We start from the raw sequence: 60,948 nt of genomic DNA on the forward strand, positions 1-60,948 counted from the left end.
TAGAAAAATTACAAGCAGTTATCACAAAATTCATAACAAAAGGAGTTAAGACCCTTTCTCATTCTGAAACTGAGACCTATTGTGTCATATTTCCCTACTGGAAAAGTCAAAATACCTTGTAATTCTGTTCTATCATATCTCACAGCAAGAGTGGGTCTTATAATATGTTAAAATTAGGATGTAATCTAGTTTGAAATATCCTTGTCTATTTGATTTGGAAATTAATAATAATAATAATAAGCAAAGCAAAATCAATCATATAATAGTAATAGTAATAGTAATAGTAATAGTAATAGTAATAGTAATAGTAATAGTAATAGTAATAGTAATAGTAATAATAATAAAACTACAGTGACTGTAAGTGATTTAAACAGTTCTTAACTCACTGTGGAACAAAAAAATAGCTATACCTGATACTTCACTGGATCCTCCAATTAATAGAAATGACCCATGTTTGTTTCTTGATAATTCTGAACAAGTTGCTTCAGTTCTCTATTCCTCAGTACACCTCTTTCCAGAATGGAAATAATGGCACTGAGATTCTCAAGGTAGAAATTACCTCAACTCAGTTTATCTGTATATAATTCAGACTGGGGTTTGGCCTCTTTATGATGTCTGTACAAATTCATTTTAGCCAGACATCAGTGTCTGAGAGAGTGGAGATGGATCATACTTTGGAGTGTCTATTTCCCTCAGAAAGAACTTAGACAACCAGCTTATAGAGAATGCCTGGCTTTTGGATTGGCAAAGGTGAGTACTTAAATTAAATCCCATCTTTTGAGATTGACTGATGAAAGGTGAAGTAATGAAAGCTGGATAGTGCTACCAAAGCTTTCAAAAAAATGTCAAGAGTATGTAACAGCCAGTGACCCTGTTCCCAAGACTGTCTTACCAGCTGCTACGTTTAGTCTGGAATGACATTTCTTCTCAATATGTGCTATATAAAATTATGGCAGTTACATTTTTTACTGATTCCTGATGGAAATTAGAAAAAAAAAAAAAAAAGTAAAAAGTTCATATTTATTGAAATGAGGAACAATGTGAGATCCATAGCAGTAAATCCAAGGTTGTTCTCATATCTCTGCCTTTTTTTTTTTTTCATCAGTATAAAGTGATAAATTATTATTAAAATGTTGTGTAAGATCGTTCTTCAGTGCTGCTCAAAGAAGCAAGATGCCCGTAAGGATTATCAATGGCATTGACAATAACATATAGATTACTGATATAATTTACTACTAAAGATTTTCTTCATGTTCAACCTAAGCTGGTGATCAAAAGATTGCATGATCCTCTAGCTAGCAGACCTTTGTAAAATTGTTCCAATCATTTCTCTAATCATATTTTACAAAATCCTCCTGCTGGATACTTAGATAACTGAGGTTTAATCCCATGAAAAAATGAACAAAACAAAGAGTCACAAAAACTCATATCACTCTCTAAAAGTGATGATTGCACTTTGTTTTCTCTGTGCTTGAGTGTTCTCTGCCTTCCATTGGAGCCCTATCAAAATCCAAATCCATGGAGCAAGGCATTTTGTTCCTGTTAAAGGGGGCTGTTTTTCTCCTGCTACATGCCGTCATAATTTTAAACTGCAAACAACAGCCACATCAAAATATTTCCAGAAAAAACAAAGCACTATGCTCATTGGTTGGATTTGCACTTAAAATGCTTTAAAATGATTTTTTTTTCTTTCTTTTTTTTGTTTGCTTGTTTGTTTTCTTTCTGTCTGTCTTTGTTTATTTTTGCTCTGGCAGAAAAAGACCATTTCCAAACTCACTGAGAGAATGACTACCAAAAGACCCATCCCCAAATGGTACTTTTGGATCTATTGGTGCCAAAGGCAGTTTTGATTAAACTTGTCTTCTTTCCTTCTTTTCTACTTAAAGTATAAGTGTAAGCTGACAGTAAATTACACAGAGAGGTACTGTGCACAGATAGATCCTTTCAGAGAAGAAAATGCTCTCCTGCAAATATATGTATATATTACTCACTAGACATGAAGGTTTTTCTCACTTGATTGAGACTGTATTTCCCATTCTAAAAACATGAAGTAATAATAATAATAATAATAATAATTAATAATAATAATAATAATAATAATAATAATAATAATAATAATAAAGATGAGAAAGTAGAGTCACATGAAACAAAGATTGTAACTCCAGCTGCTATTTGTAGAACAAAGGAAAACTTAATCTCATTGCTGAGACTCTGTAGGTGAGAGGATGCTTTGACTTTAGCCTGTATCAAATATCCAGTAAAATAAGTAACAGGTAGTTCACTTTAACACAGTGTAGATACAGAGTGTAGGCACTACTTTTACATGATTTGGTGTCTGTAGACCTTCTTTATCAAAGTGAAGAATCTTTCTTTAATAGTACCACTGTCAATGTGTCTGGAACAATGTGGTTTCTCTTTTCTTGTGGTTGAATGTTGATGGAAATCCTCAGACTCTGAGCAAAGATGTGTCTGTACTGCCTGGATTTGAGCACCTTGCTCCTCCTGAATAGTATTAACCCCCCTCTGGTCCTCTCATCCATGATTCCCTCTGAATCCCTAAATGGCTGCTCTGAAAACACAGACAAAGTTGTACAAGACATATATTATCCCTGTTAGGGACCAGGTATAGAACAAATCAGATACAAGTCAACATTCATCATGAGCTTTCTTTGATCTAAAGATTTAAATTCTGGTATACTTCAAATGTAGACTTGCATACTCTTTTTAGGGAAATGTTCTGGAGAACTTGGTGGTGTTTTTCTTCTCTTACTCTGCCCCCTTCTAAGATCTTTTCTACCTGTGGGAAAGGATAAGACTTTGGTTAAAACATATTTTTCAAACCAGCATGTTGTTCCAAGCAATCATTTGTGTACGTAATTGATGCCTAAGTAAACTCTACAGCAATCACAGTAGATTCTTGAACTGAGAATGAATCAGATGTGCTGACCTTCTCTCTCAAGATTTTTGAAACCACTCACTGAACTGTGCCAACAGATGTTTTCATTGCCAGAGTGATGAAAGCAAGAAGGACATATGCTGGACATGTATTAGTTGAATGTATCTTCATTACAGAAACCTGCCAAGCGTCAGTTTTGGAGTATATGATCAAAGCGATGAGCTCGTCTGAACCATTTTTGTGATTTTAACTGCCCTTTTTGCAGTAGGTATTTTAAAAAAATAAATAAATATAATAATAATAATAATAATAAAGTACAGTGGACAAAAATACAGTGGACATAGCTGATGAGCCAAAATTAACCATAATCAATATCTACAACACTGCTTGTATGATATACTGTATAATATCATGATACTGTGTACAATCACTAACATGATTTCTGTAAATAGAACTCTTTACACAGGAGTTGTAATTGAGTATTACTTTAATAAATAACTGAGGTTACTGATCATAGAGAAAAGGAAGCTAAGGGGAGATCATATTGCCCTCTACAACTACCTCAAAGGAGGCTGTAGTGGGGTAGGGGGTCGGTCTTTTTCCCCAAAGCAGCAAGCAATAAGACAAGAGGAAATGGCCTCAGGTTGAGTCAGGGGAGGTTTAGGTTCAATATTAGGAAACATTTCTTCACTGAAAGGGTTGTGAAGCATTGGAATAGGCTGCCGAGGGAAGTCATTGAGTCACCATCCCCCCAGAGGTATTTGAAAGACATGTAGATGTAAAGTTTAGTAACATGGTTTAATGGCAGACTTGGCAGTGCTAGGTTAAAGGTTGGACTTGATGATCTTCAAGATCTTTTCCAACCTAAATGATTCTTTGATTTGATGATCCTATAGACTTTCTAATGCTTCCTCCATATTATGCTTTGTCTGGATACTTCTTTCCCTATTTCATGGAGATCTTTGCCTTTTCTCTTTTAACAGTTTGGTTGATTTGTTAGTAATTTGTTAGGAGTCACTATGACACATACCACTAAAGAGATGTGCCTTTGCTGTGATTCCTAATCCTTTTCAAAATTCAGAACCTTTCAGTTAGACTGTTGATCTTTCATGTTTCCTTTCTCCCAATGTGTCTGTGTTAGTCTTGCTGAAGTCTGGGTCTTCTGTCTTTTGGTCTATGTTCTACTTGTTTGAGAAAGTTGAAAATCTATTTTCAGACAGTAATACTATCAGCAGTGTTGTCTATACAAATGCTTGAATTTTCTGCTTCTTCATCTGTTGTGTATCCCATAGAACTTGGATGGCTGTCCTTGCCTGGTGTATTTATTTGATGTCACCTCCAGTGCACAGTTGTGGTGGCTCCAACTCTCCTTGGCAGCAACAAACTGCCCATCTAGTGAAGCAGGCAACCACAGCACTACTGTTTTCTAACTCAAGAGGTGTCAACAATGTCTCTTTGTTCCTGACTATGTTGCCACTGGTATCAGTCTCTTTACTATCAGTGCCATATTTATGTTGTTTTGTGAGTACACAGAACAGGACAACTTATGCTCATGTTCCCATGCAGTGTTCTACTGTTTGAATTGAGAGTTACGTTCTGTGACTCACTATTACATTAGGAGGGCTGGGATATGCTTGTCCTTGATGTGTGTACTTCATTTTCCTGACTCCATTCATTTATTTTCTCATATTAATAACACTACCAACAAAAAATCCCAGCACATGGGACTTACTCTGGGTGAGAGAGTTTGTTGGCTAATGTTAACCATCAATGAAGATGAGAACTAAAGGCTTACACACCCAGTTATTTCAGTTAAAAGGGTTTTCATAGAAATAGCAATCTTATGTCAATCAGTTTCCCATATGATTTTTATACTGAGTAAACCTTGTGGAACTTCTTTAGCCATTCATTACAAACACTGGTTTCTTTCGTATTGTATGTTAAATGTCTTTCAAGCAATGCAACTAACCTGGCCAATATTACATTGTTACCATGCTCAGTGCTAAATCTAATAAGTGTATTAGTGTGACCTGTTGACTATGCAAAGCTGGGAGGAGTGGCTAATACCCCAGAGGGCTGTGCTGCCATTCAGAGGGACCTCAACATATGGGTTGGGCCATAAGGAACATCATAAAGTCCAACAAGGGCAATTGCAGGGTTCTGCACCTAGAGAGGAATAATCCCAAGCACCAGTACAGGCTGGGGGCTGACCTGCTGGAGAACAGCTCTGCAGAGAAGGACCTGGGAGTCCTGGTGGACAGCAGGATGACCATGAGTCAGCAACGTGCCCTTGTGGCCAAGAAGGCCAATGGGATACTGGGCTGCATTCAGAAGAGTGTTACCAGCAGGCCAAGGGAGGTGATCCTCCCCTTCTACTCAGCCCTGTTGAGGCCACACCTGGAATATGGTGTTCAGTTCTGGGCTCCCCAGTACAAAAGAAACATAGAACTACTGGAGTGAGTCCAGAGCAGGGCTAAGAAGGTGATTAGAGGACTGGAGCACCTATTGTAGGAGGACAGGCTGAGAGATCTGAGCCTGTTTAGCCTAGAAAAGAGAAGACTGAGGGGAGTCCTCATCCATGTGTATAAGTATATGACAGGAGAATCTCAAGAAGATGGAGCCGGTCTCTTGTTGGTTGTGTCCAGCAACAGGATGAGAGGCAGCAGGCACAAATTGAAGCACAGGAGGTTCCAGCTGAATATGAGGGGGCACTTTATTATGAGAGTGACAGAGCACTGGGACTGGTTGTCCAGAGAGGTGGTGGAGTCTCCTTCTCTGGAGATATTCAAAACCTGCCTGGATGCCATCCTGCTCAACATGCTCTAGCTGATCCTGCTTGGCTATTCTGTGGTTGGACTAGATGATCTTCAGAGGTCCACTCCAACCTCAGCCATTCTGTGATTCTGTGACTTCTTTGCTTCCTTCAAGCTTCCCTCCAGGTTAAAAGAGTTACGTATGTTAGTGGGCTCACAGACAGTTTGTGAAGATTTAACTTTTTTTGACCTCTAAATTTTGACTTCAAAGGACACTTTCTATTAAAATATTGGCCATGTCCACTACGACTTGGCTCTTCTCTCACACCAAGATTTTATTTACACTGAAAGTTTACTGAGCTAGGGAACTTAGTTGAAGGTTAGTTTTGCACTTGCTAGTATTCATTTCAGCTCCTATGAACTCCAAGCAACGATGTTTATTGCTTCTCTCCCTTATTTCTTTTATGAACAGCTTCAGGCTACTTGTGTTGTATATGCCCTTTACTTGGCCACATTTTCTCCAATCTAAAATCGCCTTTAGTTATTTTTGTGGTTTGATATTATGTCTAGCTGCACCATCTATCAGAGTACAAATTGTTATTTAATGTAAAAACAGAACATAAAATGCAGCATTCTTCTTTAGTGTAGTGAGGACCTTGGAATCTGTAGGGCTTGCTGAAAGTGCTCTCCTCTTCCTGGATAGTGCAGAAAGCAAAATTTTTTCCTTCCTTCCTCTCTTCCTCCCTTCCTTCCTCTCTTCCTCCCTTCCTTCCTCTCTTCCTCCCTCCCTCCCTCCCTCCCTCCCTCCCTCCCTCCCTCCCTTCCTTCCTTCCTTCCTTCCTTCCTTCCTTCCTTCCTTCCTTCCTTCCTTCCTTCCTTCCTTCCTTCCTTCCTTCCTTTTTTCTTTCCTTCTTTCTTTCCTTCTTTCTTTCCTTCTTTCCTTCTTTCCTCCTTTCCTCCTTTCCTCCTTTCCTCCTTTCCTTCCTTTCCTTCCTTTCCTTCTTTCTTTCCTTCTTTCCTTCTTTCCTTCTTTCTTTCTTTCTTTTATTCATTCAATTTCTTTCTCCATCTCTCAGAATGGGACATGAATTGATTCTTTTAAAACCTTATATGCTTCAGTGGCCATAGTTCAGGCATTTTTACTTCTGCTTTCCTGTTGTCTTCTGTGATGTATAAACTGGATTGTGCTACTTACCTTTTTGGTTCTCCTGTCCCTGTCTGGAAAAGGTTATTTTTCATAGTTCTGTGAGCTTGTTCTGAGCTAATTGCTATTACTGTCTTCACTTTCAGGGTATACAAATTCTTCTGCCCTTGACAGTAGTTGAGATCTCTCTGGAGCTATATTGTTTTTTCTCTAGAGTATGCCCTAAAACATGAAAGCAACAGCTTCGAGTATGATGCTGTCTTTAACAAGTCTAAAACAAGGCTGTAACATGCACTGCCTCCAAGGATCCATGCCAATGCAAAGTTCTTTACTCTGGTATGTATTCTCTCTTCTGCTGATTGTTTCTGGCTTTAAAGCATTTCTGTCTAAGTGTCATTGTGTGTGGAATTACAACATCTGTCAGTCACCTTTATTGGTTCCTCCAGCATGTTATGCAATATTTTTGTGACAGCATAGTCTCATTCACTCCTTATTCTTCTCTAATGGAATAATAATAATAATAATAATAATAATAATAATAATAATAATAATAATAATAATAATAATAATAATAATAATAATAATAATAACAATAATAATAATAATAATAATAATAATAATAATAATAATAATAATATAAATCTTCCTGATTTCTCTAACTTTCTATTTTCTTAATCCATTTCCAGTTGTTCTCTTTTCCTTTTAGATCATATATTCTCTTGGGATACTTTTCATTATCATATTCTTCATACTGCTCTAAATACATGTATTAAGGTGTGGATTCTAGGCATGTAAACTAAAATTGATCATAGAATCATAGAATCATAGAATGGTTCAGGTTGAAAGAGACCTTAAAGATAATTCAATTCCAACCCCCCTGCAATAGGCAGGGACATATCCCACCAGACCAAGCTGCTCAAAGCCCCATCCAAGATGGTCTTGAACACCTCCAGGGGTGGGGCATCCACAGCTTCTCTGGGCAACCTGTGCCAGTGCCTCACCACTCCCCAAGTAAAGCATTTCCTCCTAATATCTAATCTAAACTTACCCTTTTAGTTTAAAGCTATTCCCCCTTGTTCTATCACTGCAACCCCTGACAAAGAGTCCCTCCCCAGCTTTCCCATAGACCACTTTAGATACTGGAAGGCCACTGTAAGGTCTTCTGGAGCCTGCTCTTCTCCAGGCTGAACAACTCTACCTTTCTCACACTTTCATCATAGTAGAGGTGCTCCAGCCCCTTGAACGGGTCCAGAGAAGTGACCATTCTCTGGACCCACTTTAATACTTCCATGTCCTCCTTGTGCTGGGGGTCCCAGAGCTGAGCACAGGGCTCCAGGTGAGGTCTCACAAGAGAAGAGCAGAGGGGGGACAAACCCCTCCTTCGCCCTGCTGGCCACGCTGCTTTTGATGCAGCCCAGGATATGGTTGGCTTTCTGGACTGTAAACACACTTTGCTGGCTCATGTCAAGCTTCTCATCCACCAACAACCCCAGGTCCTTCTCCTCAGGGCTGCTCTCAATCCATTCTCCACCCAACCTGTATATGGGCTTAGAATTTTTTTTTCCTGAGCCAGATCCAGGACCTTGCACTTGGCCTTGTTGAACCTCATGAGGTTCGCACAGGCCCATCTCTCAGGCCTGTCCAGGTCCCTCTGGATGGCATCCCTTCCCTCCAGTGTGGAGACTGCACCACACAGCTTGGTGTCCTGGGCAAACTTGCTGAGGGTGCACTCAATCCCACTGTTCATGTTATTGACAAAGATGATAAACAGCGCTGGTCCCAACACTGACCCCTGAGGAACACCACTCATTACTGTTCTCCACCTGGCCATTAAGCCACTGACTGCAATTCTTTGAGTGCGACCATCCAGCCAATTCCTTACCCACTCAGAGGTCCATCCATCAAATCAAAGTCTCTCAAATTTAGAAAGAAGGATATAATGGGGGGACAGTGTCAAATGTCCAAGTAGATGACATCAGCTTTTCCTTTTTCTATCCACGAATGCTGTAACCCCATTGTAGAGAGCCATAAATTCTTCCAAAATTCTGGAAAGATTGCTGCATCTTGCCTTTTCTAATCCAATGCTTTTACAAAGCACTACTTCTTTTTGTATCAGACTGTTATGAACTAGTGACCGGAATCTCCATTACAGATGAAAAAATTCTCATTTGAGAACAAAGCAGGATTAGAATCCAGCTCTTCAGAGATAGTTTGGTTCAACTCAGTTATGACTTGTATCTAAACATGTCATAAGGTACTGCCATCTGCCCACTTATCTCATTTTAAGACTCTACTAAACATACCTCTTACAAATGAAAATTAAATATTCTTAGGAATAGTTTGGAAATCTAATTCAGTTAAAAATAGTCAGCAAGCTAGGCATAATATACTTTTCTACTGAACTGTAGTATTTTATGCTTACTAAAATTTTAATTGTAAAAAGAAAAAATGATGGTTTCCCATCTTTTATTAACATTTAAATAGCCTACTCTTTTGAAATGAATGGATTTTTAAGGATATAGCATATAACAATATGTAACTATTGTTATATATTGTTATATATTTTCTGCTTACTATATGTAAGCAGAAAAAAAAATGGAAGTACTTTGAGTTGAGCATAGATGGACATAGTGGACTGCTCTTGGCAAAATTACCTGACACTCATATGGAGTGGCTGTAGAACAGGCCACTGAGAAATGCTGAGCAAAGTAAGGTCCAGTAGTTTAGTAGTTTAGTGTTGTCAAAAAAAAAGTTTTTTTTGTTGTTGTTTTGTTGTTGTTGTTGTTGTTGTTGTTTTTGTTTTTGTTTTAAAAAAAAAGGTCTGGCTAATAAATACAATTACAATTACGATTAAATTTGATTAAATTACAATTGCATTTAATTTCATGTCTTTAATTAACAATATAAATTAGTTTAAAGGTCAACACTGATGGCAATGATTTCACAGCAGTATTCTTCAAGGTAAACAAAGAAATAAAAAAAGTAAATCCATGCAGAAGTGTTAGTCCAGGTAACTTCAAAGCAATCTCACCCTTCAGCACTGAATGCCTCACTGATTTAGGCCATTTAAAACTGTTATGGTTACCAGTAACTGAGACAGTGTATCTCACACTAAAGTTGTCAGACACTCACTTTGCTGCAGATAGTGAAAAATATTGACAAAAGATTACAAAAGGTACTATGAATCCAACAGTGTCTTGAGTTTTATACAAAAAAAAAAAAAAAAGGGGGGGGGGGGAACAGTGAAACTTCTAGGGTAAACACAATTGTTTACAAGAATCCATAGAAAAATAGAACCGAGTGTCCATTAAATATTTAGGCTAAATGTGAAATATGCAAAATTGATGTTTTTATGGATGTTTAGTGTAGCCCGTGAGTACATGCTCTCAAAAATAATTATGAGGAAGGAGATCTTTTTGGACAAGCAAACTGAAATATATATATATATAATTGAAGAACCTATGATTACTTTAAAAAAAAAAAAAAAAAAAAAAAAAAAAGTTAATCACTAGGAATCACAATACCAGAATAAGATTGCCTGCTACAAGGGGGCTGTATTTACTGTATACACTGTATATGCAGCACTATATGCTACCACCCACGTAACACTGTTGTGAAAAGTATCTGTTGTAGGACAGTTAAAGTCTGATATACTGAAAAGATCATTTGTTAGTTTTTATATGGAATACAGATTTCCGCATTAGATGGGAATACATTAGGTGTTATAGCTTCTTTCATCATTATGTATTAATATATTCTAGTTTTGGCTATTCTAGAATAATATATTCTACAGCTGACATATCCTTATTGTAATGGAGAAATTTTCCATAATGCTGACCTATTATAAAAGAAACTAGATGCCATATTATGCATTTATGTAATGTTCAAATTGATTTATTCAAACTGGTAAGAAACCTTTATTTAGTTCCTCTAAAAAATGAACTATTAAGTGTTATATTGACAAAAACTTATACTCTTTTGGGCTAATGTATTCTACTCATTCCATGGAGTAAGAAAATTTTCATAATATTTATTTGCAGATTAATTAATCTAACTGCAGTGAAGGTTCTTATTCCTCTACCAGAGCTGAAGTCTTCTCTTAATCATGCTGCAATGGGTGTAATTGTGCTACACTATGAATAGCATAGGAGATCATGCTTATGATCAAGCCCTGAATTTATCAAGACCATTGAGGGCAGAGGAGAAAAGTGGTAGCAATATGCAGTAAAATATGCAGGTAAGGATCCAAACAAAGAGTATCTCTGTTGATGACAGCTGTCTAATGCCTCTCTGTCAACAAAGAAGCATCAACAGGATGCTACTTCTATGAACAACATCTGTGCTGTAGATGCTGTTAGTCAGCCCAGCAAATAGATATTTTCCTGCTTCTACTTTGTTTCCATGCACTGCAGAGGAGTAGGCAGAAGTAAAAGTGGAGAGATTATTCCCCATATTGTCAGTCTTGGATGGAAAATGGTTCCTTTATAGAATTAGAAGTTTATAGAATTAGAAGTCAAAGTCAGTGGTTAGGATTAAGACTTCACAGCCTGGTAGTTTCTCTTTTTCTCCCAATTTTCTCTTCTTGTGAGTACAGCATGGTGGTATTCCAGGGCATTAATGACATAGGCATGATTAAAACATTTTTTATGTAAGCAACACAAAGCTCAGCTGGCTATCTGTCAGTAGTGTTGGGTCCAGGGGTCCCAACTCAGGCCAACACTGCCTAAAATCTTGGATGAGATGGGCTGCAGCCTAAGCAAGTCTGCAGGCAGTACAAAATGGGGAGGAATGGTTGATGCTGTCATTCAGAGAGACCTTGAGAGATTGGAGGAATGGGCCAACAGGAACCTCATGAAGCTCAAGAAAAGGAAAGGCACATTGTCGTTGGTAAAAAATAACCCCAGGCACCAGGACAAGCTGGGGCTGACATCTGGAAGGTACCTTTGCAGAGAAAGACAGGGAGTCCTGGTGGATCCCAAGTTGAACATGAACAAGCAGTGGACCCTTGCAGCAGAGATCGTCACTTTCTGGGCTGCAATAGGCTGAATGTCACCAACAGGAAGTGATCCATCCCCTCTGCACAGCACTGGTGAGACACAAATGCAGTGTTATATCTAGAGCTGGACTCCCCATGGACATACTGCAATGAGTCTAACAAAATGACATGAAAATATGTGAGGAGGGTCTTACGTATTAGGAGAGGCTGAGAGAGTTATGTCTGATCAGCTTGGAGAAGAAAAGGTGCAAGGGGGTCTGGTCAATGTGTATAAATACCTGATGAGAAAAAGAAAAGAAGATGGAGTCTAACTCTTGGCTCACTTATTCTAGTGATAGAATAAGAGTCAATGGGTACAAACTGAAATTCAGAAAATACTGATAAAATATAAGAATAAACTCTTTCACAGTGAGTGTGGTCAAACAATGGAACAGGTTGCCCAGAGAGGTTTTAGAGTCTCCATCCTTAAAGATATCCAAAACCCAACCTGACAAGGCCTTGGGAAAATAACTGTATCTGACTCTGCTTTGAGCGGGAGTTTGGACTAGTCTACTGAGGTGCCTTTCCACCTCAACAGTTATCTGAATTTAAGTATAGAGTACAAACAATGCAAAGACCACTTTTGATCTCACTTACATCATAGAATTTAAGGTAAAACTCCCTTGAAATACCTTTGAATTTCTGAAAGGAAGTAGTTTAGTGTTGGTTTTTTTGTTGTTGTTGTTGTTATTGTTTGTTTGTTTGTTTTCAACCAGACCCCTAAATGCTGTTGCAGACACTCAGCAGTCAACTGTGAATAATTTAGCTTCTTTCCTTCACGCTATTTAACTATTTACTAATGACTCTATCATTTGTACATTTTCTATTTTCTGAGTCTGCCCTGAAGACTTAGGTCTGATACAATGTTTTTTATATTGAATTATTCATCCCAGATTAAGCTTCAATAAACATTGTTGTTTTCCTTTTTCCTTCAAAAGTTTTCTTAAAATCTTCTCCATATCTTGTTATATGCTGTGTAAAACTCAGTTGAAGAAAGTCCATCTGGGACTCTTGGTTATGGACTGTATATATCTACCTCTCTATGTCTTTGTTCACTATGTATCATAGATACATACATTGACATGGTCTTTCTTATACTTTGCTCATCTTCTTTTAACAACATATGCTCTTTAAAGCTATAGATGATTTTCCAGCTCTGTCACACTTTGGAACTCATCCCTCCAAGAAGCCAACTAAATTGTTTGACTTATCCACCTCATGGCACCCAACTATTTTAACTGGAATTGTTCTCACTCTGTTTGATTTGATAAAGAAAACACTTAATTTTCTATATATTTCCATACAGTCCAGACGGTTTGATGATACTTCTCCAGGAGGCTTTCTTTTTCTCTCTTTTTTTTTTTTTTTACTATATCTCAGCAGTATTCAAATAACTGTCTACTTTTTGTTACCTGTAAGACCAGAAGGTTAGATTTTCATCCAGCCTTTCCATCTGTCTTTGCTCAGAATTTCAGTAGCTTCAAACATATGCAGTTAAGGTGAATGGATGTGCAATTTTGTTCTGCTATATAGCTGAGTGCAGAAGAAGGTAAATTTCTGTGGCCTTATGGAGTATAGGATAATTAAGGAAGCTCATCACCAAGACATACCAACTGGGTCTTGTCACCTGCAAAATTAGCTTTCACCTCCTATTTCTCCCTGCAACTAGCCACAAAATTCACTGCATTTAGAGTAAAACTAGTACTTTCTTATGCCTTTCTAATTCTTAAACTTCAAAAACATTATCTGGTCAGTCTAGAAGGACATATCACAAAGTGGGAGAGAAACCACAGTGTTGTACGCCAATGAAATACTATGACTCTCAAGACAGAGTGTTCAAAATAGGTTAACCAGCAGGCCTTCTTGGCTCAGATTTTAAAAGACCTGGCAGAGTGGATGCCACACACTTCACTTGACCTGTCATAACACCTAATCACAAGTCAAAGAGAGGACTGAGAGGTATATTGGAAATTGGTAGTTCAGAAGATTCCCCCTTCCTCCAGCTTTCTTCAGATTTCTAGTCTTTGCTAACAGTAGAACAAGGGAAAGACTGAACATTTATTTCTATGCTATTTTCTGTCCTTACAAATGTAAAAAAGGTTATAATTATATTATAATAAATTCAAGAAAAAGGACCAGAGTCCAAAAGTTTCATTGATTAACCACATGCAATGTACAACAAACACTAATACACACTACATACATAGCTACTTACACATATGCACACAGATAAACATTCACCTAAGTCATTGTGGTTGCAGGGTTTTCTATACCAGAAATTCAGAAGACTGTGAAGCCAGAGGGGAATGGTTTTGTTTTGTTTTATTATTAGACTTTTTTTCTTTGGAAGAACTGAGAAATTTTTCATTAAACAGTGAGTAAAATCTTGAAAAAGCATTTCTCTGACCAGCAGCCCAGTCCAGGAACCTTCTGAAATAGCATTAATTTACTTTTTGCCCTTGGTTCAGTGTGAATTCAGAACCACCCAATGAATTGGTTTTGGGTTCACTAGAAATTTTCTTGAATTACATACCATGTATATTTGCCCCATCATGCTTGCACTTGTTTTGTTGAAGTCATCTTACAGAGCAGCTCCAAACATCTGGAGCCTTCCAGTTTTAATGACATTTCCTTTAGTGACAGACTTAGAAACAGCCTCATCAAGCATAATGACTATGGGATGAGTTAAAATATGGTATTACTGCCTCTTCTGAGCAGCTAATGTCTATTTTGTATCTGATAAATTCCCTAGGCTAAATTACACACTTGGATAGGAAATGGCTATTGCAAAAATGAATGGGAGTTTGACATGGTCATCAAGGGATGATAAGTAGCCCTCATGGAAAACAGTACAAACACAGTATCTCTTCTAGTATTCTATCCCGCTAATTAAGAAGTCACAATGTTACAGAAAAATATTGATTGTGAACAGACGCTTTTGCTGAATGATTATTTCAAGTCTGATTTCTAAAGCCAACATATAAAACAGAGCACTCAATATTTTCCCGTGAACATTAGACATCTAATTAAGTGTTATTATCAATTCCCTGTAAAGCACCAGAAGCATGGCAAGTGTTTTGTTAAAGGTCATCTTTACATATGAAACATATTGTATCTAACTTGGCTGAAATACAGCTAATACATTGATCTTAGTGGCGCATTGCATTCTCCCCATTTGTTGTGTCTACACACTATCTATCTTATATTGTAAATTCTTGAGGACATCATCAAGATGGGAGTGATTCTAATAGCCCTAGACACCGTAAATGGAATTCACTAATTTCAATTAGGTTGTACAAGACAGTCAAATTTTCCAATTATTCAGTGTATTCCACATATTCAATCAAACTGGGTAAGTAGTCATACCATACAACTGGAAACTAAGACACAGGAAAACTAAAGTTAATAATAAGTACAGACGCTAGAACTACTACACTAATACGCAAATAGTTTGTTTGATCTCACATTTAGGTTGATGAGTGCTATAAGTAATCTTTGACTAACAGATCATTTACATACATGTAGTTCAGTGCTTAAAGAGATACATGTATGTTTAAGTTAAGATATCTATATTGGCAAATCTGGGGCCAAAGTTTAAAATCCTACTGACATTCATTAAATGTGTTATTGTATTTGGGTTTTACAGCTTCTGATATCTCCTTGTTGTTTATGATTACTTTTCAAATCTAGATAGCCCATGAAAAAGTATAAATTAAGAATGCTTGAAAAGGAGTGGACATCACAAAGAAGGACATCACGAATCGCTAACGTCCTTCATATTTAGTCATGTATATTTCCTAATTTCTTGACAAGGTATCTACTCCCCAAGATGATCTTGAAGCACTTTATTTCACTTTTGTTTTCCTTTCAAACTGAGTGTATTTAGAAGCATCATCTGTTGCTTGTTTTGGGAAGAAAAATTAAATTAATTAAATTAAAAGATTTGTGGGCAGCTGACTGGGAGGAAAGGACCTTGTATTTCTTCTTCTCACTGGAACATATCAGTATCATATGGTCTGAGGATTTGACACATGAGAAAGCATCTTGCTCTTACAAATTCAGCTGAATGGAAGTGATTGCTCTTGATGTTTGTTTTACTCAATATTGTAAGCTTCAACAAAAATATCTGTCAAAGGCAGTTGGAGCATTTTGAACAACCCGTGTCCCAGGCTAGTGCTATAGTCATTGATGTGAGATAGGATTATCTCTACAAGGCTTTATCTCAAGTCTCTGAAACCAATTTTACAGTGAAGGAAATTTGGCTGATGGGCAACCACCAGTAACATTGTGCACTGAAAGTGAAATGCATTTTATCTGTCAAAAGCTGGACCCAATAATGAGTTAGAGTCAATACTTAGAGTTCAGTCACAGTGGCTTACCTCCTCAGGACTGAGAAATACATTTCCCAAGCCAGCAACAAATCCACAAGTCCTGCTCTTTCTCCAAAAAGCATACAGACACAGGGAACCTCTGAAAAATACTGTCTCTTTGCATGCAGAAGGCAGTGCAAAATCAGTTCCATCTCTCACCATGAAGATGATGTTGGAATAACCCTAAAAGTCCTATAATATAAATTAGTGAGGCCTCATATTTTAGGAAACGGTGATATACAGAAACACATCTGTATATAATAGTCTTTCTAGATAATGCTGTGATAGCTTGTTTCTGCACTTTTGAAACTGTCATATTTAAGACCTTTGGTGAAATAAACCTTTGTAGAATAACTAGTTGATATATAATCCTATTGATGTAATTTGCTTTATCAGTAGGCTTTTTTCTTTAACAAACCAAAGGGTGAGATACTGTCTAGGAGAAAGACTGATTTAGAACCAAAGCACTGATTCCTTACAGAGTTTATATCTCTGGTCTTTCATGTTTTCTGCTGAGCTTTTCTTTACCTTGCTCAAAGTCAGACTCTAAACTGAATATTCCAGAACAGAAAATATGCACTTGCACTGCATATTGAGGCAGATTGTTGAACTTCTCTGAAAAAAGACATTTAATCTCAGCCTGAGATCCTTTCTTTATTTAAAATACTTTCCATTCTTTCAGTCATTCTCTTGCAGTTATGGCTGATCTAGTTTGCACAACAGTCAATTTCCTAAATCCCAGTGACTCACTGAAGTTATTTGCTGGATCAGAACTGGCCCAAGCATGAGAAACTGCAGACCTTCCTGACAAAGTAGATTTTCTCAGAAGCACAGCTGGACTTTGAAGAGTAGGAAGAGCCTAAAGTTGAATTCTTTGTTGACTGGGGTTCTAGTAAACAATGTTTATGGAACTCAAAATGGAATTGGTGCCTACTCAGTTCCAGAAAATGAAGTAAGTGTTGCAGGCACCTTGTGTCTGTCACCCCACAGACAGTGAGAGATACCCTTTGAGAGTAGTCTATATATCCCTATGTTACCTGTCTCACCCCTTACCTTTCTCTAGACTCACTTTTTGCTTTTCTTTACTTCTTGTCCTATTCATCAGGTAGTGAAGTTGGCAAACATCTCACAGAACTGCAGTTGTGCTTATGCAGAAAATTTAAACAGATTTTAATAAGAAAAAGAGGTAAAATGCACTGTTTGGGCACAGTGTTTGGCCAGACAAAGATATCAACCAACCACTTCCTTACATATAACACGCTCATTTTTTCCCTTTCTCCCCATTTTCCTAAACTCATTCTTTCCCAGTCCACCTTGACGCCTCCTTTTCCTCTGCCCTTGTATCTTCCCAAATAAACAACCCTCCTAGATACTTTTTCCCTGTTGCTCCCACTTTTTCTGTATTTATACACAGAATTGATAATTCAAATAGGATTACCTTGGTTGTCTCAGTCATACCAGGTGTTACTGAAATGGTTCCTTAGGCTATGATATCTCAATCCCCCAGAAGTCCCCAGCATTGCTTTTTAGATGTCACTGGGATCTGGCAGTCGCTCACACAACTTCCCTTAAACACCTCTGAAATCTTCCAGCCCTCATGGTACTCTGTGTCTTTTGCATCTTCTCACTGTTAGATGTTATATCCACCAGTTCCTCATGGTCTGGTCAGCTAGCTAAGTCTCAGGCTAGGGCCTAGTCAACAGGCTATGCCCCTTCCCAGACACATTTTTATTCATGAAAAGGATATTTCAGGAGTACTCAAGAATCATCTTGAAGATTAATTTTCCTACTATTATCCACTTTGGGGGAGCAAAAACTACTCTGGATGTAGCCTTCTATGTACAGTACATGAGCATGTTCTTGATTTGCACAGGTTGAGTAAGTATAGTAAAGGTGATCTTCATTTGACCTAAAATTTAAATATCCAGGAATAAATCATCTAAGTAGGATAAATCCAGATGACTTCACTTCATAGGCAAGGAAGAAAAATGAACAACTCTTGATCTGATTTAGTCCATTCCCCTTCCCATCCTCAAAACCTTAAAAAGGCTTCTTCTTCTGAAGTCTTCTGAAGATAACTTAGACATGTACCCTTTATATATGTGGTCTCAGGTGCAATGGATTCCCCCAAGTGTATTCAATTTAGGGCAAATTAATAATTTTAATTGGTTTAAACATTAATTAGAGGTCATTTCCTCTTCACTACTTTTTCAAGTTAAATAATTCATCATCTAGATTTGATTGCCATTTCAGGTTTGAAATACCATCCCAAAATCTTTTCTAAATTCTTATCTTTGCATTAATAATTGGGTATAAATCTCGAGCACTCATGCTGTTTGCACAGTGGAACTCTCTTAATTAATGCTTTGTTTAAAGAAAAGTATTGCATTTCAAGCTTAAAATGAGATCAGTGGAATGAATCCATTAGTAAAACTGACAACATGGTAACCATGGTTGATAGAAAATACTTCACGTAGACTGTAGTTAATATAGAAGTTGGCTGTGAATAATCTAATCTGGCCTCTTGGCCAGATCTGCCTCTAGGGAAAACTTCTACCCTGTGAAGTGACTTCTTTCCAAGCAGGCTGTGGCCCTCTAAGGTAAACAAGTTGTAATCAAAGAAACTAGAGTTTATAGACATTAGGGGAAAGATGATTAGTCAGCCAAATAATTACATGTGAGCACTTTTGATTTCCCTCTACATAATCAAAATTACATATTCATACTCTAGGAACTTGGCTGGTTAAATCCTTTTTGCAGTTTCTGTACTGACATTTAGAAAATGACTCTTGACTAAGACTTTAGCAGCATTTGGATGGTTTTCCCTGGAGAAACTCTTGCCATAGATATATTAAATACCACTATCTAGCAGGATAGATCTGTCCAGATTTAAACACATGGTTAACTGTTAATTTTTAAATGACAGAAAACAGAGACAAAAAGGGACACCAAGGGATTGCCTAAGTTATCCTTCTGCATCATAATCTCATAGCAATGGTGGAAATCATGATGACATACAATCTTTCCCAAGCACAATATTGAATGTTTCTGCTTTTACCAGAAAATAAAGCTCTCTTTTCCATGAGTGTTACTGAAGTATAGGATTCTTCAGATGAAATCCTCAGACCTGTTTTACACAGTAAATAAAAATTAATTATCTTAGTGATTTGAAGTTTGAAGTGAATGAACAGAGATTTCATAACTCTATTAGCTACATAATTAATATTTTCTGACTGGTATCTGACACAATCCTACTTCCTACTAGGGTATCACTTTCTTCTCCAGCCTAGCATCCTGGAAGAGATTCCAAATGAATTCCCAAGTCAGACAGTCTTCCTAGGAAAGTATTTGCAAACTCTGTTTAAAATATAATTAATATTTTAAATATTATTAGGATACAGTTTTCACTTTCTAGCAAAGGCCTCTGTTTCCTTTGGCACTACAAGATCTCTCAGACAATAAAATGGGTGGCAGAGGTGTCTGCTTTTTTTTTTTTCTTCTTTTTTTTTTTTTTTTACTCTACTGTCTGTGTAGCTATCATTAGGATAATCAGGCAAACAAACATTTTTTCTCAGGGGAACAATATATTAATGTGCAAATCAGTGGGCAAATCTGTACTTCTCCTTCTAAAACATGACAGACATTCCTATTCAGGACTTGTGGATGAATATTTCCTGTAAACATATGTGTGCATCTATTGCTTATTTTTCAGCTTATTGTAGAAGTTTCTATTTGAAAAGAAAAAACAAACAAACAAACAAACAAACAAAAAAACTCAAATAACAGACCTTTTGATTTAATTGTGTGACTTGTAAATTAATCAACTCATGAACAGTCATCATATTTAATCAGTGATTATTTAGCTCTCTTATAGTTGGAAATCTGAAACAATGACAAGCAAGATTTAGAGGGGAGACCGGAACAGATCCACAAGATCCTAGCATTTCAATGAGTTGTTTACTTGATCTGGTCACTGAATAGTTCTAAAATGCACAGAAATACATGATTTGTGCAGGGTGAGGTTCTGATGATGCCACCTCCACCTGGTACCCTATTTTTTTCTCCTCTGCTACAAATACTAGGTGCGACCATCTGAACAATCGATACTATTCTGGCTGAGCAAGCTACAGATGTAGCAATAACTGCAAACTCCCTTCATGTCAAGTCAAACTGAATCTCCTGTGCTTGGATAGTCAGGAAAAACACTTCAAAATACTTTGCAACTATGTTTTACAGTTGGGTTTTGCACTGCTAAAACATAACAATGAATATGTTGTGTTTGTGTTTATTTTAAAATAAGTTTTTTGGGGGTTTTCTTCAGAATGATGTCTTTTAATGTTTGGTGGGGCTTTTTTGTTTGGTTTGCTGGTTTTAGTCATGAATGTGTAAGACTTGCAGTGTGTATAATAACAATTACCAGCTTCTAGGAATTAAACTCAAAATAAATGAACCAAGTGGGGAGAACTATATTTAAAAGTCAACAACAAGAAGGGGAGTAATTGGGCCCCTCAGAATGCTAAAAGATAAGTTAATCTTTACAAATGAGAGAGATTCTAATGGAAAGTCATGAAGCTGCGTGGCATAACAAGATAAGATTTTAGTTGCACTTTGCCCTTTTAGGGGGCAAGATTTAGAACTGATAAAAACACGTGATGGAACCAGTAACAGAAGAGATGTGAGTGAACAATAAGATCACTTTTAGCTGGCAGTAAAACCACCAATTAGGACTTGTTCTTTCACTGCTCTTCTTTCACTGTTCATCACTTCTCTCTTCCTCCTTTCTTTGAACTGTGGTTGCAGGTCATGTGAAGACAGCAATGAGACAAAGAGACACCTATTATCAGATAACTGTCAAAGCCTCAGGCTTGAAAGAATGGAAACTTTTCCACCTATATATTTTCACAAAATGTTGGTAGGCTAATTTTGTATCAGAAGGCTTTGAGTGGGGAAGTTAAAAAAAAAAAAAAAAAAGCCATCAAAACATGCATTCGGACTGATTCACATAAGTATGACTATGTGCACTATATTCTGCTGGCTGGACCAGCAGAAACAGCATCAATAATCATGAAATCAGACCTTCAAGGGTGACCTGTGCTATTCAAAGTTTGACAACACAATTGGAGGTTCCACCTCTGCATTGTCCACACAGGACACACACTTTTAAAGAGCCTTTGGTCCATTGCAGTTTTTTCCTTGTCTTGAATACCTAATAGTATTTTTAGGAGTTAGAAAAAGGTGAAAATCTCCCTAGAAATCTCCCTGGAATAGCTTTGATGGGTAGCCCATCCTGCATCCATTAGCATTGTTTGTGGAGTTCAATGAGAAGAAAAAGAACATTGAGGAAGATATTTTCAAATGTTACACCTAGATAAAGGTTCCAGTCTCATAGGGTAGTGAACTCTGAATCAATCCCACCCATCTTTAAGCACCTTTGAGCACATTTGGGATGCTAAACCAAAATTCCCCCAAACAAGCTGAAGCACTGGACATAAATGATTTCTGCAGCTGGTTACCTCTGTCCTTGTGCTTGTTCTCAATCATTCCAACTAGCTTTCCTCAAGACCTTCTAAAGAGAAGGCCATGCCCAAACAAAGTGAAAATGAGTTAGCAATTAATAATTGATTTAGTAGTACAGATAGTTTAATTTATGTACTCAAGTTAGGTACATGGTCACCAATTGGTTCCTCTTAGTCAACAACAACCTCCTGTCACTAGGATTCAGGTTGTTGTCTGTTGGTTTCTTCTCCACTGACAAAGGGTAGGAATACATACTAGCTTACTAGTTTATGTACCTCATTTAATACATAAGCATGAAGCTTTATACAATCTGGCATTTACCATGTGGTTAGTAATACACTAGCAAAAACAAACAAACAAAAAAAAGTAGAGATATCTCCCCATTTTTTTAATGGTTGCTCCTCATCAAAGCTACAGGCAGCAAATTCCTTAGAGTGGACATGCAACCAGCTGCCAGCAACATTTCAAGTTCTGTGTCTAATGAAAAAGTTAAGCCACTCTTAAATTGATATTTTAATATCATTTAATACACTATTATCAATAGTGTATGAACAGAATCGATGCTAGAGACATGAGAAAACACTGGCAAATGTCTGGGAAAGCATGCAAGATACACACATTTTGCCTGAAGGCAGTACTCTGCAATATTAACACTCTTCAAGAGGAAGTGGCTACTGCCTGCTCATCTCAGAACGGTGAATCAAGAGTTAATCACCCTCCTGCAGTCACAAGGCACTATGCTGTGGTTTGACTGCCTCAGCTCAGAGATATTTTTTTTTTTCTGAAACCTGGCTGCTAGTTAGCTAACTGTCTTTGCTTATTCTAAAGTCATTTGAACAATATTCCATGTAATTAGATCTTCTGATTGTAAATGCAGGGTTTGTGGGACACATACATCACTTTTTTTTTTTTTTTTTTTTTTTTTTTTTTTTTTGAGCAAAACCAGTAAATCTATCTGAAAAAGAAACACTAACGTATTTATTACATTTGCTCTGTGGTTGCAATTACCTTGCTTTTTTGTCCAGTTTGCTACTAAACACATATTTTGTAAAGCTACTTTAATAAACCTCTGCTCTTTACTTCCTATTTAAAGCTTACCACTTGCTCCTTTCTTCAGTCTCTGCTATTACAACACAATGATCATCAGCATTTATGAAGGCAGTTGTCAGGTTCCAAGTAATATTTTATGTGCAGCTAGGCTCATGTATATTCATGAAACATTGGTGAATGACTAGTTTTCATTATATTTTATGTTAGCACAGTCAGAAAACAGTTGAACACAGTCAGAAAACTGTTGAATGCTGCTTGAAAAACAAATAGGTAACTCAGGAAAATCTATGAACAGTTTTGAATGGAGCTGACTACTGGAGGTTCCATGAATATAAGCAGCTTGGCTCTTTGGTGCTCAGACTAAATGCTAGGATTTGTCTCTAGGATTTGTGGATAATGGGCTGGATTGCAGCTGGATGAATATGATTTTGGTACATTAATATGCATTTTGGGGGAAGCTTTTGGCTTTCAAGAAATATTAAGACATCACATTCCCCTATCTATTATTTCCTATTAAGGAACACCTACAAGAGCCTCTCTACAATCACTTGATCTATACTCTCATCATTGCCCTGATGAAACAAAACAGTAAAGTACTGCCCAGCTCCACAAATGGCAAACTCAGGTGCTTATGTGCAAGTTGCCAACAGTCACATGTGGCCTAGCCACCAGCTCAGACTTCTTTCTTCCACTGATCCCTTCCCCCCTCTGTCCAAATTAGGTGACTTCACTACAAGATAATCCTTCCACAGGCTCCCATGGCTTGAATAAGGATACAATATGACTCTAAACATGCAATATCCTTTATTTAGCTACATGTAAGTCCATAGAAATAATACAGTAGAGGTCATGGCAGGGTCTCTGTAGTGTACAGATCTCCCAGGACTCCTCTACTGAGCTGTGAGTGCTGCTATGCCCAGCTGACAGGTGAATCACAGCCCTTATAGAAAATGCATTTCATGTTCAAGGATGCTTGTCACCTGTGCCACTCAATGTCACCAGTGTGTCACTGGAGGAGGAGCACGCAGACTAAGACCCTACATACTAAGTTGCCAATGGAAGCTGTGCTCTGCTAAACTCATCTCTCTGCCAGGTTTGTGTAGCTCTCACTTGTGAATGAGAACTGCATGAACACTTCAGAGGAGAAAGATATCCCATGAGGTTTTATCTCCAATTTGTTTTCCAAAACCCAAATGATTCTTGCTTCATTAAGGCCCATTTTAACTGAAAACTAGATCATTTTGTCATGAACGTCTTGGCTGGCAGCTCATTCTTTAGAAAAGCATATGTTCATTTTCCTTTCTGGAAATAAAACCAGTGAAATATATTTAAACTGAAAATAGCCTTTGCCAGCTGCACTGTGGGACCAGCAATTCTTGTATGTTTTTAGTACCCCAGAAGTCAGCGAGATCCATAAGTGGTGATTTCTTCAAGCTCCATGAGACAAAGAACCAGAAGCAAGCAGGACACTGAGACCTTCTCAGCAAAGTCCATTAACTGAATGGCATGACCACATGGCCCTCTGACACTTCCCAAAATGAGATGGGGGTAAACCATCAGGGCAGCAACCCAAAACTCACGTTGTCTTTTGCTTCTGCTTTTGAGCAATAGAGATGTGAAATCTCAGTAGATCACTTTTTCATAGTCTTTCTACACTGGTGAAAGGAAAAAGCATCAGAACATCCAGACCAAGAGATTTTTGCCTAACAAGTACTGTCTTCTTTTTTTTTTCCCTATAAAATAAAACAACACTAACAAAACAAACATCCACTGTTAAACTTCATGCCAGAGGAAGGGGAATCACTAGAAAGAGAAATAACAATCCAAGGAAGAGGTTAATTACTTGCTTTCATGTATCACTAGAAAGAGTTCAGATGGTCTACCATAAGTAGCCCAGATTCCTCTTCCTTGCATACTGCATCTTTATGTTCCTGTTTGATCAAACATCCTGCCAAAATTCAGTCTGATTATAAAACCTTCTGGAAAGATTGCCTGAAATAAATTCAGAAATTCTAAGAATTAATATTGTTAAAGAATTATTATTTTTTTCTGAGTACTAAAAAAGAAAAAAAAAAAAGACTTTGAGTCTTCATAGTGAAAACTTTTGCCCTGTGGTAATGAGTGACTCGAAGACCCTGTGCTTCCACCCACACATGCCACAAATGTTAACTTAATGTTACCCTACCAGACTTTGTCCAGCCAAGCTGCTGGATAAGGAGAGCTGCTTCTTTGCAAGCTGAGAACACAAAGTGAGTAGGTGTTGCAGCATGAGTTGTTGCTTAGTCCCTTTCATCAGCAGCTCTCTCCACAGTCAGAAGATGGTGTTTTAAACCCCATGCACTCTGCTTTGCCTGAATCTTTTGAACAGTGCTTGGCACCACACTCTGTTTTAGTGTTGCATGTGCCAGACTTTTCTTGTGAAACAGAGCAACAGGACATCTGAGGTCAGGCAGAGGAACTTCACTTCAGCCAGAGCCCACAAGCCATGGGGAATCCTCCATGAATAGAGTAGAACAGAACAGAACAGAACAGAACAGAACAGAATAGAATAGAATAGTTCATTTGGAATGGATCAGATCAGTCAAAGATCATAAACATCAATGTGCTTCTCAATGTCATCTCTGAAATTTATTTAGAAAACTCAGGAATTCAGAACTCAGTATCAGTTAAGCATTTTAGTTATTGGAATTATATTTTTAGGGAGAGAAAAAATGCATAGTATTGTTATTGACTGCTTTAGGACAAAACACACCTCTTACACACTCCTTTCTTCAGAAAGAGAGTTATGTTAAACATCAAATCTATGGAAACATGCTTGGATTCACATTTGTCTGGAAGCTTTAAACTAATCCCAAAGTCTGATGAGCTCTCCCAGATCCTCATGGCAAACCTTCTCCCTTAGGTAACTCACTCATGAATCCCCAGCCGCAGCTAGTGTGCTAGGCTGTGGTCTAGCAAGGATGTACTGCATGTGCTGGACACATGTAGAGTACATGCTATGTCCTGCCAGCTCTGCTGAGATACCACCATGTTAACCCCAGTGAGATGTCAGAGCCCCAGCCTTTACCTTCTTCCTTTTTTCTCCCACTTGTTATTCATCTCAAATGTCTTTTTAGGTAAGGAGTTATCTGGACACAATGGTTGGCCTGTAGCATCCAGATCCTGTCAAGATAGTAACAGTCAGTCGTCAAACTTCTTTTAGGGTTATGTTTAAGAAAAAAAAAAAATGCTGTTTTTTCCTTGTTTTGCCCTTATGGAGTTTCCTGTTTTTCTTCATTTGTTGCCTCATGAAATCACTCAGACCTTGACTCTCCCCTGGAGATGCAGTGAGCTCTGTACATGGCCAAGTTAGGCAGGTTATATAACCCAACCACCTCAAAATCACAACTGTAAGAGAATAGCCAGCAAAATTATGGATGACCAGTAAAGAAGTTAATTTATAATATGTCTGTTTCTTCTAATTTTGCTTTTTCATACCCACTTGAAAACAAAACTCACGACACAACCATTGGCTGGGAAATAAGAGAAGTGAAAACATTAAATTTATTGTTCTCCTTTATAATACATATTAAATGTATTGCACAACTAGCTATGAGGAAGCCCTTAGTATGCAATATACTTGTTTGCCTAGGCAGGCTCTTGCTCAATCAGTATATGTCTGGCTGGCTATCAAATTTCTTGTTCTCTTGTGATCTTCCTAAAATGAAGATCACTTGGGTAACCATTTTTTTTTTTTCATAGATTTTAGCTTTTAATGCTAATAATTAACAAATCCTCCCTGGTACGTAACAAGCTATCATGGTAAAAGCCATCTTGACTGCTTAAATGTAATATTTCACAAAATACCCATATTTTGGGGTATCTCAGTTAACCACCAATTTGCAACAGGATCTGTTATCCTTTCACATTCTGCAAGAAGCTCTTTGCTACAGGGACTTAACTGCCTGGAAAAGAGGATGTAAGAGGGAGAGGCTGCAAAGTCAGGAAGTAGAGAAACAAGTAGAGAAACACAAGAACAAGTGTGAAGAGCAGTGAATGGGCACTTCACATTTGGAAAGTGCAAAGTAAACTCTTCTGGCTCCTTTGGAAGGTTACCAAAGAAATGATGGCACTTGACACTTGCTTGACATTTCTTTGGACAGGAGTGTCCTGAATTTTTATTAAATTGAGTGCAGAGAAGTATTCAAGCCTCTCTGCTGTAGATAAGGCCTTTGGAGGGAGCAAGGCAGGGACTGTCCTTTACCCCTCCCTTGCCTAGGGAGGACAGCCTTGGGGCAGAAACATCGCCCCAGAGCTAGGGGAGTGCTGGGTGCTGCTTGCAGAACTGCTGCAGATTCACTGTGGCCAGTGTTGCTGATCTCAGTACAAACCTCTCCCAGCCAGGGTTTCTTTCTTCCTCTTAAAGCTGTGTCACATGGAGGTTTGACCTTTCCTTTCTCAAACACACAAAGCTGATAGCACTCGCTGTCACATGGAGAGCTGTGGCAACGTGGACATAACATCCCCTCCACCCAGGCACGCCACAAAGCAAAGCAGTACACACGAGATAATCCTGACAGACTAACACTACACACCAGAAAGCAGAGGCTTTTGTGCTGACCACACAAGTCTCTGCTCAGTTCTGACAACCACAGACTGCTATTTCAGCTGAACCTTGAGAGCTGGGCTTCAGGAGTGTGCTGCACTCAACAGTGCCCCAAAAATAGGAGCAGTGCCTGCAGTCAGGTGTAGGTCAAGGCTGTGTTGTGTCCTCACAGCCATTTCCAACATCAGAGAGAGCTCTCTCCAACCCATCAGGGCACATACTTGCAGAGCACAGTGGAAGGAAGGCTGATTGCTCTCCCAGGTTCTCAGGCCACTTCAGGACTCTTTAAAGCTCACAAGACCTATCCAAGGGATAAGCCGAGGGGACATGGCCTCAAGTTGGGCCAGGGGAGGTTTAGAGTGGGTATTAGGAGAACTTTTGTTACTGAAAGAGTAGTGGGGCATTGGAACTGGCTGCCCAGGAAGTCTTCAAGAAACATGTAGACGTAGAACTTAGTAGCATGGTTTAGTGGTGGACTTTAGTACTAGCTTAAAGGTTGAACTAGATGATCTTAGAGGTCTTTTCCAACCTGAATGATTCTATGACCTCTCACAGTCTCTTTTTGCATCCAACCTGCCCCAGCCCGTAGGGTAAAGAGGTTACTGCAATTCTATATCAAGCAAGCATCATATGTCCCATGTGTTTGCTTGTAGCTACATCTTATATTTTCATTGTCTCCTTACAGCACTGAAGGTCTTTCCCTTTTGTGTCATCACAAAAACACAGTCAAGTTCTTCACAGTGGTGAGAGAAAACAAGACATTCAGTCTGGATATTGTTCTGGTTTCGTCTGGGATAGAGTTAATTTTTGTAACAGTGGCTGATATAAAATGCAGAGAGAAGTAGTGCAATGCCAGCTCTGTGCTTAGGCAAGTCCTTGTGTCCTGTGCATGTCCTGAGAGCTCTGGCACACTGAGTACCTTTGTGGGTGAGGTACTGTCTGGCTGGTGTCTCCTTGAGTAAGTGTTGATACTGCCTCTAGTAGGTGCTAAGGAGTGTTTAACAGGTTGGAGGAGAAAAAGGATTTTTTTCTCTCTAAGGAATTCTATTCCAAATTATTCCAAATAATATCAAAATCTGTAAGTGACCTTGCAATAGCTGTTGAGAATTTTTTGTCAGCAATACCGTGGACTGTCAGAGGAGAATGATAGTCATGCCTCACTACTTCAATGACTAGGAAAACGGATGGGGATCCTGATGTACCAGGACAGGCCTGGTGCAGAAACAGAAATTATGTCCACAGAATTTAAGAAAGGCTTGGTTTCATACATACAGCAAAAATCCCCATCCTTTGTAAAATGGTGTCAGTGTTCAGAAAAGGTCATTTTTCACCGCTGTACTCGTGTGTAACAATATCTATTTTGCTCTTGGAATTACCTTTCTAAAGTCATCATCATCTTGGTTGTCTATTAATCAAGCAATATTTAATCCAAGCCTGGAAGATGTTTTCTCCAGCATCTTCCCCAGGTTTCTGGGAAGGTAATTACTTCAGGATTGCATGAATGCATTCTGCATTTTTGAACTTCTCATCCAAAGTGATCGCTGTGAGGCAGCGAGAGAAGATGGATCTGTACTGTCTCTGAAACAGATGGGCTGGACACTGCTCCTGGTTGTAGCTTTGTGCGTCATTTTACACTGATATAAAATGGAGGTTAGACACAAAGAAAATGTGCTGGGGTGTTGTTCAGTGCTTCAGGCCTTGCTCCTCTCCTCCTATCTCAGCACTGCTGTCTTAGAAGCTGTCCAATGCAGGTGAAAGTAACATCGCTGCATGTCTCAACAGGACACTGCTGGGTTTCCACTATGTGATGCCATACGAGTCTTTCTGCATTGAATGTGGATCAACACAGGAACACAACCACTATGAAAATAATTAGGTCTGCAGGCTAAAAGCTGGAGAAAATTAGGATTTTCAGTGTTACAGAAGCTACTTTTTCCTGCAGATTTGCATGAAGATAACCATATAAATTGTATTTACAACTTCCAGATCTCTTTTGGATTTAAAATATTACATTGTTTATATTGCAACACTACGTAGAAGCTGTAAGACCTCACTGAGGTAGCTTCTGTACAAAAAGTAAATAAAGAATCAGACCCAACTCCCTTGTGCTCTGTTCCCCTGTTATTATCCAGGCGCCAGACAAGACAATAACTAGAGACAATAGATGGAGAGGGCAAACAAAGACATAGTGAGGAGCCAGCTCCCAGCTTCTTAGGCAGAGAGGTGTGAGGCAATCTTAAGGTTAATGCAAGCAAGCCCTGCAGCTATGTAATAGGTTTGGTATTGTTTTCAATAAAGTAAAAATTGCTTGCAAGTGGGAACAAGCAGAGGAGAATCAAAGCGGAAATGAGAAGGGAAAAACTGAGAATAGCAAGTTAAAAAAAAAAAAAAAAAGGAAGAAGAAAAGAAAGAGGAAAAAAAATAACACAGAAAACAAAATAACTTAGACAGAGGAGGAAGAAAAAGTGGAGGTAGATGGAGACAGAAGTTTATAATGTTTAAGGCCCAGATGTTGCTTTGACATGTGACTCCAACTACTGGCAGAAAATTACTTTAAAAAAAAAATAAACTGCCTCTGTTTAAAAATAAACTGCCTCTGTTTCTAAAAAAGCAAATGCAAAACAAAAGGGAGAAAAGGTCTAGTTCAGTGTGGGCAGTGCATCTGTTTTGTAGTGATTAAGATTAAGCTGCAGTGCAGATATGTGAGGGCAGATCTCACCTATCTCCTTTCTACACAACACTAATGTCCATCTCCATGAGAGTCACACATCTTACATGAGTTGGAAAAGAAGCTCAAATTTGGAGCCCCTGAGCCGCCATCACTGTGTCTCCCCCCAACGCCTCCCTTTCTCCCAATTAAAAATATTGTTTTTTAAAGGCAGTCTTCTTGTGCTTTTCTGCTGCATTTTGTATTTATGACAACTTCAGTTAGAGCGGAACATGTTTATCTCCCACTCGTTATCTCACTCTACACAATGAAGTTGTTCCAATTCATAGTATCACAAGACAACTCATTGTTGTAATTATTCATTTAAAGAAATAAAAGCATCCCTATAATTGTGGACACAATCATGTGTATTTGGGTGCTGACGTTTAAAAGATGGTTGTGATGCAATCACAGAGAAATAGCATGGTTTAAGGCATCCCAAATTAGTTGCAGATTTCTTTACACATCTTGAATACAATGGTTTTGTTAGTTGTATTTTAGAAAATTATATTTGTAAACGATGGGAAATTCTTTTTTTTTTTTTTTTTTTTTTTTAAATGAATGAATATGCACTGAATGGCTTACTGCAAGTTCCTCAAATTTATTCATAGCTAAAAGCCTCATGTTTAAAGATGAGATAGACAGCTAACTGTGGCTTTATAGATTTAAAAACAGGAACAGCAGTTTCTGACACTCAGTTCATTCTATTAAAACCAACACTAACTCAGTTAAGATTTCCTCTGAAGAGAAACTTTGGTCTCTTTAAAGAAAGATCAGAGTACTGCATGAAAGAAATGAACAGCTCAGTGCTGTTATTTCTTTAGTTTAGCATCACTGAGAAACCAGGTAATTTTAAAAATGCTGGAGTATGTTACTTTCCTTAGGTACCCACTGTTGGAAACAGTGGCAACAGAAAGAAAGAGGATCTTTCAAAAGGCAATTCAAAACACGAGCATAAATTAGGCTCCTTAAAGTACTCTTAATATGTTTCATATACATGCCTACTTATTCTTAAAGGACTAAAGATACACCCATGACCACACAGCTCAGTCTGGGCCGCGGCAATCACAGCATCTTATAATCCTTTACTGTGCTCCACCTTAGAGTCACTCCATTTCCCCACCTTCATTGCAATAACCCAGCTGCTTCCAGGTTAGGAACCTTCTACGAATGTCCAAAGTGACTTTTGACCTGGCCAGTATGTGCCCATCTGCTCTGCCAGGAACCATTTGGCTTCTGATCACCCACATCTTCATCTCTGGTGTCCTCTCTCCCAGTGCATTAATATCAGTAGCAGCATGCCCTGTATTTCACAAGTTCCTAGATGATAGGAGTAATTGGCAGAGCTGATAAAAAAAAAAAAAAAATCTTCTTTATCTCCTTCAAACTTAGGCAACCAAAGCGCATTTGCAAAACCAGCAATCTGGATTGAAGTCTGATTGCATCTATGCCTCAAATGAGCTGATAAATGGCCTCAGATAAAAAGCTTTTTCATTTCATATCTAAAACCAGGTGAAGGAGAAAGAGTTTGAGACAGATTCCACTTCTTCATGGCTCTGATGTCAAAGGACTGAAAACCAATTAAAGACTGAAATTGTTGATAAACAGGAAGGCAATTAAAGAGTTCTCTAGGAGAATACATTACTTTTTTTTTTTTTTTTTTTTTTTTTTTCCTACAAACCTTCAGGTTTGATGGAAAAATGGAACATCTAGGGATGGCAGCACTTCAGGAAAAGTGCTACAAACTGACAAGCTCTTGACACTTAAAATGCATCAGCTGTAGAATGCACAAAGCAGCTTGTAGTAACAAGGGAAGGAATAAAAGAAAAATAAAAGATAAAAAGAATACAGTGTCTGTTTTCAAAACGAAGGGGAGAAAAGCAATAATGTATATTTGGCATGTGTACATGGCTATTTGGTACTCACGGTGTGTAACTGATGTCTGTCTTTGAGGCCACACCACACACTTCTGTATGCATATTCACCCTGTGCAGCCTTGCTTTAAAACTAGTCAGGACTTCAGATGAGTTGCACGTAGCAGTGATAGAAAGGATATCTACTAAGCACTTGCCATGGTGATCGTCCTCTGGTTCTTCATTCTTTATCAGGCAGCAGTGTGCCCAATATAGGACTGGATTTTATTTTTTTATTTATATTTTGTGGTTTGCAGGCAGCTCTACTTAGCAACAAAGAGAGAAGTACTGGCATTTGAGTGGGAGCTTACCCTCTTCATTTTTAGTTCAGCAGTTGGTAAAGCACAGGTGTGGTGGTTTTACCGTGCTGGGCAGCTAAACCCCACAACCGCTCTCTCACTCTCCCTCCTTTAGATAAGGAGGGGGAGAAGTAAAGCAAAGAACAACTCACGGGTTGAGATAAGGATAATTTAATTAAAGGGAAATAATTATAATAATTAAATAAAGACTACCATGAACTAAACAATTTAACTAAGGGGAAATAAAAGGGAAAGGGGAAAAAGGGAGGAAAACAAACAAACAAAATAAATAAAAGCTATATGGAAGTGCAGAGGAAAGAAATTACTCTCTACTTCCCACAAATGAGCGATGATTGACCACATCCTTGAAGCAAGGCCTCAACGCACACAGCCAGTGTTCGAGAGGAGGACCAACGTCTTCTCAACGAGAGCCCACCCCTCCCCTCTTCTTCCTGTTTCCACCTTTTATTGCTGAGTGTGACACCACATGGTATGGAATATCCCTTTGATTGGTTTAGGTCAGCTGCCCTAGTGATGTTTCTCTCCTCACTTTTTGCCCACCCCCTAGGAGGGTTAGAGAAAGGCCCAATGCTGTGCCACTGCTGCTCAGCAGTAGACACAACACTGGTGTGATAACACTGCTGTTCCAGCTACAAGTACAGAGTACGGCACTGAATGGGCTGCTGCCGGGAAAGTTAACATTCCAGCCAGACCCAGTACAACAGGAGAACTTATGGGTACCCTCATCTCCTACCAGGCAGTGATAGCTTGCTGTACGTTGGAAATACCTTTCCACCTGACCAGTAAACGTGCTCCAAGGACTATAGCCACCCTAGCTATACTGAACATGTCCTTGTCACCCATTTTTGAGGGAGCTCAGACAGACAGGGCAAGCACAGGTAACATCCTCCTGGATGACCACAGCTCCCAGAAATCACATGCACAGAGGATCTGGGTGCCATGACCAAACTTTGCATCACTCAGTAAGGCAGCGTTCAACTACATGGCACAAAAAAACAATTGAGGTTTTGCCTTACAGTGTTGGAGCATATATACCTTCTCAGGAGAACACCAAATAGGTGATCTTTTTGTCTGAAATAGGCAGAACTTGGTGCATATCAATGCTTTTAGCATACTGCTGACTTGCGCCTCAGAATAAGAAACTGCCAGAAGCCTGGGAGAAGCGGGTTAGATCATGAATTAATTAGGCCTGTAACAGAGTGCAGCTGAGCACTGCAACAAATCCACTGCTGTGACTGTAGAGACAAGGTACTGCTGTTCCCCTCCTCCAGCTTCTGCCTTCCACCAGACCCAGCAGATGTCTGGCTACAGGTTAGTGCCTCATCCAGAGAGGTGATGTTATGGATAAAATACTCCTTTCTGTGAGGATGGGTTATTTGTTTATTTATTTATTTATTTATTTATGCCTGATCACCTAGCTTACCTGCAGCTGCTCGGTCTCTGGCTCTGCTGCCTGGAATGTCCCACAAGTACCAGCTGGGCCTGGAGGGAGGGGAAGGAAAAGACAGAGCAGGGCTGTTCTTTGCTTTGACAGCCTGCAATTACACCAGCTAAAGCTTAACATCACACTGCAAACAAACCCTGGGAACATGAAATGTGTTATCATTTTAATTGTTTACTGATTTGAAAGCTGACTGGAGAACTTAAATATTGTTGATTTCCTTGGAGGTTTATTATTGCTTTATTTCAACATGAGATGATAGAGCCATATTGCCATCAGGACTCCTACTTTCCATGGCCATCCAATTTCCCACCTGACTCATGCATTATAACTTCTACAGGTACAATGCAGGACACGTAAGACCCTCTAAATTAATTTAACTTCTTTTCTTTTTCCAATTCTTAATAGTTGTAGTGGGTTTACATGGCAAGGTTTTGGTAGCAGGGAGCCATAGGGGTGGTTTCTGTGAGAAAGATTTAGAAGCTGCCCCATGTTTGGGAAGGGCCCCATTGTTTTCCAGAGCTGAGCCAATAAGCGATGTTGTTTTGCACCTCTGTGAGAGCGTATTTAAGACAGGGAAAAAAACGCTGCGCCACACAGCAGCCGGGAGAGTGAAGGGAGTGAGAAACAGCCTTGCAGGTGCCAAGGTCAGTGTAGAAGGAGGGGGAGAGGTGTTCCAGGTGCCGGAGCAGAAGTCCCCTGTGGCCTGTGGTGAGGACCATGGTGAAGCAGGATGTCCCCCTGCAGCCCATGGAGTACCACGGTGGAGCAGGGTTCCACGCTGCAGCCCGTGGAGGAGACCACGGTGGAGCAGGTGGCCCTGCACCGACGGAGGCTGCCGCCTGTGGAAGACCCCTGCCGGAGCAGATTCCTGGCCAGACCTGTAGCCCGTGGAGAGGAGACCACGCAGGAGCAGGTGACCTGGCAGGAGCTGCTGCCCGTAGGGGAGCCAGGTTGGAGCAGTTTTCTCCTAAGGGATGGACCCCATGGTATGGACCCATATCTGGAGCAGTTCTGGAAGAGCTGCTGCCTGTGGGAAGCCCACACTGGATCAGTTCATCAAGGACTGCATCCCGTGGGTGGGACCCCACAGCACAGGGGACAAGAGTGACCGAGAAGGAGCGGCAGAGAAGAAGTGCTGTAGACTGACCATAACCCCCATTCCCCTGTGCTGCTCAGGGGGAGGAGGTGGAAGAGGGTGGATGGGGGGGAAGGTGCTTTTGGTTTCTTTCCTTTGTTTCTCACTGCTCTAGCTTGTTAGTAATGAGCAATAAATCTTACTATCTTCTTATGCTGAGTCTGTTTTGCCCATTACAATAATTATTGCGTGATTTTCTCATCCTTATCTCAACCCTTGAGCCCTTTTCACATATTTTCTCCCCATTCCTCTTTGAGGAGGGGGAGTGAGAGAGCGGCTGTGATGGAGCTCGGCTGCCCACTCGAGCGGAACCACGACAATAGTGAAAATAAGTGTTTACCCACAGGGATGTGTAGATAATTAATTATTTCAGGTTTGTAAAATCCTTTGAAGCTTAAGGTGGATCAAGCATTCAGACAGAGAGGCTGTATATATATAAGATGCGATGGTTCTAAAAAATGGAATTGCTCTTCAGTGAAGGCAGATCTTAGAAGTTTGCTGTAATTTTATGAGCTTCTTCATGGTTTTTCTTTGATTTGCAGGGCTGGCGGGCTTTCTAGGAGTTCACCATCCACTCAGTACCAGCCTACATCTTCCAGTGCTTGCTTGATGTGCTCTGGGGAGATGTTTCTGGACTGTTAGTAACAGCCATGTCTTCTGGGGTTGGCTGCCATATTGAAACATCAAGGAGGTGTTACCTGGAGTGTACCCGTTCACTCCAGGTAACACCTCCTTGATGTTTCAATATGCTGCAATATTCTAAAGATTTAAATACCAGAAAGAAATACAACCATAAACACGGGGTTCTCTATATTAAAATTTACTGAGCTTGCAGAAGTTTTGAAGATAATGAAGTTTTTATATTGCTTGTAATTACAGTAATATTTCCTGTTATTCGTCCCTAATTGGAACATTAGTTGGATAATTTGATAGTGTTTTAGTCAACATGGAATGAGCATTGTTATCTTAATAGTCATTAAAATAACCGAAACGATAGTATCTGGAAAGCTTCCACCCAAATTTCTTAACTTTCTAAACAGTAGAGCAAATTCAACATCTCTTAAATCAAGAGATGTTTTTCCAGGAACAAGAGGTATATATTTATACACGCATATGCATGCACACACACACAAGCTGTGTAGTCAAGTATTCTGTGTATCATCTTTCAGAAAAAGTTGGCAGAAAAAATAAGTCATCAGAGGACAAAAGCCAGACAAACTTACCAAGAGGTGATATTTATATTTGACTTATGGGATCAAATTCCACTATGATTTTTGTCCTTGAAGCATGCTGCAGGGAAAAAAAAACAAACAAACAAACAAAAAAAACCATCCTTCAGTGACATCTTTCTACAATAGAACATTTAATAAACATTAAACAACTGAGTCAGATTCCGCTAAGTTCCTCTGTGAGCATTATCATTTATATCACAGAATTGTCTAGGTTGGAAGAGACCTCAAGATCATCGAGTCCAACCTCTGAGCTAACACTAACACACTAACAAGTCCCCCACTAAACCATATCATTACGTTCAACATCTAAATGTCTTTCAAAGACCTCCAGGTGACTCCACCACTTCCCTGGGCAGCTCATTCCACTTCCTCACAAACCTCTCAGTAAAGAAGTTCTTCCTAACATCCAACTTAAAACTCCCCTGGCGCAACTTTAGCCCATTCCCCCTCATCCTGTCACCAGGCACATGGGAGAATAGACCAACCCACACCTCGCTACAGCCTCCTTTAATGAGGTTATATGGTTGTTATTATTTAGGCTTTGGACCACTTTGTACCACTAATTTTTGGTGGTACTTTAAAAGTTATCTTTTTGACCACATCTTTTTGAGCCAATAAAGAGAATAATAAAACAGAATTGAGAACATATAGTGGCTGTTTCTAAAAAGAAACATTTAAAAAGAGTTCTTCTGCACTGTTTTATTATTATTATTATTAATCACTGCATCAGAATAAGTCATGAAATAAAAAAGGTAAACTTTCTGAAAAAATAGTGTTTTTTTTTTTTCTCCCTGTCAGCTGAAAGTTTCAGTAATGAATTTAGACCTCCTAGGCACACAGCTGTCTATCAAGACAGAGTTAGCTTCAAGGTGAGTATAATTTAGGTAACAATGTAATGCATATAATTTAAGGAACTAGCATAACAAAGTGGAAAAGGCAGTTGTTTACTAACTTTGTCAGTGCATATGGGACCTGGTGACTCCCCTCTCCATGTTCCTTATGTACGCACTCAAGAACCCATCTTACTAATTCTGTTTATGAAATTATTTTCTGTAATTGCTAGCAACTGTTTGAGTTGTTCCACATAGCGAGTGTCTTCACTTAAAACAAAGCAAATCAAAAAATAGGTTTATAGGTGCAACAAATAAATGCGTTAGCTACCTCCTCCTAAAAACCTCCAGAAGCAAGGCTGTGTAGTTTTATTGTGAAGTAAACAGCATCTGAAAGAAAGTTGTGGAGATCTGGGGGTCGGCCTCTTCTCACAGATAATTATTGATAGGATGAGAGGGAAGGACCTCAAGTTGCACCAGGGATTGCTCAGGTTGGAAACTAGGAGAAATTTCTTCTCAGAAAGAGTAGTCAGGCATTGGAACAGGTTGCCCAGGAAGGTGGTGGAGTCACCACTGTGGGGATATTTAAGGAAAGGCTGGACGTGGTGCTTAGGGACATGGTTTATTGGGTGACAGTGGTGATAGGGTGAGGGTTGGACCAGATGATCTTGGAGGTCTTATCCAACCCTAATGATTCTATGATTCTAGTTTTACTGTGAAGTTCAATCATGCATAAAAGAATATATTGTAAAGCTGGTTTAAGTACCCTGCAGTGAAAAAAAAAAAAAAAAAAAGAAAAAAGAGAGGGAGAGAAAAAAAGTCAGATTTTATATAGTGAGATAATGACCATGTATGAATTCATGCTCTGAAAAATAAGTCTCAGAGTACAGCTTTTCACTTTTTATCAGCATGTAATTAGGACATTGCTCTTGCCGAGAACCATCTGCAGAACAGCAACAACAGTCTCAGTAAGGAGTTAATATCAAAGACTGCATAGGATCATAAAAATACTTTTATTCTTGCATCTTTCCAAAACAGGCAAAAGAATTAATTAAGAATTCTCATGTTATGTTTAGCTTCTGTATTTTTAACAATTAGTTCCGTTATACTGTGCTAACAGCTTCAGCAGCAGTGGGGGTGATGATACACCAACTAAATTGCAGCAGGGTTGGCAAGGAGATATCATTTTTTAATTAGACAGATACAGCTGAAATAAGTGGATAGGCTTTTGTGCACAGGGATCCTTTTTCATTTCAGTTTTCCCTAACATTAGCTTTCTGTGAAGCACTCCACACACATAATCTTTATGTTCTCTCCTTTAAAGTTGTGGATGGCTCATTACCACTCAGGTCATGGTTAGCTCCCAGCCTGGGGAACTGACCTGACTGAATAACAACCACACCTGGGGTTTTTGCTTCCAAGATTATTTTCAGCCAGATCATTTCCTCACATCACTTCAACAAATGGTCACACAACTCTTTGACTAGAAATAAACACTTAATTTAGCATTGTTGCCCAAATTCTGACTATAAGCATTCAATATCTGGTGAGCTAATCTTCACATTTGTTGTCACTGAAGGAAAATCTCTTTGCTTTTCTCCATGCAATTGCTGCTGCTGGCTGTGGGGTTCCCCTGGGCTAGTTCTGGTGAGTACTGGATCTTTTGTGGAGCTGATTCAACTCCCTAAACCAGAAGAAAGCCTTTTTTTTTTTTTTTTTTTCCGCTACAGGATTTTGATTGTATATTTATTTTTGAGCCCCCCAACAGTGATTTCAGTTACCCTACAGAACAGATTGATGCATTCTGCAGCTGTCAGCAGGTTACTAGCTGCCCCTCTCTTTGGAGGCAATAAATCACTCTGTTGACTTGGTTTCTTCTGTGTGATTTTTCCCTCAGTCTCAGGAGTTTTGTAACACTGTTAGTACACAGAATTAAGAGGCTTTATAACAGATTTGATATAATTTCTCTTTCAAGAGATCAGGTAACATCTTACCTGAGTGTCATGACCAAACACAGAAAAAGTCCTTTGTGTCTGACACATGCAGGGATACTAATTCAAGGCTGTATTTCACTGCCAAAACTAGGGCTATCAATGCTTGTGAAAAGGACAGGGTTTTTTGTCTGTTTGTTATTTTTGTTTGTTGTTGGCGGTTTTTCCCACAGAAATAATTAAATCTGCATTACTATTGGAGACAAAGCACAGGGAGTCTTTACTTTGCTCAAAAAGGCAAAAATAAACTACATCTGAAGAGCAGAATTAGGGTGAACTGCACAGGCCAGGCTGAATTTAAATCACCTCTGCTCAGTTTCAGTGATGATTTTACATTATGTAAAATAAGCTTTATGTGCAATAATCTATTGTGACTCCAAAGCAATTAAAGTGAAATCAGTATGTTTTTATACAATGGCAACCTGCAGAGGCTACAAAATTAAACTGAAAATTGAAGTTCAAAGCACAGTACATATGCAATGGGGCAGGATCATCCAACCAACATTGTGACGTGAAGATACCATAATCATTTTTTGCTCCTGCATAGATAATGTGAAGTACTGTAACAGATGTTTCCTAAGGTTACTGGGAAGTTTTGGTTTTCTTTTGGAAATTACAGAGCTTAATATATATATATAAATCTCTTTGGTGAAGAAAAGAGACTGTGTAGCCACCTCTCCTTAGTCAGGCTGCATCAGGAATGGCAAGGCACATGCACTGATATGGTAAGTCTCGCAGAATGTGTCTGCCTTTCAAAAAACAAATAGATTAAAAAAATAAATTAATAATAATAAAAAAAGCATAGACCTCTCTCTATATAATGTTATTATCTCTCTATATAATGTTATTATATACCCATAATAACATTATTGACCAATACAGTCTCAATGAAGTGAAACTGCATTTGTTTTCTTGTCTGTAACACAGGAAATTCTGCTTTTCCTACCAAATCAATGTTTCAAGATCCTCAAAAGACTGTCCCCCCAGAAATGATATGTATTTTTGTCTCTTTATCACCCTGAGTATGAACATATATTAGTTGGTTGTCCTAAGAGTCAGCAATAAAATGTTAAATTATTCCTCCCATGAAAGGTTGAAAAGATGGCATAAAAGCAAAGGGATGGACATAAAATAATGTATTGCTTGAAACTGTTAAATTTTATTGACTTATTTCTAATCTCCTGATTTAAACTATTATGAAAATAAATAGATAAATAAAATCAGGACATTTCTAGTTTAAATCTAGTTTAGCTCAGAAGTAAGTTTTGTCCCTGCCCATAGCAGAGGGGTTGGAACTGTATGATTTTAAGGTCCCTTTCAACCCAAAACATTCTATGATTCTGATTTAAAACTAAACTGTTGAGATCAGTAATAAGAGTATCTATCATGGAGATTTATACCAGTTTAGCAAAATTATTTTAAATTTATATCTGTAGTTAAGCTAGTGCTTTGTTTTCATAGCAAACACAGTACTATAGGCATTTATTATTCCCCTGAGAGAGGCTATTTTTTACATAACTTTGTTTTTAATTAGGGTGTATTTACTCCTCAGAGAGTCCTTTAGCTTTCTTGGTTGTATGTATAACTTTGGGGATGTGAAAGTATGTACATTTTGAATCTGGAGAGGCAGTGAAACAAGCACCACTTCGAGTGCATACTCAAATATGCACTGGGCTGCACTCAGAGGCTCAGTTTTGTGGAAACATCTCTGCCCTTTGAAAACACCCATGCTGTGCAAACAGTCTGGTCACTGAACCTGCAAGAATTTGCATGTTACAAAGTCTTACACAGTCTGGGGGATTTTTCTGCATTTTTGCAGGCTATGGGCTGGGGTTGACTGCCGCAGGTCTCTGGGGTCCCACATCCCATGGTGCTGTGTGGTTTTCTAGCCACAGTGTGCAGCTGGTGGGGAAACCCTGAGTCACCTTGTGCAGCTAAAACCTGTGGTAGATCAGTGGCCTTGTCCTCCACAGCTCCAAGACTCCTGCCTAAAATAACACCGGGGACTAAGCCTACTGGCCTGCCCCTCTCTGCTAGGACTTCTCTGAGTGTGGAGGTCTTGGCTTGGATTTTGGGGCACAGGCTCCAGAGATGACATTGCCCTTTACAGGGGAGGATGCCCTTCAGGGGAAAGATACTGTCTGGGGAGGTGAATGGGGTTTGGGGAGGACAAGGCACTTTGGAGAGAAGGAGTCATGTTGGGGATGAGGATGCCCTTTGGTTAGGGGGACTCTATTTAGGAGAGAATGGCATTGGAATGGGTTGCCCAGGGAAGTGGTGGAGTCACCATCCCTGGGGGTGTTTAGGGAAAGGTTGGACATGGTGCTTACGGACATGGTTTACTGGGTGATACTGGTGGTAGGGGGATGTTTGGACCAGATGATCTTGGAGGTCTCTTCCAAACCTAATGATTCTATGATTCCATTTGTGTGGGCAATGCCTTTTGGTGAGGAAGGTGTCGTTTGCAGGGGAGGTTGTCCTTTGGGCAGGACACTCTTTGGGGAGGAGGACTCCCTTTGGACAGGTCATTTTGAGGGGTTGGAGACACCTTTTGATCAGGAAGACATCCTTTGAGAAGGACACCCTTTGGCGACAAGGTCACTCTTTGTGGACAGTATCTCCCTTCACGGGGTGCCACACACCCTCAGAAAGCCCCTCAGAGCGGTAGGGCAGGCTCCGAAGCCCGGCCCCTCAGCGTAGCACGACCGGGGCCGCTCCGGGGCGGGCCCGGGGAAGCGGTGGGGCGGGGAGGCCGCGGCTCCCGCGTCCATTTTAAGGGCGGCTGCAGCAGGCGGCGGAGGGCGCGGCGCCATGGCAGGGTGGGCGCTGTGGGCAGCGGCCATGGTGCTGGCGGCGTTGCCCGCCGAGCTGGTGGCCGACACCCCGGCCAACTGCTCCTTCGCCGACCTGCTGGGCGCCTGGCAGCTCCGTGTCTGGCGGGGGGGCGGCCGGCACGGCAACTGCTCCCAGGCGGGTGAGAGCGCGGCGGCCCCGTCCCGTTCCCCTTTTCCCCGCCTGGGTGGATCTGTGTGTGGGTGTGGGGGTCCCCGGGTGTGGGTTGGGGTCCCCTAAAGCTCTGTGGAGGGGTCTCCGAAAGCTTCCACGCCCCCAGGCCTGAAAAGCGAAACTGGCGGTGAGGAAGCGGGTGCCTGCCTCTCCGGTGTGCTTGTTTGCAGGCGGCTTGTTTACTTTTTTTTTTTTTTTTTTTTTTTTTTTTTAAATCTGGGGCTATACCTTATAGCTCTTGACACTTGGTTGCCAGCAGAAGCTCATTAGTAGTGTGTTATTTAAGGTTTTTGGTTTATAATACCCGCTTTGGTGGTAGTGGGGCCCCCACATGCTGCTGGTTTTGCCAGAGCCTGAAGCAGCGTGCAGAGGTTGGTGCTGACCTCTTGACAGCTGGGCCTAAGGCAAAAAGTGGCTGATCTGAATTAAACTGTGTGAAAATTATCCTGTCTAGCTCAGGGTGACCACTGTGGGCAGCCCTGTTAAAGCACTCCCCTTTTTGTTGTTGTTTGTTTTGATTTATTCTTGTGTTATTATCTTTCTTGTATATTTTTGATTTGGATTCACCTAGACCTTTCTGTTTTTCTGCTGCCTCATGCTGGTTTGCTTCCTCCTTCACAGCTCCAGATGTCTTTCCTCTCAGCTCGGCCTCTCCTGAAAGTGGCTCTTAACAAAGTGGCTCTTAAGTGGCAAAGTGTGGTGTTGCTCCTGGGCTACACTGGTGTCCCAGGAGGCACCCAGCTGTAAAAGCTTGAGTCTGGTAACAGCAGGAGAAGTAAAAACAGCATTTCTCTTGGGAGCATAATAGTAGTGAGGAGTTATTACTTGATTATTATTTTACAGTATTATTTTAAAAGTAGTGTTAATGCATTGCATCTAAACTGTCTGTATTAGTTTGATCCCATCAGGCAAGTGTCAGGTGAGAATATGAGAGGTAAAGCTGGACCTGGCAGGGTTTGTAGTAGTGCTGTGAGGTAGTGTGGTGGCTGATAACTGAAACCACATGTTTAAGAGGAAGATTTGTCACTGCAGACACACTGTCTTGAGTGACAGAGCATACAAATCCTATGTAGCAGTGCATCAAGTTACATTTAAATAAGCTGATGCTTTCCTGAAACAGCTGTTTGGTACTGCTGCTGTTAGTAATTAAGTGTGCAAATACTGTCTAGCATTGCAGAATGAACATGTTCATGGTGATGGGTAAGTGAGGTCCCTAAGGTGTGTTTGCTTGATGCCTTTTTGCAGGAGGCTTTATGCAGCAAGTGTATTTTGGAAAAAAAAAAAAAAAAAAAAGATGCTCTTTACTAGTTCGTATTTTAACTGTAATTTTTGCAATGATTTTCTTTCTTTCTCGCAGGGCCTGTGGAAAAAACAGTGCTTGTGAATCTTCAGAAGTTAGATGTGGCTCAGGATAGTTTGGGCAATTATGGTTTCTTCACTTTGATTTACAATCAAGGCTTTGAAATTGTGCTAAACAACTACAAGTGGTTTGCATTTTTTAAGGTGAGTTAACTTGTGGTCTGCATCAGTGACTGTTGCTAAAAGATCTTGTTTTTCTGTTTAGTTTCTGAGCGCCACAGTAGAGAAGTGAGAACACTTCTTTCTCTTTGCCTGGATAACCAGACAAGTGATTGTTCTTAATGTAAGAAAACAGCCAAAAATGTTTGTTGGTGGCTGGGTAGGGAGAAAAGGGTAGAAGAGGTATTTGAAAAATCTGGTAACAATGCTGCAGCTTCTGATTCTGGGTATGCTTGCTTCAACTGAAGACCTTCGTGAAGCTAACTCTCCCAGTAGACTGGGAAGAATAGCCTTTTCAGTTTTCTTCCTGACAGCTTGCATACAAATGAAATACCAAACATAATTGCTTTTACGTTTCCTTAAAGATGTTCTCAAACTTATGAAATGTACCCTCCGCACTGTAGAAAGGTCATCTGTTGTGGTTTAACCCTGCCGGCAGCTAAACACCACACAGCCGTTCACTCACCCTCCCCCATCCCTCTCTGGGATGGGGGAGAGAAATGGGAAAGTGAAGCCCATGAGTTGAGATAAAGACAGTTTATTAAGACAGGAAAATAATAATAATAACAATAATGATGATAATAGTACTACTAATAATAATGTGCACACAACAAGTGATGCACAATGCAATTGCTCACCACCCGCTGACCGATGCCCAGCCTAACCCTGAGCAGTCTGGCCCCCCACCCCCGGCTAGCCACCCCTATATATTGTTCAGCATGACCCCAGATGGGATGGAATACCCCTTTGGCTAGTTTGGGTCAGCTGTCCTGGGTCTGTCCCCTCCCAGCTCTTGCTGCACCCCCAGCCTGCCTGTTGGCAGGACAGAGCAAGAAGCTGAGATGTCCTTGGCTTGGTGTAAGCACTGCTCTGCAACAATTAAAACATTGGCGTGTTATCAGCACTCTTCTCATCCTAAGCCAAAATATAGCATTCTACCAGCTACTAGAAAGAAAATTAACACTGTCCTAACTTAAACCAGGACACCTGTCCTCCACTTTGGAGGATTTCTAGGAGCTGTAATTCTTAGGTCAGAGTAAGCCTTAAATCTTCAAGGAACCTTCCTACCCCCTAGAACTTTTTTATTCTTAGTAATACTGTATTCTCCAGTCCCTGTTAATGACTTCAGGTCAAGCTGGAAACGACTAGTAGTCAGGGGATAGACCAGCGAAGGCCCACTTCCTAAGGAGCACTCTGCTGGTCAGCTGAGGAATGGCATTATGAATCTGGAGGGTGGCTTGAAACAATCTGCATGATAACTTGGATACTTGAGAGAGACATGTTCTGTGCAGCAGGACTGCTCAGACACTGAGTGCAGCCCTCAGGAGTAGTGAATATGTTCCTTGGTTATTTTAGAAGGTGTGATCCTGTGTTTGGTTTCAGATGAATTGATAGTAAACACCCAGGCCTTGTCCAAGCATAAAATCTCTGAACCTTGGCTAGTTGTAAGGAAGGCAAAGAAATGACTTTTGTTTTAAATTGGCTTTCTGGGAGCTATTGTAGATAGTTTATTTCACAGCAGCTATTTTCATGTCATTGCTTTCAGATGCTAAGAAAAGTGAGTGATCTTTTCTTCCAGGGAGACATAGTCATTTCTATAAAGTAAGGTAAAGCTCAATGAAGCTCTAAATGAACTGTAGCTTCCTCCATGTCTATCGGAGTCCACTTAAGTTAAAAAGAAAAAACAGTGTAGGTTGTTGTTTTAAGACTGTCAGTGGTGTTTTTTGCACTTTAAAAGAAATGTAGCCTTTATCCAGAGGTATTACTGTTTTAAGACAGGGTCTTATATTTGAGCAAGAGCAAAGTTTGAGAGAGAAATACCTGATTGACTTTCTCTCATCTGTAGATATAATCGAGATAGTGACACTAAGCTACCATGATACGTATGCCCCGGTTTGGCAGATGATACAACAAAAACTACAGACAGTGAAGAGTACTCTAATTGAACAGATTTGCCTTTGAAGCTTATCGGACAGGGACACTCTGCAAGCTTTCCTACAGTGGGAGAGTGCCCACCTCGAAAGTTACAGGAATTGCTGCCTCTATGAGGGTAGTGGACTGCTGAATGTTGTAGTATTACCATATGAAGCTTGAATTCATGAACATCTCCAGCAGCTAGAATTCAGCAATCATTGCTGTCCTTGGCGGGCTCATAAAATCATAATTAAGGTTGGAAAAGACCCCCAAGATCATCTAGTCCAACTGTCCCCTCTACCATCAATATTACCCACTAAACTACATCATCTTAGGCGAGGCAGTTCAACTGACAGGTGGGAATCCTGAGGCTGATACCTTACACTGAAATGCAGTTGTTTCACATGTCAGTAGGGTGAGCAGTTGAGGAGGTGTTGATTATCAAACTAGTCCTTTAATGTGATTTGTTTAATCACAGAAACAGTGGCCTGATCAGAAAACTAGGCACCAACTTGAAGGCACTTTAGAGTCTCTGAAGGCTTTATTTACTGTTACTTTTCACTTGTGAAATATCTTCTCGGAAGATGAGATCTAAGTCAAGTGACCAATAAGTGCCAAGGAAGATACTAAATCAGCATTTATGAAAAGGAAGTACTCTGATAAGTTCTGTTAAGCAATATATCAAAAATAGTAGAATGCCCCAAAAAGGGTGCAAAAGGGATTATGAAAATTCTCGGAGACATGACTGAAGAGTGGCTGAGGATACTTGATTTGCTCAGCTTAGAACAGACTGAGAAGTGACCTCATTGCTGTCTACAGCTTCCTCTTGAAGGGAAGCAGAGAAGAGAGGTAATGATCTCTTCTCTCTGGTGACCAGGCAATGGGACACAAGGGAATGGCATGAAGTTGTGTCAAGGGATGTTCAGATTGGTTATTAGGAATAAGTTTTTTACTGAGGTTGTGGTTGGGCACTAGAACAAGCTCCCTAAGGAAGTGGTCGTGGTCCCAAGCCTGTCAGTGTTCAACAAGTGTTTGAACAATGCTCCTTGATGCTGTCCAACTCTTAGGTTACCCTGTGGAGATATGAGTTGGACTTGATGATCCTTGTGGGTCCCTTCCAAACCAGGGTATTCTGTGATTCTATGACTTGGTTGTCATAGAATAATATGGTCTGAAAGGAACTTCAGGACATCTTAAGATCCAACTTGTTATTCAAAAACAGAGTGAAATACATGCCTGAGTATTAGTAATGCACGTTACCTTGCATTTCACGAATGTGAATCTGTCTTAGTCTTTCGTAAGTAAAACGGTTCAGTGTTAGTTTTGCAGTTGCTTTTGATATTGAGAAATAGGAAGCTTGTTTGTCCCATTGTTTAGTGGTAGGGATTCCATCAGCTAGACATGCTTAATTTGAAGACTTCTTTCCTTAAAAATTACAGAGAGGATTACAGCCTAAGTAATTTACCCTCTATAATCTTTCGTTCATGTTATTGCTGTAAAAGAAACCACCAAATCTTTATTGCTGTAAAAGATTACCAAAATGGAAGTACAGTGGCTAAAGGAGTATGAGGAAATATAGCAGCACGTAATAAATGCATTTTTTTTCCCTTCAGACAGCTAGTTGACTTTGGGCAAGAATTTGTAATACTGATCATCACCGAACTTATTTCACAATTGTCAGTGGTCACTAGAGTAGAAATGGTTCCTTACAAACCGCCTGACCTTATGACGTGTTGATTTTTTTTTTTAACCCAGTAAATGTTGCATTACACATGAAATAGAAATACAAAATATCTAGTCTTGATAAAAACTGAAAATGGTTTCTTTCCTCAAATGCAATTTACACTCTTCTAGGATTGATTCCATTGCTGTCTCCTATAAAACTTCTAGGGGAAGATAAAATACCCAGTTCAGAGCACACTTAGAAGTTGTTTTTTTTTTTTTTTTTTTTTTTTGAAGAATGATTGCTTATTGTTTAAAATAACCCTACCATTTGCACCCATAATAACTTAATCGTAGCAGACTTCACTTGCTTCGTGTTGGTCATAATCTAGCAGTCCTTGGAGTAAAATGGGGTGAACTAGAAAGCTAGAGATGGCCTTCCTACCTGGAAATGGAGCGGTGGAGCAAGAGGAAAGCATGAAAGCCATTTCTTAGAATATTGCGTAGCCTTGATTACTATTTAGAATGTGGTAAGTCATTAGATGCGGTCCCTTTGGAGTTCATGGAAAGGAAGAATTATCAGTCTGCCAGCACTCTTGCTTTATAGCAGGAAGATACAGAATTGTTATGTCTAATGCAGAGTAATTGCATATTGGTTTTTACTACTTGATAAAATGACTTAGTTTTATTCTGAAATAACTTTCCAATTTACTCACTGCTCTGGAGTTACAGATTCTGGATTGGCCTTTTTGGTTCATGAACAGTTTGATTTTGATTTCCAAAAGAAAGATCTTATTTATGAGTCACTTTGGAAGAGAAACATAGTTTATCCTAGCATTTCAATAATTTAGACTATTTCCCACTTCTAAAATGTTTTTTTTTTTTTTTTTTTTTTTTTAATATTGTTATAATGTGATAATACAGAAAATAAAATTCCAAGGCTGGTCTCATACCATCCCTTAAGACTTCTGCTCTTCTGAAAATGCTTACAGAGCAGCCATAACACAGAGTTTGCACATCTCCTTTTGTGGCTGTGGGTTTGGGCTTGTCAGGAAACCCATTGTTTTCTGTCATTGTTTTAAAGTTTGCTCATAAATTTTAAGCTCAGTTTGCTGCGCTGAAGTTAAATTATGTGGCTGAAAACCCAATTGCAACAGAACAGAAAGTATCCTGACTCTACTATGATGCTTTAGCACTTTCTTCATACTCTGCCATTGAGCAGAGGACAGAGATGCTGGGCTAAATGCTGAGTTGTATTTCAGCCAATACAGTACTTTATGTGTCTCAACCATAGAGGTTCAATTAAGTACTATCTGAACTTGCAGTGTATTTTTGCTTAATGTTAAAGAATCAAACTTCTAATAACTAAAAGGAATGCTGTGGGCTTGTCTAAACTGTGGCCTTAGCAGAGCTACTGCACTACATGGATACAGCCTGTTTGATAATGCACACTTCAGTTAGTGTTTGTTTTTTTTTTTTTAATAGTCTTTTGTTCTTGTGACTTACTAAACAGCCACATACTCAAATTTTTGTAGGACCTCACAGACTTTACAAGCTATTTGTTCTTTCACCTGGAGACTATGGGCAAATGACTTTCAACACAAAAGGAGTGGATTGGGTGAGCTCACCAATGCATTTGTTTTCCGCAGATTGCTTTAATAGAATAAGTAAATAAGGACTAGCACTATTGTACTTATATACTTTTGCATAGGCTTGTCTATCTAGACTTGCCAAGTTAAATGCAGTTTCTTACTGGATTTGTGCATTGTGCTTGTCACAAGTCATGGATATTCTGCTTGGTGTTCGCAGCACACAACTTGTTTGTTTATGGGATTGCACACTTATTTAATGTGTGCTGCTGAAACAGCACACATGCTGAACTTGGATGGGAAGTAAGTGTGCTGACGCCTGGCAGAAGCCTTAGCATGTGCTTCTGCTGGATAATGTAAGGACTCTCTGTATGGCTACACAATATACCAGGCTGTAAAGTGTTTTTCAAGTGATACCAATAGCAACAGCAGTGGAATGGTATAAAAAGCTAGAGTGAGTCTGAAAGGAAGATCGAGGCCTATTTGTTTCAATCATTTGATGTCTAATAAATGCTGAAAGAGGCTACTGCTTTGGAGAGAGAGTCTTGTAAAAATCTAGGTTTATCCCTTAAGTTAAGCGGTATTACGGATTTGAAGGGTAGACCATCCAGTGGATAAGCAATTGGCTCGATGGCTGCACCCAGTGAGCAGTAGTCAATGGTTTCGTGTCCAGGTGGAGGTTGGTGACGAGTGGTGTCCCTCAGGGGTCCGTCCAGGGACTGGTGCTTTTCAATAGCTTCATCAGTGACACAGGAGATGGGATCGAGTGCACCCTCTGCTAGTTTGCAGATGACATCAAGCTGAGTGGTGCAGTCAGTACAACAGAAGGAATGGATGCCATCCAAAGGGACCTGGACAGGCTGGAGAAGCGGGCATGTGTGAACCACATGAGCTTCAACAAGACCAAGTGCAAGGTGCTGCACCTGCACCTGGGCTGGGGCAACCCCAGACGTGAGTATGCCCTGAGCGAAGAACTCACTGAGTGCAGCACTGCGTAGAAGGACTTGGGGGTTCTGGTAGATAAAAGGTTCAACATGAGCCAGCAGTGTGTGCACTTGCAGACCAAAAGGCCAACTGCATCCTGGGCTGCATCAACAGAGAAGGGGCCAGCAGGTGTTTTTTTTTTGATATTCCTGAAATGTACATGCTAGAGTTGGTAATGCTATTTAATTCTGTAAATCAATTGAATATTGATTTCTAACAATCTTAGTTGGACTCACATAGCTAGCAATGTGATTCCTGCTGTTTCCCTGAAATGTAAAAGTGAAAGCATAGATTCCTAAACTGCATAATGCATGTTCTTTGGAGGAAAAAAAAAAAGCATGTAGTTTGTGTTTGCTTGCAAGATAGTGTTTTGTTCTGATAGTCTCACTTTCTGTGCTTGTAGAGTAGGGTATCTGCAATCCCGTTCTAGTTTAGAATGTACTTCCTGTATTAAAATACATAGCTGCACTTGTAAATTTGATGAGAAACAAGGGGTAAATCTTCCCCAAATTATTAGTGTATGGGGTAATTCTGCTTCCTAGAACTTGAGTTGGCTTTTTGCCTGAACATTGCTTAAATTGTGAACAACAGATTTAAGAGGAGGGGATGGCAGCCTGTGTATGTTGCAATGCTGTATCCAGCAAGATCTCTGTCCTTTCTTTCCTGTTAGGGAGATTTAAAACTTAAAACTTTAAACAGTTAATTTTACCAACACTAGAATTACATTTAGATTATGTTGTGATGACCTATGCAATCAAGACCAATAAAATACCGGAAAGTTTACCTGGGTTCAGGTATCTAATAGCAAGCCTTGAAGTTCAGGCACATGAAATATTCTAAGGTTAGGATTGGAATTGTTTAGCTAACTTCTGGCATTAAATGAAGTCATGTGAGATGTCTCACTAGAAAAAATAAGTATTTGAAATGGAATTCAAGTTTCATGTTTTCAAGTCTTAGAATTTGAACTGTGAGTGTAGTTTGTTTGACTTTTCTACAGGATTTGTTCTGAAACGGTCAGATTATGTTGGATTGAGTGTACTTGAAGCTGCAAAAATGAGCATTGGCTTATGAAACTATCACATAGCATGGCTGCAGTGGTCCTTTTTTTTTTTTTTTTTTTTTTTTTTTAACAAAAAAGGGGAAACCATGTTTGTAAGACAGCAGAGAAAGTGGATGCAGTAGTGCAGTAGTAGTCCAGCAATTGCTGGTGGTCGCTGCTGCATGGCTGTTATCCTCTGAAGCATGCTGTTCTGCAGGTGTGGTGGTCTGCCAGCAGCTTCGGTAGTTCAGCGCCATAATTTATGTGCAGCCGAGTTGGTGATTGTGTAGCTGGTGGTACTGACTGAATTAACACTGCTGAAGTTGGTCATGCCCCTGTCTGCCTGTGCTTTGAGCAGGCATACTTAAAGCAGATCCTCTAAAACTGGTACTTCCAGATTTGCTAAATCTAACCTTGTCAGAGCTCTTGTCTGATCTGGGTATGAAATCCTACATGTGGTTACCAATGAAATACTGATTTAATTGTGTACCCTTTAGGAGTAAGCAGTTGTTGTCATTGTTATGGCAGCAATGACTTTGAAATCTCAGTTTGGCTCTTAAAACACACGGCTCATTTGGGAATTAGCTGGTTCTAGGAATTAAGCACAAATGCTGTTTAATGGCAAATGTTGTTGAACAATGGACAAACAAGGCAAGTTGTAGTTTCAATTTGCGATTTGGCTGATAACTCATTACCTTTTTTTCTCAGTGTGAATAAGTCCTAAATCTGTGCTGCTTGTTATGAATTAATATAATTCTTCATGCTAGACAGGGTCTGCATCTGAATGGTATCAAAAGCAGGCCTGTTCCTTGAGTATTTTTCAAGTATTCAGCTTCAAGGCCAGTGATTATCAAGAATGGTTGTGTATAGTCTTGTTTAAATCTAGGTGTGTTAGGTCACCCTGTTTGGCAAGAAGTGGGTTGGACTAGATGATCTCCAGAGGTCCCTTCCAACCTCAATCCTTCTGTAAAATCAGGCGGCTCTTAAGAAGGGCGAGTAGGTATTCATTTACACTATTGTGTAGAGCCAAATACAGTGCTTTCATGGTAACTTATTGATGCAAAGCCAGTAACTTTTTGTTTGTGTATGTATGTTTCAGTAATGCTGTTGTGAAGAGGGTATTTCTCAAAAGTTATCTCTGGACCTTGCCCTTGTATTTGGCCATGTGTACTTCTGCCTGATACTGTGAAATCTTTCTTCACAGTAAGATGTGATCAACAGAACAAAATAACAGTTTATCCTTTTAGTGCCTGATCAACAAACATGCTTGTTTTGCTAGACAAGCATGGATTTAGATGTGAAGCCTCTGCAACTTCCAAACTGGGGACAAAGTAAACTCCCGTTGTTCTAAAACAGTCAGAGGATTAAAACCTTTAGTTATACTCTTCTGATTGATAGACTTAATTATTTCATTGTCTTCTCCTTCAATTTTCCTGTCAAACCGTCATACTCACAAACTTGCTCTGTGGTCTATCTTGAGGCGCTTCCATTGCTGTAAGCCACCATCTTTTTCACTGAAGAGGCTGATCAGCATTTTGTTGAAATATATCTCCAAATCCATATGTCATATGTACATATGAAACTTGAACAGGATGGGATTTAATGAAGACTCCTTGGATTAGGAAACCTGGATTTCATTGAAGTAATCTATGATTAGAAAAGCAAAGGTAAAGGTTTTGTAGTATGAATTTCCAAGTTCCTGTGTAACTTAATACTAAACAGACTTGCGCCATGAAGGATGAACCTTAAAAGATTCCCCATCCCCACCCTTCATCTCCCTAAAAAGGCATTCTGCTAAGAAAGAATTGGTAATTTAGTAAACTTTTTCATGCAGCGGGGTAGCATGTTAGTTGTAGGTGTCGTATGCAGATGTACTTCACTGAATAGATTCATGTATTATTATTCTTCCGTGGTGGAATGAAGACCCATGGACTTGCTACTTGATGCTTTAGTAATGCTCTCCTACTCCCCTCCCCCCCCCAATTCCTACTGAGTTGCACTCAATGGATCATCCTTTTAGTTTCTTCAAACATTTGCAGCAGTCTATGGTTACTTTTGACTAGATAGGGATGTGGTGCAAGAATCCACAGGGGCCTTGAACAGAATGATAAATGTTAAGATGTCTATTACACTTTATCTACAAAATTAGCTGTTCAACCCAAAGAATTACTATGCATTATTTGATACAAGTACTGATAACGTGGTATGTTGTTAAAGGTGCAAGTCACAGTCCTTTAGCAAGTTGATAAAACTGTTTTCTCTCATTTACCTGATGTTCTCCTGATGCTTTCTTTTGAAATCAAACATGATGTAGGTTGATCTAGAATGTTTGGCCACTTCCTCTGAAACAGAACAGAAAGCAGCTGGGTGGGTAGGTGCAAGTATTTAACACAACATAACTTCTTCACATTACAGTATAAAAAGGAAGGCCAGAAGGTAACCAGCTACTGTAATGAGACTCTACCAGGCTGGGTACATGATGTACTTGGCCACAACTGGGCTTGCTTCAGTGGACAGAAGATTTCTTCATCTCCCTCAGATATTCATGTAAACCAGCTACCTCTCCAGAAACCCCAAGGAAGGTAAGCAACAGATAAGTGACCTTTCACTGGATAAAACATTTGGTAACTGTGCTTCAGGTTTCAGCAGAAACCATATGGATCAGTTCTGTGGCTGGGGATGAAATTAATGTCAGTGATAATGTTGGAATAAACCTTGAATGTACAAAGACAGGGGAGGCTGTGCCAGTCATATCACACAGATGCTCCTTCAGTCTGTGTTTTCCTGCAGTTACAGTTGAAGCCCAATTACAAAACTGGCATGTCTAAAAGAGATGGTTGTATCCTGCCAGTTATAGGCTCTTAAATAACAGAAACCTTGCTTTGATCCAATGATTGCATAGCTCCTTATTAATACATAGCAGAAGACTATTCCAGAATTAGAGCCTTCTCCATATTTAGTTTGGAGAATGTTTTTACATTTCAATCGCTGTCGCTTTCTTATCATGCTATTTCATTTCTTGTTTGCAGACTTTCAAGCAGACGCTATGTGCACAACTTTGACTTTGTAAATGCTATCAATACTCAACAGAAGTCCTGGAGAGCAACAAGATACAAGGAGTATGAGAATTTTGCCCTGGAAGAGCTAACTAGGAGAGCTGGGGGTCTCTATTCCAGGACTTCAAGGTACTGCAGCCTTTTGCTTTCTCATAAGGCTACATCCACTGCTGCCAAAAATCTGCTTGTATTTATTTATCTTGACCTTTCCTAGCTGGGTTTTGGCTTGTAGTTTAGATGTTTAATGTTTCAAGCCCTTCATCTCACTTTCGTAGAGTTCTAACATATTTCACCATTTGAATGAATATTCTTAACAATTGTTGTGTAAAGCAGTTGTGACAAATGGGTTACCCACCCTTTAATCTTGCCCAGTAACTTTCTAGTGTGTTCATACCCACAAAGAAGTGGGGACAGTGTTAGGTGCAATCTCACACACCTGTCTACCCATCAGTAGTTTGCCATAGACTCGAGACTGTACATGACAGTCTTCCTGGTCCTCCTAGTTCATAATTGCAATTAAAAAGCAGGATTCTGTTACTAAACACAAATAATGAAGCTTTTCTGAAGGAAGTTCTTGGTTACTTTGGCAACTTGCCTTGCCAGCAGCCAGGGTACTCCCTGCTGGGAGTGTAGTGAAGTAGAATGAAGTAGCCTTGTGAGTATGTTTAAGGTCTTGCAGGTCACATGACAGAGTTGCAATAAGAATGGATGCATGGTTCTCCTTATAATTCTTTAATGTGAGAACTAGAGGTCTTTGATTCAGAGTTTCCCTTTGGCTATTTTACCTTTATATTTTCATATTTCCCACTGCTATGGGTAGAATGCTGCTGATTCTTCCAAGCTGTGTCAATTGTATCTTTTTGGAAGAAAGTCATACAATACTGTAATTGACTTGCATGGGAGGATTGTGCAGATGATCATGATGTCATTTGTAGACAGATGTTTCCTTGTAGGTGGTGTTAAATACAAAAACCTCTTTGGAAACTGCACCGTGCAGTCCTATGACAGTGTTTTTTCATGCTAATGCTTTCAGAACAGACTCCAGTGCCTGGTGTTTGTGAATGACACTTGATGCACAAGTTATGGGACGAGCATCAGGTTGTGAATGCTGCATGCAGGAAGCTCTTGGCTTGCTGGTACATGAGCATCACTTGGCTGCAAGTGGTAAATGAGGACAAGAAGCACTTAGTGCTGCTTTAATAGTCACAGTAAAAACTTGCTCCAGGGAAGTCTCTTGGGCAAGTGGGACTGCAATTTTTGAAGTGTAGATATAAGCCATGACATAGTGTCTGCAATTAAACAGTCTGTACTTGCTGTCAATGCATGCTGCTGAGGCGAGGTGCCCTCTGCAGATAGAGATTCTGCATACCTGGTTGTAGAAGAGAGATCACGTAGCTGTTGCAGAACTACATTGCTACCGTTGCTGAGAGTTACCTTGGCACTTCTGACTAGTTCAAAAGTATTTGACCTAACCAGCTTGTAGATGCTTCATAATACAGTTCACTCTGGGAGGGATTTGAGTAGGTCTTGCATCCTGCTGAAACTAACCTTTTGAGATTGACGCCCACTCAGCCTTGATGGAGACTATTTCAAATCACTTAGTATGAAACTAAGCAACCAGCTGAAGCTGGAAGATGGCAACAATGTTACATGATCATTTCCTTACCTACTGTGATATGTTACTCAGAAGTATATTTTTTTTCTTATTTTTTAGACCAAAGCCAGCACCTCTAACACCTGAGTTACTGAAAAAAGTTTCAGGCTTACCAGAATCCTGGGACTGGAGAAATGTGAATGGTGTCAATTATGTCAGCCCTGTTCGGAATCAAGGTAAAAAAAAAAAAAAAAAAAAAACCTCTGGATGAAATGCTCTAGAGTTCCTTAGATACACTGAGATACTTAGATACTCCTTAGAACTCTGTATCCTGCTGTTAGCAAGATCTTATCCCACTTTTTTAGTGTCCTGTAGTTGATAGATGGTATCTTTACTATGAATAACTTGTGGAAACTGGGTGGTGTGCTGGCTGGCAACACTTGGCGAAAATGCAAAATACAAGGTGCTAGTGGTGGCAGTGCTGTTATACAAACAGCAGGGTCTTTGGCTGGAGTGAAAGCCAGCAACCACAGTGCTCTGCATAAAGACAGTTGTCAAGACTTGTCCAGATAGTCACAATCATGGCTTTTTGCATGCTGAAAGAACTGATCTATGTTTAATTATTTACTTAATTCCTGCTGATGGCAAATTAGCACACAGCTTTAATGAATAAATCCATGAAAATTGTTTATGCTACTCCCAAATTGTATCACTTTCCTAACTTTAGGAGTTGCTTAAATGGCTAGTTGCAAGAAGAGCTGTTGGTTGTTGTGAAAAATATGTATGCTGATAGATACATAATACCTGTGGAAAAACAAGTGTTAAACATACCAAAATGGTGTTCTTCTACTCTATAGGCAGTAGTTTTACAGCATTGTGATGCAAGATAACTGTTCTACCTCTTAATTAGATACCTATATACTGGAAAGCAGATGTGGACTAAGTTAATATGTCCCTTTCCTATATTTACAAACAAATTTGCATATGCTGGTAGCTATCCAGTTACAACTTTTAGGGGAACAGAATATATTTCTTGCCACCATGCTAATGCTACTTAAATTACTGGTCATTGGTTTATGGTTTAGTTTTCTGCCAAATTCTGCCAGCTAGTTTCCTGGTAGCAAAAGCATAGAAAAGCTTGTGCATTCTTTGTGTAATACTGCAAGACATGGCAGGCTTTGTGGAACTAGAGTTGTCTCATATTGTAATACTTATTCCTAAGATGGTAGCATCCCTACTATATAGTCAAAGCTGATCTGAGTCAGGTTGCTTATAGAGCATTAATGGCCTTTTTCAGCCAAGAAACTTGTCTTCTAGAAGACAGCCCTGTCATTGTTTATCAGATTTACTAGGGGGAGAGGAGGGAAATGTTAGCTTTAGAGTTCCAATTCCTATGAGTTTCTGTAAGCTTTTCTTTTTTTTTTTTCAGATCAAAGTATATGGATCAACTGATTTTTCACTGGGTGCCCTTTTTACCCCTCATCATTTAACAACCCTTCATGTTGAGTTAATGGAATCTGATTTGGCTGAAGCTTTAGTTAACTCTGGAAGAGAATTTCTAGAAAGTCTCAGTAAAGGAGCTACTCTTGCAACTGTGTTGACTCTAATAGTGTTAGTTTTAGATAGTGATAGTTTTCACATTAAGAGCCTCACAAATACCCCTGTGGTAACAGGTTTAAAAAAAAAAAAAAAAAGTAACTGCCCCTACAGACTTCCAGGTTGAAATGACTGCATTTGGTGTGCAAAGTACACCAAAAATACAGCAGCTTTTTGAAGCACAGCACATCTTGTATGCTCTGACTGTACAATGAGTGGGAGGCACCTTTCACTGTTTCAGTTAGCCCCGCTGGGCAAAAAGCATTCTTGTTCAGGCTGATTTTTGCCCCTTTTCCTCAGAGACGCATCTACCTGAATGAAGGTACAATTTCAAAGTCTTGCTTTTGTAATAACTGTGCTTTTACACACCTACACAGTTCAGGAAAAAGTATTTTGTTTTGTTCCTCGTGCCTCCCTCCTTTTCATAGCTCTGCAGTACTTGACTTTCCTACTGTCAGAAAACAAAAGGAAATCGGGCACCTTGGTGACAATCAGTAGATAAAATAGGACCTCATCCAAGTAATTGTCCTTCCCTGTGATGGTTGTTCTTCTACTTCCAAAGGCTTTTAATGTGTTACAGAAAGTTTCTAGGGAGTGAAGAGGCCTAAAACTAGAAGCAATACTAAATTTTGATTCAAAGGTAGGGAGACTTAGCTCTTTGCCAGGCAACAGAAGGGAGATTTAAGTACCTCTGAAAAGCCAGCGTACAATTAGATGTCCTTGGAAAGTAAGGGGAATGGGATGAATCCATTATATCAAACCCAGTGTTTATACCAGTAGACTCTCCAAAGTGAGTTATTTTATGGGTAGTTCTAGAGGTGGAATACTTTTAACAGAAAGTTACAACATTAAATACATGGATAGTTCTAAATTTCAGCTTATCAGTATTCGCTTAAAATAGTTCAGTGTCCCTTAGCAAATGTGCAACATAAAGGGTTATAGTCTGAGGCAGCAGGTTGTGAGCCTTCTCTGCTGTAACATGGTCTCTGTAGCTGCATTCTGTGTGAATAGCATGGATGTTAAATGATACTGCTGGAAAGTACTCAGGAGCAATATATCGTCTCTTATTCTCGAATAAACTCGGTGTTGCTTAAAAAGTTGCTAAAAGTGTTTTGAACAGAACTGCTCACATGCTTAATAGCCAGATGTATATTTAAAGTTCTCGTGCTATCAGTGTTGAACTTCTAATTACTCTAAGATGGTCTTGCAGATTTTGACTCTTCTCAGTGCACTCCAGTAATAGCAGTACCTGAATGCAGGTGACTTACTTTGTTTATGTTACTGTCTGCTCTTCAGGTTTTGTTTTTTTTCTATTTCTCTCCTCAGCCTCATGTGGTAGCTGTTATGCGTTTGCCTCCATGGGCATGCTGGAAGCAAGAATACGTATCCTCACAAATAACACTCAGAAACCAATCTTTAGTCCCCAGCAGGTTGTGTCTTGCAGCCAATATTCTCAAGGTAAGTACACTAGTGCGTATGAAGTTAACTTTCAATAATAATGACACTGCAGAAGTATATGCATAATTTCCACACCTTTCTGTGAACCAAGTCACCTGGCAGGCTATATTATTGTACTTGTTTTGAAAGTGGTAAATATTCCAGAGTTGCCAGCCCACCTTGCAAAGAGGTGGCATTGAACCAAGAGTTCATGGCCCCTCACTAAGGACGTTACTGGATTTTAAGTAGCTCTGCCTGAGAGATGGAGAACAGAGATTGAAGGAACAGGGCTGAAAACATATCTAGGTTACAAGGCATGCCTAGAAAGAGGAACCAAGTATCCTAAAAGCATATTCAGAGAGAAGGAACATATGGGCAGGGGGAGATAAGCAAAAGCAATGACTAAGGCTTCAAATTTCCAAAGGAAGAATGGTACCCAGTATATGACAACTTTTTTACAGCATGTAACTAACTGCTGTTCCTGATGGGGTGTCAGGAGCAAATGGATGAGGAGGTGGTTCATGCATTTGTGTTCCCTGAACAGCTCCAATGTGCTCTGAATTTTATTTTGTGTGTTTTAGAAAGATAGCTATATCTAATTGGAATACTAGGATTATCAGAGTCACTGCAGCTTGTGTTCAATACTGTAATCTGTGTTTCAAGATTTGAGTAGGAAATTCTCCTACATCAAATAACTCTTGAAGGGAATTAACCAGATATTTTTTGTTTAGGTTGTGATGGTGGTTTCCCATACCTCATTGCTGGGAAATATGTCCAAGACTTCGGTGTGGTGGAAGAGGACTGCTTCCCTTACACAGCTCAAGATTCTCCATGCCTGTTCAAGCGTAGCTGTTACCACTACTACACTTCTGAGTACCACTATGTTGGTGGTTTCTATGGAGGCTGTAATGAAGCCCTGATGAAACTTGAGCTTGTTCTGGGTGGGCCAATGGCTGTTGCCTTTGAAGTTTATGATGATTTCATGCTTTATAAAGAGGGAATCTACCATCACACTGGGCTGAAGGATGACTTCAACCCTTTCGAACTGACTAATCATGCTGTCTTGCTGGTGGGCTATGGTAAAGACCCAAGAAGTGGTGAGAAGTTCTGGATTGTCAAGAACAGTTGGGGCACCTCATGGGGAGAAGATGGTTACTTCAGAATCCGCCGTGGCACAGATGAATGTGCAATTGAAAGTATTGCAGTGGCTGCAACTCCTATCCCAAAACTATAAATGCACAAGTGTTTGTCTAGTGCCTTTGTCTGAGAAGCAAATCCCCAGCCATAAGAACATACCATTGTGTTTTTTTTTAAGAGACTATGATTGAAATATGTACCCTAGCTTAAACAGGAAAGCTTTAATAAAATTTTCCAGAACAGAGAAGACAGTTTCCCTGGGTGAGAGTAAGAATACTGTAAGCTGTTCTATGTACTGTAGGCTTCTTCTCTGGAATCTGACAGGAGATCATCTAGAATGCGGTTGCCATTTTGGTAACAGTGGTGATGGTTATTTGTCATTAGATAAACTTTTTTTTTATTTCAGTCACCACTTGCATTTTCTTCCATGGACAATCTTGCACTTCAGATTTCAGAAGGAAGCAACTGCTATGATAATATGCAGCTACCCTGAAAGGACATTGTAGTGCCTTATTTCTCAGAAATCATGAAGTCACTGCAATTTAGAACTTAAGTGCGCACTGGGGAGAGAGTGGGCAATTTCATTGATTAAAAGGAAATTTTAAAGCTTTAAGTGTCCTGCAAAAGCTGCAAGTTAAATCCTTATGACAAAAATCAATTCTATGTTTTGGGATGTTACTAAATGTTCCAGTTCTAGATTTTATTGCTGTGCTTTGCAATTGATCATCTCAGAGTTCAATAAAAAACACCCCATTCCTTTAGGAGTTTGTACTTGTGGAATTAGTTAGTTCTTTATTTCTGTGACCTATCTTAAGTTTTGAACTTGTCAAGAACTTGGTCCTTTACCAGGTTGTAAACTGATAGGGAAGGAGGATGAGAGGAAAGATGAACTAAAAATCATACAAGTGAGACCAAAGTTCTCAGCAACACAAGGTTGGCAATACCAAGCAAGACTGTCCAGGAGCATGGTAGTCCTTGCTGTGGATAAGGGACAACTTATTCAGTAAACTGGCTAGTTCCCCAGTAATCTCTGTTCATCTCTGCCTTATTAACTTTAAATATACAGGGTAGAAGAGTGGCACTGAGGAGGGGGGTTGCAACACTTGGAATGAGCCATTTCTTTCTAGATGAAACTTAGCAACAGTACTTAGTTACTGCAGTACTGGTCATTGCTGTTCCCATCAGTAGGTATGAGTGGCTTACAGGTGAGGAGACCTTGTTTCTTGAGTAGAAAATAACTTTGGTAATCTGCTACAACTAATGACCAAACCAGTATTTTATATATATAGAAAATACATCCTTCCCCCCCACCCCCCTTTTTTTTTTTTTTTTTAAGGGCATGGGGATCTTTATAAATGTTTATAAATGGTTGTCTGTTTGTAATCAAAATGTTTCATTTAACTTAAGTGGGAAAACTCTTTTTTTACTTCAAGAACTGCTTGACTCAAACTTGCTTTTACTGAGGGTCAGGGGAAGTATGGCTTTGTGGTTTTG

General features: G+C 39.6%; 1 protein-coding gene across 1 annotated transcript; it reads left to right on the forward strand.

Annotated features, from left to right (window-relative positions):
- The first annotated feature begins 41,703 nt into the window (after positions 1-41,703).
- CTSC (cathepsin C) lies at positions 41,704-60,218 on the forward strand. Its single transcript, XM_032202112.1, has 7 exons — positions 41,704-41,896; positions 43,286-43,431; positions 53,050-53,216; positions 53,664-53,819; positions 55,405-55,520; positions 58,207-58,338; positions 59,049-60,218. Exons 1-7 carry the CDS (start codon positions 41,734-41,736, stop codon positions 59,549-59,551), a joined length of 1,383 nt encoding a protein of 460 aa, XP_032058003.1. The 5' UTR covers positions 41,704-41,733; the 3' UTR covers positions 59,552-60,218.
- The last annotated feature ends 730 nt before the right edge of the window (positions 60,219-60,948 follow it).

The sequence above is a fragment of the Aythya fuligula genome, chromosome 1 (genome assembly GCF_009819795.1).
Source record: "Aythya fuligula isolate bAytFul2 chromosome 1, bAytFul2.pri, whole genome shotgun sequence".
Lineage (NCBI taxonomy): Eukaryota > Metazoa > Chordata > Aves > Anseriformes > Anatidae > Aythya > Aythya fuligula.

Excerpts from the sequence above, each read along its gene's own strand:
- CTSC (XM_032202112.1), top strand. The coding sequence starts at position 41,734 with ATGGCAGGGTGGGCGCTGTGGGCAGCGGCCATGGTGCTGGCGGCGTTG. Across the intron at positions 53,820-55,404 it reads CTCTATTCCAGGACTTCAAG|ACCAAAGCCAGCACCTCTAA; the intron begins GTACTGCAGCCT and ends CTTATTTTTTAG. Across the intron at positions 55,521-58,206 it reads CAGCCCTGTTCGGAATCAAG|CCTCATGTGGTAGCTGTTAT; the intron begins GTAAAAAAAAAA and ends TTCTCTCCTCAG.